The sequence below is a fragment of the Amblyomma mixtum genome, chromosome 6, assembly GCF_055824585.1.
Source record: "Amblyomma mixtum isolate Tamu chromosome 6, ASM5582458v1, whole genome shotgun sequence".
Taxonomy (NCBI): domain Eukaryota; kingdom Metazoa; phylum Arthropoda; class Arachnida; order Ixodida; family Ixodidae; genus Amblyomma; species Amblyomma mixtum.
The window spans coordinates 141,528,393-141,579,695 of record NC_143017.1 but is presented as its reverse complement, the minus strand read 5'-3'; the positions used below and the strand labels follow the sequence as shown (position 1 = coordinate 141,579,695).

The window sequence follows — 51,303 nt, the reverse complement described above, 5'->3', positions numbered from 1 at the left end:
TAGTAAGCAGTTCTAAAAACGAACCTCGAAATCCCAGCGCAGAAAGTTTATGAAGCAAAATAACGTGGCAGATGCTATCAAAAGCCTTGCTTACGTCTAGAAAAAGAGAACATACGACTTGATTCTTATCAAAAGCTGAATTTAGCACGTCAGAGAATTCTTCAAGAAGAACCGTTGTTCCTTTTCCTGCTATAAAGCCGTACTGACAAGGTGATAGAACACTGTGCGTATTAAAAAAATTCGTCATGGTAAGTAAAAGATGCTTCTCAAAAATTTGACCAATGCATGGTAGAATAGAGATAGGTCGGTAATTACTCGTAATGTGTCTGGAGCCACCCTTGTACAAAGGTATAACTTTAGCAGTTTTCATTGATGTAGGTATTATACCGCTAGAAATGATACTGTTAAGGATAACTAGCAGAACACCTTTAATCGCTTCAAAATTTCTGCACAAATCAGAAATCATGGGGCCGTCATGACCAGGAGATTTGCTACGTTTAAGACTGAGAAGTATACACCTTAAATCGCTTTCGTAATATCAGGAAGGAAAGCAGGTTCCATCACACTGAGAGGCATAGGACAGTCGGTAGGAGGTATCGAGATGCACCAGAGACCAGAGAAAAAAAAATTGTTGAAGTCATTTGCAATGCTCTGTCCATCTTTATGAAAATGTGAGATGAAATATGTATCATTGTAGATAGCAGTGCTCCCTCCTTTCAGACTATTCTCCAATGACCATGTTTTCTTGCTGCTAAAACGTGCGTCATTAAACTGAGACCTAAAGTGGTTGCGCTTGGCCAGACGGATCATGGCGTTGACACGGTTTCGTTCACGTTTGAACTGCAGTCGTAGCTCAGAACAGATATGACATTGCTGTGACCTGACTCCCTTCAGCACAGTTTCGTTGTGACCCATGGAGCATAGACAGTAGCTGTGGCGTCATTGTTGATAATGATGCCGAATACATCTTTAGTACGTTCGTATGCATTGGCTACTGCTGGACGCCGCACCTTCCTGGAAAGTAAGCGACGACGACATCCTTATGCTGCAAAAGGCCTAAACATTTTGGCCATTTGTTCAATAAATGAAGATTGTTCATCAATGAAAAATCCTTACGGGCATAGTTCCTCCTAAATGCAGCTATTGTAAAGCAGTAAGTGCATACGCGTTGCCAGTACCACGTCGCCTCTAAGCCCGCTATCGACACCGGTTTACATGGGAAGTGAGACGATATACAGTCTAGTTGGATTTGAAGATTGTAAATGTCGTTCCGATTAAAATGAACCGAGAAATTTTTCCTAGCGTGACGACCGCTTAGTTCGCCACAAACATGATGGTGGAGGACACAGGAATTCCTCGCCTAGCCAAGCTCATCTATTCGCAACAGCCTTCTTTTAAGAATAAACTTTGTTATAGCAGTTTAATATCAGTAGGTTAACCGTGAAGGATCGCCTTCAGATTTTATCGCAGCCACAGCGCTGCGGCAGACGTAGCTGCAAGAAGGGTGCGCACGTGTGCTATCTTACCCAAATGCGGGAAGTGAACCCTCTCATAGGGCAAGATAAACGCCAAGAGTGGACACTTGACGCATAAACTAATGACGCATAAGCTTCGCCTTTAGGAGTGGAACGCGACAGCGTGTTGTAACACTGCCAGGGAGTCCACGGAACGCCACCACCCGTTCGGCCCGATGCCTTGCCCTTTGAACGCAATGCTTTTTGAGGGAAAGAAATTCTGCAGTAATTATCTGTCATCTCGGTGGACACCTGAACCTAACTGTACAGGAAGGGAGAAAGTCGGAGTGAAAGAAGAAAGAGAAAGAGGGGCGGTAATGAAGAAATGAAAATTGTATTTGAGGAAAGGAAATTACGCAGTAACTGTCTCACATATCTCGGTGGACACCCGTCATTCGTTTGTAGAGGAAGGGATGAAGGGGCAGTGAAAGAAGAGGGCCCGTAATGAAGAAAATGAAAATAGTATTTGAGGAAAGGAAATTACGCAATAACTGTCTCACATATCTCGGTGGACACCCGTCAAAAGCGTGACACCTGACAGTATTCTGTCGACAACGATGAGGCACTAAACGCTTGCCCCTTGAAAAAAAAAAAGCGGCTGCGGGCGCCGAAAGGACGAAGCGCGGCTACGGCCCCGTATCTGTTTTTGCAGCCAGCGTCCGCTTCGGCGGACGCGGTTATTGCTGCGACGCGCGTTTTTAGAGCGCAGCTCTTTGGCGTCCGTTCCTGGGTTTCGCGTCGTCGTCGGCGTCGGCGTTGTCGTCGGCCTCGTAACCAGCTCCGCCCCCCTTTCATCCCCCCAGCGCTATCGGCGTCAGCGGCATCAGTCAGTCGCTGCTATCTCTTCCCTCCTCCCTTTATCGTGTTGTCCGCTTGCTGCGCGCGCTTCTGCCCCCATCGTTTGCCGCTGGGTGTACACGCCGCCCCCCTACCCCCTCTTCCTGCGAGTCTCCGGTTGTCAAAGCGCCGGCTCGAACTTAATTCCTTTCTTCGCTCCTCCTCCAATGCAACCCCTGTGCGGTGGCAATCAGAGAGCCAGATCGGTGGCGGCGGATCTGTATATGTGCACCGCCCGAGCCGAAATTGCGAATACGTGTGAAAAAAAAAAAAAATTCTGTCATAGCGCATACATGTGTTGCTCGATTTCTTTGCCTCAATCTATCGAAAAGGTGAAACAGCTTATTTGCTGCGCTCAAATTTCGCATTAGGAAGTAACGTAATCGTCGGTAATTTTTTTTTTTTTCTCTTTCTGATCTTTTAACTCTCCTCTATCTGCACGTGGCAGCGGTGGTGGCTCGGCTGGAGCCAGTTGGTAAGTGAGTGAAGAAACTTTATTTCCGCCAGAAGAAGACCCGTGCCCCTCCGGGTCCGCACGCAGGCGTCCGGGGAGGGGCAGCGTCGCAGCTGGAAGACTAACAACGGTATAGTCGCGCAGCTTCTGCTGCCAGGCGGGTAGCGTATCGTTGTATGCTAAGGTCGGCACTTCTGAGTATGGTCTCCCATTCCTCTGCATTATTGATTCTGCCATATCCTGGGGCACTGGGGCATCTCCATAGTATGTGTTCGAGTGTAGCGGTATGCCCGCAGAACTCGCACACCTCCGCATCCTCCCTCGTGTCACCTCCTGTCCAGCTCCTCCAGAGCGGGGATGCGAAGTTTCTAGCTTGGAGTCTTCTCCAGTCATAGGCCTCAGCCGAGCTAAGCGATCTATCCGGAGGAGGATAGATCCTTTTGTTCTTTTTCTGAATGTCTGTGATGCTATTAAAGGTATTGGTTTCCTCTTTAGTGCTGAATTCGTATGAGGTGTCCACGGCTCCCCGAAGTAAAAAGGAGCGGGCGAGCCTGTGGGCGGCCTCGTTTCCAACCAGACCCGAGTGGGCTGGGGTCCAGATAATTAGAATATTGTGGGCTGGGATAAAGTCTTTTAGATATTTAGCCGCCATTTCGTGGATGCGTCCCTTGCTGTAATTTCTAATTGCGGCTTTGCAGTCGCTTACTACGTATTTGGTACCTGGCTGAGTTAGAGCGATCGCTATTGCAACCTCCTCCGCCACAAGGGGTTTTAAGTCAAGGTGTCTTACAACGCGTAACGTTCTGCCTGAGTCCCCGACGGCTACGGAGACGGTGTCTCCTAGCGTGCCTACCACGGCATCAGTGTAGGCCACGGTTACCTGTGGCATCTTGCCTAGCTTAGCAGTCAGCTGTGCGACCCTGCTTTTCCTTCTGCCTTTGTCGTGGATGGGATGCATGTTTCTAGGTATAGGAGCGATAATAAGATGCTCTCTTATTTCTCTTCCCAGATCTGTTCTGGTGTTCACTGTGCTATCTACGGTTGCCCATTTCGCTAGCTGTAGGTATTTCCTTCCTGCGGGTGTGGATGTTAGCCTTTCGATTTGCGATGTTCTAACCGCTTCAGTCAGTTCTCTCCAATTGTTATGCAGGCCCATTTTCTCCAGTATATCATTGGACGTGGAAATGGGCAGCCCTAGCGCTCGTTTGACACATTTTCTGATGATTGTGTCTAATGCCTTTTCTTCGGTTTTGTTTATTTTCAGGAATGGGGTTGCGTAGCATATCCTGCTAACGATGAAGGCCTGCGTGAGTCTTAGTTTGCTGGACTCTGAGGCCCGTGCACGTTCCTTTTCATTCTTCTCTCAGTCGCAACAACAACAACACACCGAAAGCGAAATTGTGGCCTCCGAGATTTGGCGGTCCGCGGCGGCCGGCTCCGCTTTGCTCCTCCGCTAGGTGTGTCGGGAGCAAATGTCGGCCACAGGGGCCCTACGGGAGTGTTCTCTCTTATCTAGTACCGCTGCGCAAAGAGCAGTTATCAGTCGAGGGTTCACTGGAAGGAGATGTCTCTTCACGGGCGGCTAGCTGCAGTGACGGGAGGTGCCAGCGGCATCGGTGAAGCCGTTTGCCACGCACTGACTGCCGAGGGTGTCACCGTGGTTGTTGCAGACAAGGATGTGGCAGCAGCCCAGAAAGTGGCAGAGTCTCTTGGAGGTCAGTATTATGGCATTCATTGCTGTTGAAATGTTTCTTCAGGAGCGCCGAAGCTGGCTTAAAAAAAAATAACTTTTTTTCAGCCCTGTTTTCTTTCCATTCGCATGTTATTAGTGAAGCGGCACCTAAAGGTTGTGTGCGGCGCCTTCCGGAGCACTTGTCACTTCTTCGTTTCCTTAGTTAAGTGCTCCACATGAGGTGTTCCACATGAGGCGCGGCACCTTTAACGGCTGTGCAGCGATGCCCGTACCGCTGATGGCGGGCTTGCTCTGTACAACCGGCTACAGTATTGTCGAGAGAGGACAGCTGTGCTCTGTAGAGCAAACGAAGCGAAGTATTAACGCAGCTGCTAGGCTTCGGAGGGGAAGCTAGCGCTCAAACACGGTATCACATGCATGCGGTATAGACCTATACGCTGACCCTCAAAGGGAACCGCTGCGCTAAAATTCCTCTTTATTTGGCATAGAAGTGCATGAGCGTTCCAGACGAATGCGTTCAGAGTTGTACGCTCCAAAAGAGATCTAAGCGAGGTTTCCCTACCTTCAACAAAGTCGCCGCGAAACCCTTTTTTTTTTCACGGCGACGCCAACTAAACGGCTCACTTCGCTAGCGAGTAGCAGCGGATTCACTGCGCCAGCACGGGCTGGATCGAGACGCGTCTGCACCTTCGAAAGCAGCCGAAAAGAGTATCGCAACGAATCGAGTGCGGAGTTAGAAGCCCCTGGGCAGTGGCGCTTCATGCAAACAACAGCTTATCACAGCGGCCACTGTGCCAGCTTGCCCTGATGCACTTCGCTCTCAGCCATATAATAGAGGCTCTACCCTCATTGAACATTCGGCCACTGTCTCGTCGAATTGTGAATCTGCTTTACAGATTTTTAAGCAGTGATATAATGCGCACCCGCAAAACATTTAGCGCCACAGAACCTTCAAAACATTTCCAAATTAATTTTTTGCGATTTGATGCTTAATCACTCAAGGAATTAGACCGGAAAGGCAATTTGGCTTATTCCTTACCCGGCCGAAACCCTCCTGGGGTCACGAAGTGAATCATATTCATCCTCATCTTTTTCAATATTATAATATGAAGAAGTATTCGAAACAGTACCAGTATCATCCAGTATCATCAAATATCCGATTCCACCAGCGCGAACGTCGATAAACAAGCATATTGACTTCTGTACCCACTTGTTATAGAAGTAAAGAAATCAAATTTAAAGGTCAAGTATTATATCCGAAAAGCGCCAGTAAGCCTAGAACACGGTGTATTATAAACCAATGAGCCCCGGATAATGTCATGTAGTGCAACTTCTGCGGTGTAGGTTAATTTCGATTTATATAACAGAGCTCAAATGTGGAGACGACAGCGCCGCCTTTCGTCCAACGAAAAGAGAATCCCCCGCACGTTCTTCAAGGGCGACACCCTCTGTTACCTGCTTTGCCTTCCACGCCAGTCGCCCGCCGGCAATTGATATGGGCCAACAGTGGAAATTTTTTGAACCAAGTATAATGTTTCATGGTGCCGGCGTGCATTATGTCCGTCCGCCTTGCTTGAAGTCAGTCAAGCTTGGTCGTCCTTACTTCACAGTCATAGTAGACTGCTTTATGTATTGATTCTATTTGGTACTTTCATTGCAAAAGCAATACTACTCCCAAGAACGAGCTTTAGCGTAGCGGCGGCAACTTGACACGTTTGACCTATAGAATGACCCCTGACGTCATACCATGCTGAGTGACGTCACAGCGCGACGTCATACCATGAGCGAGAGACGGGCTACCAACTCGGCTCGTCGGGTAACGGCGGCCGCTTGGCACGGCGCCCCGCGCTCTTCCCACTAGAGGCGCTGCATATGCAGTATAAAACACCTGCTTTCGCAACCTACCAGGCTTAACCAAAGATAAGCCCCTGCCAATTTTTTTTGCAAGCTCCCTATGCTCAAGGAATGATTTCAGCAAGTTTGTTCGGTCCTTAAACTTTCCTGTACCTACTCATTTGAGGTGTAACTTAAGTAGCGCAGTCGTGCCGAAATTTCCGTGCCACACTTCAAGGCATGTTCAAGGAATGTTGACTGCAGATTAATCATGGGGCCATTTGAAGCATATGGCGAAGCTGACAACGAATGAAACGCGATCCTAAAAAAGTCAGGTCTAACTGTACTTGGCGTTGAGAGAATATTGTGACAAGTGGTTTTCACTGATATATTTCTTAGTGCTAAATATTTCGGAATGCTTTGCGCGGATATTTATGAGTTTGATCTGTTCGTTTTTTACTGACCCATGCTTTCCATTTCGCGCACTGCACGACTGCACTATGACGTACACCGATGCACTGAAGCAATGGCACTTTCGTGGCAGGCGAAGTGGAAGGAAAGACCTGATGAACTCTTTATACTTATTAAAAATGATTTTCGACGGAGATACTGCGCAAAGTTTTGCTGTGCGATGCACATTGGCAGCTAATATCACGCGACAGTATGTACATGTCGAAAGCGCTTTCATAAGCATGGTGATGCTGAAGGAAAAGCGGAAAAGAAAAAGGACGGAATCCAACTCGTGACATGCCCGACTAACCAGTGAATCGATATCGGTAGAGATCAGCTCTACTGCGCTGCTTCACCCGCGGGAAGCACATGCTGTGTATGTGAACATGGTTCTGCGATACGGTTGCACCACTGTGGGCGTCCCGTGTTTTATTCTAGGCCCCACCTTTATTTCTAGCACCACTGTAAAAACAAACCAAAGAGAGCTTCCGCAAACTTTGACCATCCTTGTTCCGACGAATGAAAGGTGGAAACACGAAAGCGGACGCTAGGCGGACTTCAGGGGCACCTTCATAAGCGGTCCACGTCGCGGCAGGTGCACATGGAGTGTTAATGAAGCGCTGGGGCGCTGAAGGGCGCCGATTGAGCTCGCCATGAGCTCACTGAGGTCTGTTACATTGCCCACGTTTACGCCTCCATGTAGGGTCACGTGCAGAATAATTTTGACCACGCTTTGGTGGTCAGTATCTTCTGACGAATTACGCAGCAAGATATGTCTGTTTGGTACTTTTTTTTCTTTTCGATTCGAAGACTTGTCATGGAGTATAAGAACAGTCTGAAGATAAACATAAGTAGTTCGTGGAGTCTTTTCTCTTCCAGAAACCTTAGGGTACTTTATCAGCTAACTCCAGCTTGTGCGATTACTAATAAAAACACCAAACCTTTCTATTTCATTTACATAACGCGAGTAAAGAGTTGCAGTGCCGAAGAGTAGTTTATATTATCAAGTAAGCGACTGTACACACAGTACGTTATATTGCAGCAAATTTGTGCTGCTCTCATCAAGTACCAACGTATCGGCACAGAATGACATAATTCGCGTGTTCCTGGCTTCGATACTTAGAAAAATTGATGCTTTCCGTTGGCTGCCTGATCGTGGTCGGAATGAACAAAGCAAGAGGTATAAGTACGGAGCGCTCCTATAGTTCTGTTGCGTCGAGGGAGGGTGACGCCATTGATTAATCCTATGCAGGCGAGGCAAAGCACTGCGCCATGCACGTGGACGTTGGCGACTCGTCGTCCGTGGAGAAACTCTTCCACGACATCAGCACCGTGTTCTCGCAGCCGCTCAGCATAGTCGTCAACTGTGCCGGCATCCTGCGCAGAGCGCCTCTCATCGAGTGTGCCGAGGAGCTGTTCGATGAGGTCATTAGAGTCAACCTAAAGGTAAGACTGCAACATAGTGACATTTAGTGAGAGGGCACTCGTAGTGACATGTATGTCATCTTAACAATTATATATATATACCAAAGCGTTGCTTTGGTATGTAGTATTCATTAGCCATCCCACCACTGGTCATCACTATCCATTATCCAATACCCATTTTAAAAACTAAATTGGCTCATTGAAAACCTTCCAAAAAGTTGCCAAATTTAGATCACTAAGGAGCGCTGCTGCTTTTGCGGAACTTGAACTCTCCGTCGCAGAAGTCAAAAACTTGCCGCCGCATACTGACCTGCAATCGAAAGACATCTTAAAGTAAAACACCCTTCTAAACCAGTATAGCAACTCTTTGCTGGTCAACTTAGAGGTATATGATGACTAGATAGAAGGATAGTTTAAGGTTTACGAAGATTTAACGTCCCAAAGCAACTCAGGCTCCGAAGAACGCCGTAGCGAAGGGCTCCGGAAATTTTGACCACGTGGGGTTCTTTAAGGTTCACTGACATAGCACAGTACACGGGCCTCTAGAATTCCGCCTCCATCGAAATTCGACCCCCACGGCCGGGATAGAACCCGCGTCTTTCGGGCCAGCAGTCGAGCGCCATAACCACAGAGCCACCGCGGCGGCGTAGAGAGAAGGATTCAATAAGTTATTTTACTATGAAATCAAAATATCGAGTGGACTAAAAAATGAGTATCTATGCGACTGGGCTGCTCACAATGTGAAGGGTTCAATGCCAAAACACTCGTATACTAAGATCTGGATGTGCGTCAAAATTAGCCCCAGCTGGTTGAAATCAATCCGGAGTCCTCCACAACGGCATCAACCCAAAACCACTGCGTTGCTTTAGTGTGTAAAAAACCCATTAACATTCGCCATCATGGAAAAACGTCTCGGGCTAGTTGGTACTGCATACCTAAAAGAACAGAAAGACAGAGCGGCTGTGTTTGTCTTTCCCTCCGTCCTTCGTCGTGTTCTTAAGGCTGTTCTTTTAGGTAGGCTACCACGGAGTTTAATGACGGTAATTCAGGCGCAGAAAATGCTGAAAATAATTTCGAAATGAGAATGTGGGCATGGGCGTTCTTTCTATTTAAAAGTCAGCTTCAGTTCTATCAAAGAATTCCTCGGAGGTCAGACCCGCCAACCCTCTGAGTTGGGCTGAATGCGGCCGCTAGAGACTACAATTGCTTGAACTGTGGGAATGGTGGAGAGGCCCGCTAGCATCTGCGAAAGAGCTTTAGACGGCGAAATAGATTAGAGGAGTTGGGGGCAACGCACCTCAGTGTGCGTCATTGCTTTCGCAGGTATGTTTTCTCATCAAATGTGTGAAACCGTTGTTTATGCACGTATTACTGCGTTAGCACTATAGTCCTCATTCGACGGAAATGCCGCTATATGTGTGTCGAAAGACTCCACCGAGCCACCACCACACTCCAGAAAAGTCATCCACCTACTTTCAACCTCAAGAACGATCCACCCGCTCCCACTCTGTAAACGACCCACCCACTTGAGCACTACCACCGACCAGAAGCCCTAGCAGAAGCGGAATAAAAAAGCAGCGGCGGCATCAAAAACGAAATGGTGCAATGGGATGCCTATCATTGTAAAAGCAAACCATTTATGCTAACACAGATTTATAGCATTGATCATATCACTGCTCATGATATCTTTCTTTTTTTCTTTTTCAGGGCACATTCGCGGTGACACGTGCAGCCAGCCGGGAAATGCTGCGTTCCGGCAAAAAGCTGCCCGAAGGAGGCGCCGCCATCGTAAACGTAGCCAGCATCGCAGCCAGGCGCTGCAATGCGACCTCCGCTGCGTACGCAGCTTCTAAGGCCGGCGTTGTGGCTCTGACAAAGTCTGCGGCGCAAGAACTTGCTGCTCACGGGATTCGATGCAACACCGTGCTGCCAGGGTTGGTGGACACTGCAATGACCGCTGATCTATCTAATGAAGTCCGGGCCATGTCTATATCCGAGACGCCACTTAAACGTACCGCCAAACCAGAGGAAATCGCCGAGGCCATCAAGTTCCTGTGTTCGCCAACAGCTAGTTCTTACATCACGGGCGCAGCACTGGAAGTCACCGGAGGTTACTATATGTAAATTTTCCTATTTTGAGAGTGGCGAACTGAAAGTACGACACGGCCTTTACAAAAGTAGCTTGCCTTCTGACCCCTCTAGCAGCGCTATTCCTTCTACTACAGATACCAACAGGTCTTGCTGCAAAAATGTTTAATTAAAATCTTGGCATTGATGTTCACACCCATGATGTGTGCATTGAAAATACATGGCATATCCACATGTAGATGGCATATCCACATGACCAATGCACACTCGACAAACAAAAATTTCGTCGTACTTTTTTTCATGGCAATCACATCATCAGAATCAACAAAAGGTTTAGATTATATCCCAATGTGCTGCTCTGAACCAGGTCGCCAGCGACTGTGTGTCGTGGAGGGTTAACCGACGCAATCTGGTCATTTCACAGCGACAGCTGAGTGTGCGACGTTCCTCGAAGTCGTGTCGTCGTCTCCGACCCGTATCACCCCTAACCACCACATTACTGCTAACTGAAGCCGGCTACTCCACCACTGTTAACACCGGAGGCCCTATCCATACCCTCATACCCTACCCCCTTCATTGTCGGCTCCAGTCGTAGCGCTTTGTCATGCCGGATATCCGCCATGTTGCATGACGCACTCCTATCCTACACCCCTACTAATGCTTCCCAGTGGAACCATTCCGAATGCAGCGGCATGAACGCAGTAGACAACCCGCATCCAGAGATAACAAATACTCTGAGTAGCATTAGCATTTCTCAGCGCCTTAGTTGTCGTAGCCAGTCGTATGACCGCAAAGGTAAACATCCGTTACTTTTTTTTGATACTGACATTACCGACCTTATGCAGTACAAAAACGTACATGACACAGGTATACCCTAGCAAAAGGTTAAAAGCAGCTTGCTATCTCGTCACCCTGGAATGGAAATGTAACTAAATAGCTGTGAACTCCTGGCATATAATCGAAAAGGATTCTGCATGTAAACAAGTTTAACTTGCGTGTTGGAGTGTGCCTGCATGCACAAAGTGTACAGCTACAGTAGAGTGACACTTCTGGCAAAGTCAGCCACCAGTCTAGACTTCTCTCAAGCCGTATTCAAGGCATGGTGGCTCCTGACAATGCCGGGTACCGTTTAGAGGCTTAAATTTCGAGCTGTCTCCCAGTATCAACTCAGAGCGGCCTCTTGGCTTGCACTTCATGATTTCCACGCAATTTACCCGTATTTTCCACTAACAGCCACAATATATCAGACTTCAGTGCTCCACCAAACGAAAGTCATTGTGATCGTGAACATAGTATTAATATGAGAGCAAACATGACAGCAAATGCTGATCGCTACCAGCGAAGCCCGTTTTACAAAACCAGCGTCGTGGCGTGCACCAAAACAACTGCGAAGGAAGTGCCGGCTCGCTGCCCTGCATAGGCTGCAATAGCATGAGGTCTCCGGTTGAGCGCCAGGCCGGAAGACATCTTTGAGAAAAAAAAAAACGAAGCATGCAGTCCAGCCGAGGGCAGATTCCCACTCAAGGGTGGAACCGTGGACGATTGAAGTAAGAAATGCACGAAATTCACTTCGATCTCAGCATGTTGTATTCCTCGTATGCTGCGGGGGACACCACCGGAGGCTTTTTTGTCTCTTCTCGGAATTGGCCTTCTGAGGAGACAAAGAGATCGGAGGAATAGTAAAGGCGGAGCAGCTTAATGTCAACAGCGGAGGTCGCTCGGTAAGTATGTGGGAGCTGTTGAAGCTCTTTGAGCTGCTGTTTTTCTTAACCAACGGACGGTCATGGCCCAGCACTCTCTCGTAATTTAGACAGGTGGGAATAAACTTTGCGCCATGCGAAAACGTTTTTAATTTGGCTTTCGTTACAAACCTAACCTGCAACAAGTTTATAACACGACGCCACTGAATAGGAATGCGAACCTGCAAATTTGAATGCAGCGCGAAGGATGCAATATGAGGGGCTTCAGTTGAGATCTCTTGTATAATGCAACCAATGTTAAAACTCTCCTAAACAGCAGGCAGAATGGTAAGACATCCAACATTTCACGTCGAGGACCTTGTTACATGACAAATTTGCTGAGGTTACACAATCGCAACCATGGATGGGTGCCAGTTGAATTTTTGGACTAATTCAGCTGAATTATCAAGAGGTATACAAATCTTATAGCACGGATTAACAGAGGTTTGATTGTTTTGTTTCAACGTGATCGAGACAGAATACTGCGTTTACATGTAAAGTCTCTGAATTTCTCATTTAATTTGGTTTGTTTTCCCACCTCAGAGAAAGTTTTCAGCACTGTTAACGAAACCATTCAAAGTTAGAGACTCACAGTCATTTCTTGCTAGGAAAGACTAACTCAACATAAAATAGTTACACTGACGAATAGGCAATATCAGTGATTGATATTTTTCTTGCTAAGAATGGTTAACTTTTCAAACCGTATCCTTGGCTCATAGGTAACATCAGTTACTGATAAATGAATTCCTCACATCCAATAAATCTCAGTTTAAACGGTTCTCCTTACCTACGACGAGAGAGATATTGGACAAACAGCCACGCTATATTCAGCTAATCTCTGAGCGCATCGAAACATATTGAAGGTTACGCAGATCTCCCTCCTACCTGTCCTTTGCTGAAATACGCCTGCGCGGTGTGGTCAGACAGCACGTCATTACTGTTTGAAAACTTCGACAACCAAGACAAAAGAGTTTCTGAACGCATTTATTGCGAACAAAATTCATAGCAATGCGTTAGACACCATACGTTACCCTTTCTTGAAAACCTTTAAGGGATGTGGTGGCGGTGTGGATTTTTATTTTTTTCAGTTTTTGTGTATATTATTTTCTTCGTTTCACTTTTCACGCTCCATACAAATCTTAGGGACCTAATAAAGGTTTTTCAACAGTGACCTTGGTGACAGTGACAGTGGTTTTTCAACGCTGTCCTTTTCAACAGTGAACAGAACACCCGGAAACACAACAGTCCCTCATAGCTCATCTCCGACAGCTGCATCACGCTCATAACACGGGGTGAGTTCAAGCAAACAAACGAAGCCTAATGGGCCAACTTGCGTATACTTTCGCCTCCGTTTTGCATGTTTCGAGCGTTCCCCGCTGCTTTCCTTCTTCACGCATCATTGTGCAGCAGCCTCAGTACACATCGAGCCCTCTGCACCACGCTGTCAGAAGTCGCATGTTTTGCCCAAACCACTAGCACGTGCACCGATGACGTAGGCCGGAAAAGCTGTAATCGTCCTGAAGCTGATTGCGACAAGGGGAGGAGAGGATTAGAATTTGCCAGACCACGTCCAAATTTGCAGAGCGCTCCTTACAGAATCTGATGACAAAGTTGTTTCTCAGTAAAGCACCCATAATATTTAGGCGTGCTCTAGCTGGTAAGCGAGTACGTGAGCTTTCTTCAAGCATGTTGTTCAGATTATTTATGTTTATGTCACGAAGACATTCCGCCCCCCAACCCCACCCCCACCCTCTCTTTACTTCTTTGCGTCAGCTCACTACAAATACCCTGGCGGCGTATCTACATTTTGGCCCGCAGTAAGCAAAGAAGTCGCGACTGCATGACGCCAACGAAAGGAGCATTTTTTTCTTCACTACAAAGAAAAAACGCTCCTTTCGTTGGCGTCACGCAGCCACATCGTCAAAATTCGTCACACTTGTTTCTGGGGAAGGGGAATGAGGGGCTCGTTATAAATATGACGGAAGCCAACAGCCACAGAAACCAAGGGGCACAGGGGATTTTCTTTATATATATATATTTATTTTGTGGTGTTGATCAATTTAGAACATCACTGAATATGTTATCGCTTAAAGATAATTGATTAGAAAAGCAGAAGAAAAAACAACCACATGCCGCCGGTGGGATCCGAACCTACGACCTCCGAATTACGCGTCCGGTGCTCTACCTCTGAGCTACGGCGACGGCTGTCAATTCTTCTGCTTTCGGGGGTATTTATGTTTACAAGCAACCTAACCTTGAGAGTGTTCATCAGCGCCACCCACGTTCATAAGCGGCGGACGTAGAACGTCCTGAGTTACCGCAGGTGTGACGTAGAACGTCATCGAACGGAGAGGGTGGAAGCTGCGTGAGAACCCTCTTATGCTTCCTAAGGCGTCAAGGCTGCCAGAATCGAGGCCCTCGCTAAGCAATTAAGCAAACAAGGGAAGGGGAATGAGGGGCTCGTTATAAATATGACGGAAGCCAACAGCCACAGAAACCAAGGGGCACAGGGGATTTTTTTTATATATATATATTTATTTTGTAGTGTTGATCAATTTAGAATATCACTGAATATGTTATCGCTTAAAGATAATTGATTAGAAAAGCACAAGAAAAAACAACCACATGCCGCCGGTGAGATCCGAACCCACGACCTCCGAATTACGCGCCCGGTGCTCTACTTAGCAACTACGAATCAGCAAAACGTCGCTTCATCGTATCATCAATCTGATGTAGTCAACAGCGTTCAGAGAAAAACTCAACTACCTGCATGATTGTTTCGCGGAACAAGCAGTTGAGAAAATATGAATAGGTTGGTTCGTTTATGGGGTTTAACGTCCCAAAGCGACTAAGGCTATGAGAGACGCCGTAGTGGAGGGCTCCGGAAATTTCGACCACCTGGGGTTCTTTAACGTGCACTGACATCGCACAGTACACGGGCCTCGAATTTCTCCTCCAAAGAAATTCAGCCGCCGCGGCCGGGATCGAACCCTCGTCTTTCGGGCCAGCAGCCGAGCACCATAGCCACTGAGCCACCGCGGCGGCCGAGAAAAAGAAAAAAAAGGTTTCACACATGTCACAGCTGTACACCTCAGAGCAGTGTGGCGACGGACCGTTTTGAAGAGCAATTTTTCATTACCGCGTGGAATTCTCCACATATGGTGAAGTAATAAGTGCTATTAGTGCTGCGAGCGACACAACTATGTACTGTATATTTGCAGTTCAGTCGCCTTATTCCAGTCGCCACACAACCGCATGCAAACCATGCCACACGCAGAGCGCACTGTACGCGACCGGCGCGTGGGACCCAACATGTCGCTGCGACGGGGAAACGGCGGCGCGGTGTGGTACGAAGGGTGTCCTCACCCTGAAAGCAGAGGGGTGGACATCAAGACACCCTAGCTAAGAGCGAACACTCGGGCCCTCTCGCGGCCAAACACGGCGTTCCACGTTTCACATATAAAAAAAGAAGCGGCTGCGGGCACCGAAAGTGAAATTGCCTCCGAGATTTGGCGACGCGCGGCGGCCGTTTCTAAGGCTGGTGCGCTTCATCGCCTTCGCTAAGTGCGCCGAGAGCAAAAGTCGGCCACAGGAGCTCTACGGGAGTTAATAATAATAATAATAATAATAATAATAATGTTTATTTGGTCACCACATTTTACATGATGATGCAGGGGACCGAAGTAAAAGCTGTCTTTCAACAGCTTGACAGAGCAACGGCCCCCCTTTTTGGCAGCATACAAAGTGGCGCAAAAACAAAATATACAAGGTAAAGGGAAAATACGTGCGATGAGCTCACCGCACTAAAAGACAGTACAGAAACATGTTACAAAACAGATGCACCTGGCACATATATTTAAAGCAGTACAAAACCATAAACACAAGGCAAAAAGAAATAAGGAATTCTAATATTTAACACAATGCAATTACATGGTAAAGACGCTTTAATAGAAAACATATGAATACCAGCCAGGAACACCAACTGTTCCACGGCGGCTGTTTTCGTTGCATGAAGAATTACATGAAATGTCTACAAAGAAAGTAAGTTAGAAGTCTCTGAAATGTTACACATTGGGGTGTTATATTCTGTTTTAGTAGATCATTAAGAAGTCGTGGAAGACGGTTTTCTAAAGTTTGCAGACCGTACGTTGTTCGAAATGTATTAGTTTGCCACATGTCATTATTTCTTGTTTCATAAGTTTGTTCGCGCCTTTTCAGGCCTGAAAGATTTTGAATAAAAGACGTTTTATTCAAAAATTCCTGTTTAAGTGTTCGGCTAAGGCGATAGTCATAGATTTTTGTTACTGGTATAATTTTGTGCTCTAAAAATATTTCTCCTGTGTGATGTAACCTTGGTAATCTCTTAACAATTCGCATTGCCTTTTTTTGCAATACGAGTAATTTGCTCAGATTTTCCTGTGTTGTAGTACCCCAGATAAGGCTACAGTAGTTAAAGCGAGAATGGAATAAAGAGTGATAAACTAACATCATAACACAAGACGGCAAGATTTCACGGTTGCGATGGAGTATACCAATTATTTGCGACAACTTAGAAGTTATGTGGGCTATGTGATCGTCCCAGGACATTTGCTGATTAAAGACAACCCCCAGGGTTTTGAAATGTGCCACTATTTCCAGTGGACAAGATCGCAAACATAATTGCTTTGACAGGTGTACTTGTTTATTCTTGGCCCGGAAGATAACTGCTTTTGTTTTGTTTACATTAATTTGTAATGCATTCTTTTGTGTCCACTGGTCTAGATGTTCGAGCATGCAGTTAGCAGTATCTATTAACTCATTAGCATTTTCACCAGCCAAGAACATGCTGGTATCGTCTGCGTATATAATAAATTTTGTGAAAGGAAATACATTGACGATGTCATTAATATAAAGATTGAAAAGAAAAGGACCGAGTATACTCCCCTGCGGTACACCGCAGCGAACAGGGAGAGTTTCAGACATGAAGCCATTTACACTAACAGCCTGCCGGCGATATTGAAGATATGACTTAACTATCGATGCTGCGTGCCCCTCTTTCTCTCTTATCCAGTCTACTGTATGTTAGCGTATGACTCTCTCGGTGATAGCACACGAAAAACAGAACGGCACACGAGTAACTCCGCGCAAACAGCAGTTATCGTTCGAGGGGTTCATTGGAAGGAGATGTCTCTTCATGGGCGGCTGGCTGTAGTGACGGGAGGTGCCAGCGGCATCGGTGAAGCCGTCTGCCACGCACTGACTGCCGAGGGTGTCACCGTGGTGGTCGCAGACAAGGATGTGGCAGCAGCCCAGAAAGTGGCAGAGTCTCTTGGAGGTCAGTATTATGGCATTCATTCCTGTTGAAATGTTTCTTCAGAAGCGCCGAAGCTGGCTTAAAAAAAAAACTTTTTTTCAGCCCTGTTTTCTTTCCATTCGCATGTTATTAGTGAATCGGCACCAAAAGGTTGTGTGCGGCGCCTTCCGGAGCACTTGTCACTTCTTCGTTTCCTTGCTTAAACACTCTATATGAGCTATTCAGTAATTTCGTATCTTTTCCGTATGGCTCGTATGGAATATATATATATCCGGAACGAGGTGGCTGTGTGAATTAAATGGACACGTATATTTATAATAGAAATTCATACGGAGTTCGTATGACATCATGCTTGTTATGTGGAGATATTGCGAATATTGTACGCGAAGGATATGGAAACCAGAGAGGAAACAAATTGGAAGCCTATGAATTTGCATCTATTTTTTCCATATCCACGAGCTCCGTATTCAGATAATTTCCCACGGGACACACTTATGGAACGTTTCAGCGCAGTGCTATCTCCTCTCGGAATATTAAGCATGTTTTGAACGAAAGAAGACGCCTGAGAGCAACAAAAAATTTAAAGCGAGAGAAAAAATGACGGATAGAGAGGGGGGGGGGGGGGGGGGGGTGTAGAGGCAGGAAGTGGCATTACGTGAACGCTATCTCTGTTGCGCAAATTAGGTAACCAGCGCCGGCTTTCTTACATGTCTTTTAGTAATCGTTTAGAATATTGCGGTCATGAATGCGGATCCTTCTGGTTCACCTAGAGCCTCCGATAACAACACTAATTTCAGAGACGCAGTAAAAGCCATACTCAAGCAGCCCTAGACGTAAATGGTTGCAACGGTAAAAATTTAAAAAAAAAGGGGAAAAGAATAGCAAGAGACCTTCGTTGCCTCTCCCAGTTGAGGAGAAGGTGCCTGTCTGTAGCTGCAGATATAGAACACCCTCCTCTCTCAACACTGTGTGGTTTGGTAGGGGGAGGGGGGTGGACTAGCAGTGTTCCTCACGGCACCCGCGTATATACTCTCCATACGAGAAATGCACACTCAAAATCAGCCCCATCTGGGCCGAACCCTTAGCGGATGGGTTGGCTTTGGAAACGCTTCATAGACGAAGGCCGTAACGGTACTGATTTCCCCTTTCAAAAATGCCGCAAGTTAGGTAAATGTGAGTTTGTCAGGAGGAAAGTTTGGACGTTCTTTTACGAGTGTTGTAAGGCCCATCGAATTTTTTTTCTTCAGATGTGCAATGTGGGCGGAGAGCTTAAAAGTGGAATCGAAAATAATGCTGTGGAAGATGGCGCAGTCGGGTGCAAAAAAAAGATATTAAAAACAGAAGAATATGGCCGATATGCATTGAAGGAAACGGACGACTGCAAGGACATGATGGTATCATGGGCACATAAACCACAATGCGATGGATTAGTATACCATCAAGAACATCCTTATTAAAAATATTGATCACAAAAGAAGGTTCCAATAACCTACCTTTGACTGATAGCTTTAGTGTGCTGCACATTTACAGCGATATTGAACATTTATTGCTGATCATACAAGTGTTTTTTGCGAAGTTTTATGCTGGGCCGTTCATAAGATAATATTTTAGTTTAAAGTAAGTAGAATTATTATTCGCATTCCCTTAGTTTGCTTAGAATGCACAGTACGATCCTTTTTCTCTTGTTCAAGGCGTCGAGTTGTTTGTATGCGTTAGAAATTGCCTTTACAAGACAGCCGCCATGTGTCAAGCGAGGCCCAGTGGTGTTTTAGGATGACGTGCTTTTGGGAAGCGTGAAGTGCTTCTAGCGCCCGTTTTCGGCGCGCACCGGGTGACCTTTACATTAGAGCGAAGGGCAAAAAATTGGTGTGGTTTAGCTCCGGTTAAACCTGGTAGCGGCGCATAGCTGCGTGCCGGGGCCGCCGCCGCTGCCGCGCGCTCTCCATTGCCTTTCCTCTTTCGGTGTAGTCATTCATTTGTACAGGTTCTTCGACACCTCTCCACCTCCGCTTTTCAAGACGTTCGGCCCGTTGTTCTTCACTTTCCTCGGCACGTCTTCGTCTCCTAGCTCCATTCCGTATAGCACGGCTGGACTCAAATTCTAAACTTGAAGTGGCTTGCTTAGCTGCTTCTGATTCTCGTCGTTTTCGCAAACGTTCTTCTCGTTGTTCCCTGTTTCCTGGGCACGTTGTTTCCGCTTGTCTTCATTCCGTTTAGCTTGCCTAATCCCAGCTTCTGAACTCGATACAGCTCGTTTAGTTGCTTCGGCTTCTCGTCGCTTCCGCAGTCGTTCTTCTCTTTGCTCTTCCGTTTCTTCGGCACGTTGTAACCTCTTTCTTGCATTCTTCCTAGCTTGCTTGGCTGTCGCCTTAGAGTTAAACTGTTCAGAAGCAGTAGAGCAACTAGATTCAGAAATAGACTCTTCGTCGGTGGCTTCCATGGCGAGACTCAACGAGGAGCGCGGCACTAGAGTTCCTGTATATACAGTAACTCTACGCGGCACGACCGGCCAGCGCCTCCTATATACTGTGCCTGGGCGAACGCTCTCCTCAGGCCGTCGGGCGCTGGCTCTGCCGCCGCTCGCGGCTGCCGCAAGGAGGCGCTGTGTGAGTAGAATACGTCGCGCGCGGCGGGTGCCTCCATGCCCACGCTCATCGAGGGTGCGAGTAGCTCGGCTACTGCTGATCGGCCGCGCGGAGTACGATTCTTGTTTCTTTTTCAAGGATCAAGCTGGGCGCACTTCTGCCGTGTCATATTCAGCTGCAGGGCCAACCATTACGTTCGTGAAGAACGTTTATTGGTGGTTCGTGCTTCACGATATCAACAACACGACGCAGCACATACACCGACATTTTCCGGATGCTCGCCAATTCGACGACAGTGCTGATCCGCGGCTTGAATGGCTTGCAGTCACTTTCCCTATGTATTTAGAAGGGCTAAAAAAAGATCTGGGCATACCCGTGAATTTCTCACAGACGAAACCTATCAGGCAATTCTGATCACTACCTATTCTACAGTGGCGTGTGTCAAATGTCTGCAATAGCTTGCAAATATCTGCAAATATCTGCAATCTTATGTGGGCGGTTACATTGCACGAGTTGTTGGCGAGCATATGGATTGCGAGAACTGCCTTACTTTGTGTACGAAGCCGGTTAGCAACCAGCCACTCCTTCAGTTCACCCGCAGCCAAGACCGAGGTGGGCTGCTCTGCCCGTCAGATCAACTTCTCTTCGTTCTCGACACATTAAGAGCTTTTGCTGACCGCACCCTGCAGGACGATCAGACCTTGAAAAAGCCTATCACTACATTAGTAGAGTACGCTGTCCCAGCCCTTTGTGCTTCAATGTTGCCGAAGTGCAAGAGCGATGGCATCAACGAGCTCATGAACCTTACATCGGTTCGTTTCCTGAGGCCGCTTCTATGCAACTACGCATTCAATGTCAGTGACAAGCATGACGTAGTTAAACATTTCACTAAAAAGCCCCTTTCGCGAAAGTACGCGATGCTCTGAGGATGGCGTACGTTTTACTGCCGTGTAGAAGTTAGCCTCCACAATAAATACTTCTTTTTACGAGTTTGAGTAAGTGTTGACTCACAACGCACTTATATTGAATATATGAACCTCTATATCTGCGCAGCGTTATGCGCATGCAGATGATGCAGCGTCTCACGTTACATAGCTGGTGGCACTGACAGCAGGGCGCATTTTTCGCGCGTACCATACACGCTCAAGTTGAGCGTCAACGATGCGACTCGAGACACCATGCAGTCTTGCAGGAAGTGCGCGGCAGATCAAATGATGAAACCAGTTGGCAAAGCTCCACATTTTCTGGCGCCAACTCTGGCTTCGGTGGCGACAATGGTAACTCTCAAAAACTTTACGAAGGAAACGCGGGCTCAGGTACCGCTTTGGAAGCAGTCTAACGGCTTTACGTGCTACTTACATAAGTAAACAACAGCACGCGACGGAGCTCTTTCAGAGCCCAAACTTTCAGTATTAGCTGCTGCCAAGCACTGCTTTCAAATAGAGACCCTCAGACAAGCGAACTTAAAGGTGACAGAACAATTTTCCACGCAGTGGATTTAAGCAGGCGCGCGCTGTCATACCAGCGCAGCAGACAACGCGCGAGCGCATTGCACAGCAGTAGCCGCGAAAGACACGACTAAAATGGTCCGGTTACCCTTAGCGACAAGTGCTTCTGAGCTCCCTTTTAAAAAAAGTTTTGATTGTACTTGAACCAACATGAATGCAGCCGAAAACTCAACGACAGTACAACTGCGAACGGTCTGCGTTTCTATGAGCGACGGAGCGACGGCGCGGCGGTGATCCTACTCCGGTGGCGGCGCGTGGCGGCGAAAGGCCGTACTAGCCCCGACGGCGGGCTCCCATTGTTCGCCTCTCGTTCTCCCAGGCATAGACCAGATTTTTTTACTCTCGCACGCAGGCTGCGGACGCGCGCCTACTCTCGACGCCAGTCGCCATCTGTCGGCGCGCGCGGCCCGAGGGACTGCGGGTCGCGCCGGCGCCGCGCATAGAACGCATGTTTACGTGTTCGCTTCTGCCGTTTTGTGCTCCATCAGCTAACGTATGAGGGTGTGTGCTGTGCGTCACTACTCACATTTGCCCTCTTCCAGACAGTGCTGCGGTTATCTTGTGCGCAGTTACTCGTTAACGTGACATCCGAGGGTAGTCGACCAGGTAGTGTACGGACTGGAAACCGGCACTTCGAAGCAGATTTCTGCGCTGTCGTGTCGTTTGTTGTCGCCTTTTACGTGCGATATCATCTATGATAATATTATGCATCAGAATGTAGATCTATTGACTTGACTCAGTGGAGTAGTAACTGGATAGGCGAGCTGCAGACTGAAGGTTGTCCCGACGGAGCGCGTGTTTTCGATCACCAGTACGTGTTCAGCATCCTTGCGCTGAGCTTGCTCTTGTTCCCATTAAGAACATTTCATGCACAGGATTGTAAGCACGACCGCTACCGATTTCAGCTGCTTTTTCCGCACGCATGTCAGAGGTATCTGGGGGGCAAAGGTTTATCTATAGTGTCTTTCTGCTGTTGGTATCTACCTTAGCTCGGTTTGGTTTATTAAGGTTTTACGTCCCAAAACGACTCAGGCTATGAGGGACGCCGTAGTGAAGGGCTCCGGAAATTTCGACCACCTGGGGTTCTTTAACATGCACTGACATCGCACAGTACACGGGCCTCTAGAATTTCGCCTCCTTCGAAATTCGGCCGCCGCGGCCGGGATCGAACCCGCGTCTTTTGGGCCAGAGCAGAGAGCCGTAACCACTGAGCCACCGCAGCGGTGCGGTATCTACATTATTCATAGGAAAATATGCGCGATTTCATTACATTTTCCACACTTAGCCAAACGCCTACGCAACGCTCTCACACGCGGCGAGAGCTCCTGAATAAAATAACGCGACTTCGGACCTCAGAATTAGTGAAAGCTGGATTAGCTGCTCATATCTATTCAAGCTTTTATAAATTAAGCGAAAGTACGTTTTTATGCACCAGGTTGCATAAACCATGAGAAAATTTGTTTTCTGTTGGCGCTGCGACTCAGTTGAGCTCACAGCGGTAATTTGTTGATAAACTGGCGCGGCGACAAGAAAGCCGTTTGTGGAAGGGGGGGGGGGGGGGGGCTTTATGGCCGGCAGGAAGGAATAAGAGTGCATAGGAATTGGAACTGCATACTAGCCGCACACCTAATTCTTGATATTGAATAAAAAGTTTCTTTGCGGTCGAGCACCAAGACGGAATTCGATTAAGCACGAGCGCGTTCTAAGCGCCGGCACAATTAACCTGAATGTCAAACTAAATGTCATTAAAACGCGTCAGTGTTATCGCTTTGATAACGTAAATACTTCCTGCAACACAGCCACGCAGCGGAAGTATGCTCGACAATGTTTTTTTAGCGCCCGAAGCGCGGCTATATGCAGGCGCGGCCGCGGAACTGCCGCAGCCCCGCAGTCCTCAAAGAAACGCCCGCACCGCGGCGCGCCAGTCGGTGCAAAATGGCCGCGCCCAGGAGAGGCTCAAAAATCTGGTCTTCGCTGGACCGGCTTCACCTGGCTGCGGTGGAAAGAGTAAGCTGATGTCACGCGTCGCCATAGCAACGGAGAAGCTGACGTCACACCATCTGTTAGGTGCGGTGGCGGCTTCTTGAGGATCCACGGACCACGCGACGAGCGGTTAGACCTGGCGTAGTACTGTTTTCGCAATAAAACTCTGGCGATTTTGCACCAGAGCTGAGGGAAAACACGTAGGCGAATTTAAGCCAATTTTGGCGATACTTTCAGTCGCCCCCTTGTGCCCTACATGCGGCGCTCCCGCCGGAGCAGCGCATGTGTAAACAGCAGCAACTCTTCCTAAACCCGTGTTCGGCGAAGCCAGCGCGCGGCGCGAAGGAGCCTACGCCCGCGGGCAACACATCTCGAGGAGGCGTGCGGATTATGCAACAAGCGCGTTGCTCACGAAGCGAGGCGCAGGAACACAGGCGCACCATCTCGTGTGGAGCCATGGCGCCATCTTTCGGGGCAGCGCGGGATCCTTTGTAAACATTGAGGGGGCCGCAAGGTAGGGGTGCCGGATGTTGCACCCTGACGGGCGAGCGACGCCACGGACGGATCGTTGTGTTTGGCGTTGTAGAGGTGCACTGAACGCATGGCGACAGTCCGAAACCAGCAGTGACTTGCGCAGATATCGTCTGGCGACAGCGCGGCACTTTTAACGGCTGTGCGCCGATGCCCGTACCGCTGATGGCAGGCTTGCTCTGTACAACCTGCTGCAGGGTTTTCGAGAGCGCGCAGCTGTGCTCTGTGGAGTAAACAAAGCGAAGTATTAAAGCAGGTGCTAGGCTTCGGAAGGGAAGCTTGCGCTCTAACACGGTAACTTACACAAACATTCGGTACAAACCTACATTGATCCTCAAAGGGAGCCGCTGAGCTAAATTTGCCCTTTAGTCCGCAGCGACGTGCTTGAGTGTTCCAGACAAATGCGTTCAGAGTTGTACGCTCTAAAAGAGGTCTAAGCGGGGTTTCCCTACCTTCAGCAAAGATGCCGCGAGAACGCTTTTTTTTTTCTCACGGCGACGACAACTAAATGGCTCACTTCGCTAGTAGCAGCGGATTCATTACGCCAGCAGGGGTTAGATCGAGACGCGACTGCGGCTTCGAAAGACGCATGTAAACCCGAAACAGTGTCGCAGCGAAGCGAGTGGGCAGTTAAAATCCATGGGGCAATCGTAAAAAAAAAAGGCATTCCGACAGACCAGGTGAAACATCAGCTGGCGAAGCCGTCCAGAGACGGGAAATCTCTGTAGCCTCAAGCAGCGGAAGCAAGCCGCGTCTGGCCGCATCGTCCTGAATTACAATTGCGATGTAGGGTGGCACCACCGTCGTGAAAGCTTCCATGCGCCGCATGTAAACGATAGCATATCATAGCGGCCACCGCGCCAGCACGCCCTGATGCGCTTCGCTCTCAGCCATGTAACCGCGGCTCTTGTCTTATTGAACGTTTGTCCCGTTGAATTGTCCGTCTGCTTTGCAGATTTTTAAGCAGCGGTATAATGCGCATCCGTAAGACTTTTAGTGCCACAGAACCTTTAAAACATTTTCAAAAGTATTTTTATTGTGAATTCATTCTCCATAACTAAAGGAATTTGACCAGAAAGGCAATTCTCCTGGTACATTACCCGGCCGGAAGCCCACCTGGGGTCACGAAGTTAATCGTATTCAACCTGATCTTTTTCCATAATATAATACGGAGAAATAATCGGAACAATACTAGTATCATCGGGTATCATCACATATTCGATACCACCAGCGCGAAGGTCGATGAACAAGCACGTTGTCTTCTTCTTCCACTCGTTATAGGAGTACAAAAATCAAATTTACAGGTCCTGTATTATATCCTAAAAGCGCCAGTAAGCCCAGAGCCCGATGTATTATAAACCAATGAGCCCTGGATAATTTCATGTCGTGTAACTTCTGCGGTGTAGGTTATATTTCAGTTTATAGCGCAAAGCTCAAATGGGGAGACGACAGCGCCGCCTTTCGTCTAACGAAAGAGCATCCCCCCGCACGTTCTTCAAGGGCGACACCATCTGGTAGCTGCTGAATATTTTGTCTTCTCCGTCACTCTCCCGCCGGCAAATGATATGGCCCAACAGTGGAAATTTTCTGAACGACACATTTTTTCATGGTGCCAACGTTCATGATGTCCGTCCTCATTGCTTGAAGTTAGTCAAGCTTAGTTGTGCTTACTTCACAGTCATAGCAGCCTGTTTTATGCATTAGTTCGATTGGGTACTTTTTTGCACACTGCCTTGTGCTCAAGGAATAACTTCAGCAAGATTTTTTTGTCCTTTAAAGTTTCCTGTACCTACTCATTTGAGGTGTAACCTAAATAGCGCAGTGGTACCTAAATTTCCGCGGAACACTTCGAGAAACGTTTAAGGAATGTTGACTGCAGAGTAATTACGAGCCTCTTTGAATCGTATGATGTTGTCGACGAATGAAACGCGATCCTAAAAAAGCCAGGTCTAACTGTACTTGGCGTTGATGAATATGGTGACAAGAGGTTTTCACCGATATATTTCTTAGTGCTCAATATATTGGAATGCTTTGCGCGGATATTTCTGTTTGATCTGTTTGTTTTTTTACTGACGATTCCGCCCACTGCATGACTGCATTGTGACGTACACCGACGCACTTGAAGCAATGGCACTTTTGTGGCAGGTGAAGTCTAAGGAAAGACCTGACGAACTCTGTATACTCACTAAAAAGTATTTCGGGAGGGGTACCTTCGCAAGGCTTTACTGTGCCACGCAAATTGGCAACTAATATCGTCGCGACAGTATGTGCACGTTAAAAGCGCTTTCATAAACATGGTGGTGTTGAAGGAAAAGCAGAAAAAAGACGGAATTCAACCCCTGACATGCCCGACTAACTAGTGAGCACGTATTAGTAGAGATCAGCTCTACTGCGCTGCTTCACCCGCGGGAAGCACCTGCTGTGTATGCGAACATGGTTCTGCGATACTGTTGCAACGTTGTGGGCGTCCCGTGTTTTATGCTAGGCCCCACCTTTATTTCTAGCACCACTGTAAAAACAAACTAAAGAGAGCTTCCGCAAACCTTGACCATCCTTGTTCCGACGAATGAAAGGTGGAAACACGGAAGCAGACGCTAGGCGGACTTCAGGGGCACCTTCATAAGCGGTCCGCGTCGCGGCAGGTGCACATGGAGTTTTAATGAAGCGCTGGGGCGCTGAAGGGCCCCGATTGAGCTCGCCATGAGCTCACTGAGGTCTGTTACATTACCCACGTTTAGGCCTTCATGTAGGGTGACGTGCAGAATAATTTTGACCACGCTTTGGTGGTCAGTATCTTCTGACGAATTACGCAGCAAGATATGTCTGTTTGGTACTTTTTTTTCTTTTTGATTCGAAGACTTGTCATGGGGTATAAGAAGAGTCTGAAGATAAACTTAAGTAAGTAGTTCGTGGAGTCTTTTCTCTTCCAGAAACCTTAGGGTACTTTATCAGCTAACTCCAGCTTGTGCGATTACTAATGAAGGCATCAAACCTTTCTATTTCAGTTGCACAACGCGAGTAAAGAGTTGCAGTGCCGAAGAGTAGTTTATATTATCCAGTCAGCGACTGTACACACAGTACGTTATATTGCAGCAAATTTGTGCTGCTCTCATCAAGTACCAACGTATCGGCACAGAATGACATAATTCGCGTGTTCCTGGCTTCGATACTTAGAAAAATTGATGCTTTCCGTTGGCTGTCTGATCGTGGTCGGAATGAACAAATCAAGAGGTATAGGTGTGGAGCGCTCCTATAGTTCTGTTGCTTCGAGGGAGGGTGACGCCATTGATTAATCCTATGCAGGCGAGGCAAAGCACTGTGCCATGCACGTGGACGTTGGCGACTCGTCGTCCGTGGAGAAACTCTTCCACGACATCAGCACCGAGTTCTCGCAGCCGCTCAGCATAGGCGTCAACTGCGCCGGCATCCTGCGCAGAGCGCCTCTCATCGAGTGTGCCGAGGAGCTGTTCGATGACGTCATTAGAGTCAACCTAGAGGTAAGATGGCAATATAGAGACATTTAGTGAGAGGGCACTCGTAGTGATATGGATGTCCTCTTCATATCATGAAGGATGAACAGCAAGGTCACCCGTGTGTTCGGATTTCGCTTCGTGTTACGAAACCCTCGTGGTGGAAATCAATTGGAAGCCTTCCAATGAACACTGCCTTGTATAACCACAGTGTAGCTCCCACTCTGCAAAATATCCACCCACTTACGCACTACCACTGGCCAGAAGCCCTCGCAGGAGAGGAATAAAAAAGCAACGGCGACATCAAGGATGCAATGGTGCAATGGCAAACATTTCATTGGAAAAGCAAACCAATTATGCTAGTGTGGGCTTGTCGCTTTTCATCATATCACTGTTCATGATATTTTTCTTTCCCAGGGCACCTTTGCGGTGACACGTGCAGCCAGTCGGGAGATACTGCGTTCCGGCAAAAAGCTGCCCGAAGGAGGCGCCGCCATCGTGAACGTAGCCAGCATTGCAGCAAGGCGGTGTGGTAAGACCTCCGCTGCGTACGCAGCTTCTAAGGCCGGCGTTGTGGCCTTGACTAAGTCGGCGGCGCAGGAACTGGCTGCTCACGGCATTCGATGCAACACCGTGCTGCCAGGGTGGGCGGACACTGCAATGACCGCTGCTATACCTGATGAAATCAGAGCAATGGCTATAACCGAGACGCCGCTTAAACGCACCGCCAACCCGCAGGAAATTGCCGAGGCTATCAAGTTCCTGTGCTCGCCAACAGCTAGTTCTTATATCACGGGCGCAGCACTGGAAGTCACCGGAGGTGTTCACATGTAAATTTTTCTATTTTGAGAGTGGCGCACTGGATGTACGACACGGCGTTTACAAAAGTCACTTGCCTTCTGATCCCTCTGGCAGCGTTATTCCTTCTACTGCAGATATCTATACTTCTTGCTGCAAAAATGCTTAGGTGATATCTTGGCATTGATGTTCACACCCATGATGTGGGTACAGGAATTTTAACTTTTCACCGGGCAAGAAGGATTCTTTACCTTATGGTGACACGTAAATACCTTGACGCATAAAGAAACATATGGAAAGAAACAGGAATATTTCTTTTTGAAACTGTTATTGTTTAGATGTTTGTGTTTGAAACAAAAATAGATTACGCTTGAATCATGTTCAGCCATATTATAGTCCTGTCATACAAGAAGCACCCCCTACACTAGAGCGGCGACAAGCTACTCCACAAACGCGGTGGAAAGAAAGCCAGCATAATGCACGAGAATAGTCCTTGGGATATGTTAGTGGGCAGTGTTTCTTGTACCTTGTTAGCGCCTGCAGCATCGCCCCTTTGGTTATATAATTGTTTTCGCACGCACCGGCAAACGTAAGCACGAGAGGCTTATAGGCAGCCGTCAATTATACTTGAGCCAGACACTCGTTGCTATGCCAAAAAACAGCCCTCTACAGCCCGTTAGGCAGCGAAGAAAAGAAAACCCATGATCTCTGCAACAGATTATCAAGGCATAGACCCACTAAAAGAGCAACAACAAATGTGTGGGTCTTTAACTGCGTCAACAAGATTTTTTCACAGCCACTCGGCATGGCTACCGATTCCGTCGACGTAAGTACATGGCATATCCACAAGGCATATTCACACTGGACAAACAATAAGTTGCTCGTACTTACCTTCACCATAATGACATCATCAGAATCGACAACAGATTGAGATAACATCCTCTGTGCTACTGTGAACCAGGTCGCCTGCTGACTGCATGTTGTGGAGGGTTAAGCGACGCGCTCTGGACATTTTACGGCGACAGCTGTGTGGGCGAAGTCCTCGAAGTCATGTCGTCGCCACCGGCCCATATCACCCCTAACAACCCCATAACTGCTAACTGAAGCCGACTACTCCACCACTGTTAACGCCACAGGTCCTTTCCGTATCCTCTCACCCTCCCTTCTTCCTTGTCGGCTCCTGTCGTTTCACCTGTCATGTAGGATATCCGCTACGCTGCCGGACGCACGCGTATCCTACACGCCTACTAAAGCTTTACAGTGGCACCATTCCGAATGCACCGGCATGAATGCAACAGACAACCCGCACCCATGGACAGTGACAAAATACTCTGAGTAGCATTATGACAGAAGCCAACAGCCACAGAAACCAAGGGCCACAGGGGATTTTTTTCTTTTTCTAAATTGATCAACACCACAAATTAAATAAATAAATTAAAAAAAAAATCCCCTGTGCCCCTTGGTTTCTGTGGCTGTTGGCTTCTGTCATATTTATAACGAGCCCCTCATTTCCCTTCCCTTGTTTGCTTAATTGCTTAGCGAGGGCTTCGGTTCTGGCAGCCTTGACGCCATAGGAAGCATATGAGGGTTCTCACGCAACTTCCACCCTCTTCGTTCGATGACGTTCTACGTCACACCTGCGGTAACTCAGGACGTTCCACGTCCGCCGCTTATGAACGTGGGTGGCGCTGATGAACACTCTCAAGGTTAGGTTACTTGTAAACATAAATACCCCCGAAAGCAGAAGATTTGACAGCCGTCGCCGTAGCTCAGATGTAGAGCACCGGACGCGTAATTCGGAGGTCGTGGGTTCGGATCCCACCGGCGGCATGTGGTTGTTTTTTCTTCTGCTTTTCTAATCAATTAGCATTGAGCGATAACATATTCAGTAATATTCTAAATTGATCAACACCACAAATTAAATAAATAAATTTAAAAAAATCCCCTGTGCCCCTTGGTTTCTGTGGCTGTTGGCTTCTGTCATATCTATAACGAGCCCCTCATTTCACTTCCCTTGTTTGCTTAATTGCTTAGCGAGGGCCTCGGTTCTGGCAGCCTTGACGCCATAGGAAGCATATGAGGGTTCTCACGCAGCTTCCACCCTCTTCGTTCGATGACGTTCTACGTCACACCTGCGGTAACTCAGGACGTTCCACGTCCGCAGCTTATGAACGTGGGTGACGCTGATGAACACTCTCAAGGTTAGGTTACTTGTAAACATAAATACCCCCGAAAGCAGAAGATTTGACAGCCGTCGCCGTAGCTGAGAGGTAGAGCACCGGACGCGTAATTCGGAGGTCGTGGGTTCGGATCCCACCGGCGGCATGTGGTTGTTTTTTCTTCTGCTTTTCTAATCAATTAGCACTGACCGATAACATATTCAGTAATATTCTAAATTGATCAACACCACAAATTAAATAAATAAATTTTTAAAAAAATCCCCTGTGCCCCTTGGTTTCTGTGGCTGTTGGCTTCTGTCATATCTATAACGAGCCCCTCATTTCCCTTCCCTTGTTTGCTTAATTGCTTAGCGAGGGCCTCGGTTCTGGCAGCCTTGACGCCATAGGAAGCATATGAGGGTTCTCACGCAGCTTCCACCCTCTTCGTTCGATGACGTTCTACGTCACACCTGCGGTAACTCAGGACGTTCCACGTCCGCAGCTTATGAACGTGGGTGACGCTGATGAACACTCTCAAGGTTAGGTTACTTGTAAACATAAATACCCCCGAAAGCAGAAGATTTGACAGCCGTCGCCGTAGCTGAGAGGTAGAGCACCGGACGCGTAATTCGGAGGTCGTGGGTTCAGATCCCACCGGCGGCATGTGGTTGTTTTTTCTTCTGCTTTTCTAATCAATTAGCACTGACCGATAACATATTCAGTAATATTCTAAATTGATCAACACCACAAATTAAATAAATAAATTTTTAAAAAAATCCCCTGTGCCCCTTGGTTTCTGTGGCTGTTGGCTTCTGTCATATCTATAACGAGCCCCTCATTTCCCTACCCTTGTCTGAGTAGCATTAGATGCACGCTAAAGAACCCCAGGTGGTCGAAATTTCCGGAGACCTCCACTACGGCGTCTCTCATAGCCTTAGTTGCTTTGGGACGTTAGACCCCGTAAAACCAACCAACCATTTCGCAACTGCCTACTGGCCGTAGCAAATCGAATTACCGCAAAGGCAGACGTCCGTAACTTATTTTGATACTGATATTATCGACTCTATAAACTACAAAAACATACATGACGCAGATATACATTGCAAAAGGGAAAACGCTTGTTGCTATCACGTCGCCCTGGGATGGACACGTTATTAAATATCTGCGAACTGCTGGCATATAATCGAGAAGGACGGCACATGTAAACAAGTTTAACTTGCGTGTTGGAGTGTACCTGCAGGCACAAAGTGCTACAGGTTCAGTAGAGTGACACTTCGGATAAAGTAAGTCATTACTGTAGACTTCTCTCTAGTGGTATTCAAGGCGTGGCGGCTCCTGGCAATCCTGGGTACCGTTTAGAAGCGTAAATTCTGATCTGCCTCCCAGTATCAATTCATAGCGGCCTCTTGGCTTACATTTGATTTCCACGCAATTTATCCGTATTTTGCACTAACAGCCGCGATATCCACCAACCGAAAGTCACTGTTATCGGGAACATAGCAATGATATGAGAGCAAATGCTGATCGCCACCAGCGAAGCCCGTTTTACAAAAGCGGCGTCGTGGCGTTCACCAAAACAACTGCAGGTTCTGCAGGAACTGCAGGCTCGCTCCCCTGCATATGCTGCAATGGCATGAGGCCTTCGGTTGAGCGTCAGGCCGGCGGATATTTTTGAGAAAAAAACCTAAGGATGCAATCCAATCGACGGCAACGGTTCCCAGTCAAGGGTGGAAGATCGAGAACACACAGGGGTGAAACTAACTTCGTTCTCAGCATGTTGGCATTTCACGCATGCCTCGGTGAAAGCTACAGTATGTTTCGGCATCTCTTCTTGGAATTGGCCTTCTCTGTAGAGAAAGATAACAAAGAAAAAGTGTTGTGTCCCCTTATTGCTTTTGTGTGTGTGCGCCCCCGCATCCTCCTCCTAACGACCACTCGCATCCTCCTCCTAACGACCAGTCGCATCCTCCTCCTAACGACCACTTGCCCCTCGTCGCACGCTGTCGCCAGATGCCCCCCCATGGTGCGCCCCCGCATCCTCCTCCTGTTTTGGGAAGCCACTCCCTCCCGTGGACGCTTCTCCGCTCCCTCCTTTCTTCGGGCGGCCAGTTCGGCTCCTGCCTCGGTCGACGCTGGTCGCACCCTCATCGGCTTTAAATAAACGAAGTCTTAAAGTACCGTGTGCGTCTTTCGCTGCATTCAACACAGCGACCGGACACGACAGTGGCGACGAGGATGGGATTCGACCCGCGCTACGCAACGCTATTGACAAGCCATGGCTACGCGAGGGTTTCCCAATCAGATACCAGAGTTCAACGGCTCATCGTGGTCATCGTGGGTTGGACGCCTTCAGTTCTACTTTGAAGCTAACAACATCACAGACCCAGCCTTGAAGAGGGCCAACCTGCTGACGCTGTGCGGGGAGCAGACCTACGATACTGTCTGCGCCCTTATTCAGCCAAGCACACCAGCGGCAGTGTCTTACGACGACATCGTAAAAGCGCTGCAAAAGCACTACGACCCAAGGCCATCCGAGGTCTACAGCCGGGCTCGCTTCCAACGACGAGATCAACTGGGAGGAGAAACTGTGAGCGCCTACGTAGCCGCGCTCATGAAGCTCGCTGCCGACTGAATTTTGGAACGCTGTCGACAACAGCTACCGGGCAGGAGGGAGACGCAGCTTCTTCTGCTAACACCACCATGCTTCCCTTGGACGTGATGTTACGCGACAGATTTGTGTGCGGACTGAGTGACGAGTCACTGCAGCAGCGCCTGTTCGCTGAGAAGGACCTCACATTCAGCAAAGCTTACGACATCGCCGTTCGAGCGGAGAGCGCCGGTCACCAGCAGAGAGGGATTCGCCGGAACACCGAGCCGGTACACCAGACAAGCAACCAGGTGCGCACGCCTTCTGTTGTTGTAAAATCGGTCAAAAAGGCACAACGCTGCTGGCGGTGTGACGACCAACACAACCCCCAGGGATGTCGATTCCAGTCAGCCACGTGTAATTTTTGCCACAAGCGAGGGCATATCGAAAGAGCATGCATTACGAAACGGAGACTTGCCAAGATAAAGTCACCTTCCCAGCCTAATCACAGCGTCAACGCCTCAGAGAATACGCCGCTATCTGATCTCCATGGAGCAACATCAGCAACACCATCTGTGTTGTACGACCTGAACACCATGAATCTCGGCACGCGACCGAAGATTTTTACAGAAGTAAGCGTACATCACCAGCTGATTAAGTTCGAGGTGGACTCCGGCGCAGCCTGTACTCTGATCAGTGAGCACACGTTCCGAACTTCATGGCCATCTGACGCACCCGCCCTGCAACAAGACGACACGCACCTGCGAACGTGGTCAGGACAGAATCTGCCACTATTGGGCTCTGCCAACGTGCAGGTTAACTACAACGGCCAGACCCATACGCTACCTCTGCTTGTTGTGAAGGGCACAGGATTAAGCCTTCTAGGGAGAAACTGGTTTTCTCCACTAGGCGTGATGATATGCGGCATACACCAGACGCCGAGCCAGAACATGGTTGAGCAACTGCAAGAGAAATACGAAAGAGTATTCTCGGAAGAGATTCCAGGAAACGAAGGGCCCCCGGTCACACTGGAGTTGTTGGACAACGCGCAACCCAAATTTCTGAAGGCCAGGCCGGTGCCGTTTGCTCTCCGAGATTCAGTTGAAAAAGAGTTGGACAAACTGGAGCAGCAAGGTGTCATCGAGCCGACGCAGCATTCAGAATGGGCCACACCACTTGTCGTAGTTCGCAAGAAGAACGGAACCATACGCCTCTGCGGAGACTACCGGAGCACCGTCAATCTTGCGACTAAAGCGTCCTCTTACCCGCTACCGACACCTGAAGAAGTATTCAGTGTACTGCGTGGCGCAAGAGTCTTCAGCACATTGGACCTCACCCAGGCGTATCAGCAGCTGAAGGTGAGCGAGTCAACTGCTGAATTATTGGCAATTAACACACTGAAAGGCTTGTACAAAGTCAAGCGACTGCCTTTTGGCGTAGCTGCAGCCCCGGCCATATTTCAAAAATTCATGGAGACAGTGCTTCAGGGCATCCCAGGAGTTTGTGTCTACCTTGACGATGTCATCATCAGTGGCACTTCCACTGAAGAGTATGCAGTGCGCCTAGAGCTCGTTCTCGAAAGGCTAGCAAACGCTAATTTGTGCATAAGCAAATCGAAGTGCTGTTTTGCGGTGCCAGAGGTGCAATTTCTGGGACACCGAATTAATGCGGAAGGCATTCACCCTACCGAGGACAAAGTGCGAGCGATCACAGAAGCACGAGCTCCAACAAACAAGCAGGAGCTACAGGCTTTTCTCGGACTCTTGACGTTCTACGACCGGTTCTTGGAACAAAGAGCTACCGTGGCCAACGACTTATACCAACTCCTTCGGAAAGATGTGACATGGACATGGTCGCCACGCCATCAGCGGTCATTCGATGCCCTGAAAGACCTGATTCGAAGATGTACAGTCCTCCGCCACTACGACGAAAGGAAGCCTCTGCTTTTGGCTTGCGACGCATCACCGTACGGAGTCGGCGCGGTTCTATCGCAAACTGACGAGCAAGGAAGGGAAGCTCCCATCGCCTTCGCCTCACGTACGTTGTCGCAAGCAGAACGCAACTACGCGCAACTTGACAAAGAAGGGCTAGCCATCGTCTACGCGGCGACACATTTTCACCAGTACATTGCCGGCCGGAAGGTGACCTTTATAACAGATCACCGACCGCTATTGGGCATTCTGGGACCACAAAGGCCTATGCCACCAACTTTGTCTCCGCGAATGACACGTTGGTGCATCAAACTCTCAGCGTACGACTACGCTCTGGTCTACCGCAATGGGAGTAAACATCAAAACGCCGATGCGCTAAGCCGTCTGCCACTAGACGCAACTGTTGACGAACCATTTCCACCAGGAGACGTTCTGATGTTCGAAGCACTGCCAGAACCTCCGCTTACAGCAGGCACAGTTGCAGCATCTACGCAGAAGTGCGCAGCTCTCCGGCTAGTTTACACAGCTGTTCAACAAGGCAACGTGCATAAACTCAAAGGGGACAACTTCGACGCTTACCGCAGGCGAGCTACAGAGTTGAGCACCCATCGCGGCTGCATCATATTTGGGTCCCGAGTTGTGATGCCGAGAGAACTACGCGCACAAGCTATGTCTCTCATCCACGCCGGACATCGGGGCATCGTTGCAATGAAAAAGTGTGCCAGAAGCTACATGTGGTGGCCTGGCATTGACAACGACATCGAAACAGTGGTGCGAGAATGCAAGCCTTGCCAGAGCAGCCGGAGCGCCCCGCCGAAAGCTCCTGTCCCAGAATGGGAAAAGCCAGACACACCATGGCACACACTGCACATTGATTTTGCAGGACCAATTGAGGGCTGCACTTTCCTTGTGGTCGTAGATGCCTACACAAAGTGGCTTGAGATAAGGCAAATGGGACAGACGACTTCGGCAGCAGTCATTGACAACCTCCGATCACTATTTGCAACGTTCGGCCTGCCGCGCAAGGTAGTGTCGGACAACGGAACACCGTTTGTGTCTGCGGAGATCCTCAAGTTTTATCGCGACAACGGGATCTCATCAGTTACATCGGCCCCCTACCACCCAGCGACAAACGGACAAGCCGAGCGCTACGTAGCCGAGCTAAAACGCGCCCTTGAAAGAGATCAGACAGGCTCGCTGCAGCGCCGCCTTGCGCGCTTTCTCTTCAAGCAGCACACGACGGTTCAGAGCACAACAGGCGAGACCCCCTCGAAAATGATGTTCGAGCGTGAAATGCGAACCCAGCTCACAGCCATCCTCCCCGAGCCAAAGGCAGAGACCTTCCGGGAAGAAAAAGCAATTCCGCGCTGCGGCACGCTTAATGAGGGGCAGCGCGTCCTCGCCCGACAGTTTCTGAAAAAGCCACGCTGGGAGGAAGCTACAATTGTCAGACGCATAGGCCTGCGCTCTTGGCTCGTCAACATACATGGCACAGTAGCACGCCGACATCTCAACCAGCTGCGTAGATTTACGACGCCGTCTGAGAGCTGTCCGCCAGCGGAGAGAGCACGTGCACCATCTTCCCACATAGCCTGGCACCTCTTCCCGGAAGAAGAGACTTCGCCCAGGACAGACCTAGGAGACACAGCGAACAACAGCCAGCCTACAAGTGTTTCTCCCCCGAGCGCACAAAGCCAGCGCGCCTCCACGCGTGAGCGCCGACCCCCTGCACGATACCAGGCAACTTTCTAAGGGGGAAGGAAGTGTTGTGTCCCCTTATTGCTTTTGTGTGTGTGCGCCCCCGCATCCTCCTCCTAACGACCACTCGCATCCTCCTCCTAACGACCACTCGCATCCTCCTCCTAACGACCACTTGCCCCTCGTCGCACGCTGTCGCCAGATGCCCCCCCATGGTGCGCCCCCGCATCCTCCTCCTGTTTTGGGAAGCCACTCCCTCCCGTGGACGCTTCTCCGCTCCCTCCTTTCTTCGGGCGGCCAGTTCGGCTCCTGCCTCGGTCGACGCTGGTCGCACCCTCATCGGCTTTAAATAAACGAAGTCTTAAAGTACCGTGTGCGTCTTTCGCTGCATTCAACACAGCGACCGGACACGACAAAAAGGAAGGGTTCAGCAGCTTAATATCAATAGCAGATGTCGTGCTGTAAGCATATTGGAGCTCTTGGAGTTCATTGAGCTGCAGTTTTTCCTTAACCAACAGACTGCCATAGTACAGCTCTCACTCGGGATTTGGGCAAATGGGCATAAACTTTATGTTATACGAAAACGTTCTTAATTTTTCGTTACAAACCTAACCACGAACACGGTTACAACAGTACACACTGATTATGGATGCGAACTTCCCACGGCGAATGCAATGTGGCGCCTGCAATACGAAGCACGCAACTTAGGGTGCATCCCTTGCGATCTCTTGTAAGATACTTCCAATGTTGAAACTCTCCTAAACTTTAGGCAGAATGGTAAGAGATAACATATTTCATGTTGGTGGACTTTTAAAACATGATACTTGCAAAATTTGCTTAGGCAATTACATTGTCGTAGCCACTGAGGGGTGCCGGTAGAGATTTTCGACTAATTCAGCTGCATTATCAGGAGGTATATGCATCGTGCAGCACAAATTAAATGAGGTTTAATCGTTTTCTTTCAATGCTTTCGAGACAAAATACTGAGCATATATGTAAAGGCCCTCAATTTCTCATTTAATGAACTTTGTTTTCGTACCACAGAGGAATTTTTCAACACTGTAGACGAAATCATTCAAACCTATAGACTCACTGTCATTTGTTGTTAAGAAAGACTAACTCAACTTCAAATAGTCACACTGACGAATAGGCAATGTCAGTGACTGTTATTTTTTCTTGTTAAAAATGGGTAACTTTTCAAACATTATTCTTTGCACACAAATAACGTCAGTTATTGATAAATGAATTCCTCAGATCCAATAAATCTCAGTTTACACGGTTCTCTTAGCCTACGGCGAGAGACATATTGGACAAACAGCCACGCTATAATCGGCTAATCTCCGAGCGCATAGAAACATATTGAAGGTTACGCAGATCTCCCTCCTACTTGCCCTTTGCCGAAATACGCCTGCGTGGTGTGGTCAGACCGCACTTAATTATTGTTTGAGAACTTCGACACCCGAGACAAATGAATTTCTGAAGGTATTTATTACAAAAAAAAACTGATAGCAATGAGTTAGACACCATTATTTACCCTTTCGTGAAAACGTACGAGACGTGTGGTGGTGTTATGCATTTTTGTTTTTTCGATTTTTGTATAGATTACTTAGTTTCTCTTTTCAAGCTCTATGCAAGTCTTTGGAACCTAATAAAGGTTTCACTTCAGCTCCCGTCTTTTAACCCGCGCATTCACCTGCCTTTCATAGGACTCCACAACCAAAAACCTATGAAAAATTTCGATGGGGCCCTGTGGTGATCTAAAGTGCGACGATGCGAAAGCCTTTCCCGCAACGCTTTCCAGCGTCCTGACTCTAGACAAGGAGAACTGCATATGCGTTGCCAGGAAGTCGGCGTAGCATAATGGTTAGCACGCTCGGCTATGCAACGGAAGGATGGTGGTTCCGATTCTCGCCGCGCAGAAGAAAGATTTTAGGGTTCTTGATCTGTTTGATGACTGGTTAGTCATGATTTGTGACTAGTTATGACTTTCACTACAAATGTAACGGACGGACAGAGTCATGGCCGCGAGTGTGAGCCATAAAAGGCTTTCGCCTTGAAACTCGTTAGGCTGTTTTCGACCCTTCTGAAGTTAATAGGAGACCTGTGCGACACTATAGCCATGCCTCTACAAGCTCAGTCTCCTAGATCGATAGCAGTGAAAGGAAGTGGCAGTTACACAGCGTGATGCTAACGTACCACGCCCCTGGGGTCCCTGGTTCTTAGAAGAAAGACACAGCGTCAGCTGATTTCTTCAGATATCAGCTCTGCAAAAAAGGCTCCCTTCCTGACACGACGCAGTTACTACGGCCCGGCGTAGGTCGACGCGTGGATGTCATAAGACAGCGTTTATTGCAGCACGAGCACCCATCACCTTGTTGGAAATATAGCTTCGCGGGTCGCCGGACGGGCGCTTGTCACTGTTCCTGTGACTGTTGTGTTTAATTACCATTTCGGGCATTGCGCAATACCTAAGAAATAAGCCAAAAGCCGGACTAGCGGCCACACCTCGCATAATGCATCCACAGCAGGTGGCTTGGAGAAAATTGGGCTTAAACAAAACTCAGATGCGTAAACACCCTCAAACGCATCACCCCTGCTTTTCAGAACTCTAAAGAGAGGCCGCTCGTATTTGCCGAAGATAATAGAGGTTGGCTGCAGGCGCTTTTTCCACACACACGTGCATTTTTACACACATGTACTGATCGCTATCAGACAAAGCCCTGCAGCATAACACGAAACATATTTTATCTGGCTTCAGCGGCGACGCCGACGACGCCGACCTTCAGTCGGTGCCAGCTGCGACGGTCCGTTTGCAGAGCAAGTGTGCTTAACTTTACACTTGTTTTTTATCTAACAGCGCAGTAGTCACGGCGCCCGACGCGCCGAGGCTCTCATCGGCAACTGTGTGGTGTTCAGTGCGCTCTGAAATCAGACGGAGAACGATGGCTGCTCCGGAGACGCCGTTTCGTGGACGGCTGGCCTTGGTGACCGGCGGCGCCAGCGGCATCGGTGAAACCGTATGCCGTGTCCTTGCCGCCGAAGGCGCCACTTTGGTCGTCGCTGACAGGCAGCTTGAAGGAGCTCGGAAAGTTGCCGACTCACTTCCAGGTCAGTCTAGAATAAGTCATGCTTTTTGCAGCAGGTCTAGTATACATAGGATGACGTTGACGTCGTGCGCTGGCTCAGTGGTTATGGTGCTCGGCTGCTGACCCGAAAGACGCGGGTTCCATCCCGGCCGCGGCGGTTGAGTTTCTATGTAGGAGAAATTCTAGAGGCCCGTGTACTGTGCGATGTCAGTGCACGTTAAAGAACCCCGGGTGGTCGAAATTTCCGGAGCCCTTCACTACGTCGTCTCTCATAGCCTGAGTCGCTTTGGGACGTTAAACCCCATAAATCATAACCCAAACCAAACTTCACTTGTGGTCGTGTTCCATTTATTTTATTTCCATTTATCAAAATTCCTTGTGCAGTGGAACGTGCAGCAGTGGGAAAATCATCAACGCGCAAAAAAACCGTCATATGGGCACTCACCAAATGTGTTAATGGCGTAAAAAGTTCGTCGAAACGTTTGATCAAATATACGTTTGGGTAATATAGGAACGATGAATAAAGCGTAGTACCAGAAAACGCGCAGAAACGTATGTTTATCAGCCGTGCTGAAAAATCCGACATTCCTAAAAGAAGTCCTTCCAGCCCAATGTCAATCTTGATTTCAGAAGAGTGCCTTTTAATTATGCATGATCCTAGTATATTGACGCTGCCCTTGTTTTCCTAGTGTCAAGGCGGTTATTTGGTTTTTGGTGCAGGTAATGTTTAGTATGAAGTCCGCTTCCTCTTTGCCCTCAATGTGAGAAGCTGGGTCGGTTGTGTGGTGCCACTACTACAGTGCTACTTGCCGTCTGAGCGTTACTGGGCGCCAAGGGCATTAAACACAGAAATAAAAACTGGCTAATCAAAGATACCTGTGCTACAACACTTCGTGGGTGTAGTGACAATAAAGTTGTGTCGCCTTTTATCTTGTACCTGATTGTTTTCTTGCTGCTAATTCTCTTGCTAGCATACTATTGTATCCGTTTTCATTTTAAGAACTCCTTTCTTATTCTTTCGTACATGCAAAGTGCTAATAACTCTTCTTAGCGTCTCTCGAGAGTGACTGCGGAAACCTGGGTGCCACAACAATATCTGTGCTACACCATTAGTGACAGGTTGTAGCCAGAATGGTCGCAATTTGTTGTAATTATCACGTGGTCGCTGGCTGTCTGTCATTCACCTTCTTTGCGGCAGCACGGCAGCGCGTACGCATGTGAGTCTGTTTAAGTGGAAACCACAATCATAATGTGAAGTGCGTGGACAGGGATCGTACCTGAAGAACCAGCCGTGGTGGCTCAGTGGTTACGGCGCTCGGCTGCTGACCCGAAAGACGCGGGTTCGAACCCGGTCGCGGCGGCCGAATTTCGATGAAGGCGAAATTCTGGAGGCCCGTGTGCTGTGCGATGTCAATGCACGTTAAAGAACCCCAGGTGGTCGAAATTTCCGGAGCCCTTCACCACGGCGTCCCTCATAGCCTGAGTTGCCTTGGGACGTTAAACTCCAATAAACCATAAACCGTACCTGAAGGCAATCATATAGAGCCTTATTTATGTTAGAAATTTCTACGCTTCAACACTGTCAGATTATTAAGACTTATTATTGAGCGAGCAATAAAAGCCCCAATTTCAGATTTCGTTGACGTTTGTACGAAGCGTCTTTCAGTCACATTGAGTTTCCTCAACAGGAGAGACCTAGGTCGCACAAGCCCCACCAGTGGTCGCATCTGCCCCAGCAGAACACTGGGACATCGCTTAACCGCTGCACCACTGCGCCATGAGGTGTATGAGAGCTCCCAGCGATCTATGAATGTAGAGTAGAGAACGAGCAATTCCGCATATATAGTCTTTAACTTTTTAACAACGACACGTCATACTCTTAAGGCTGAGCTTAAGTCCGACTTGGAGGATCTTTGTCTAATACCCGCTTAACCTTGAAAACCGAGCTCCGAACAAGTTCTTACGCTCCTAATTCGCATTTGGCCTAAGCACGTTAAATCGGCCGCCATTTTTTATCTGAAACCACATCTTCTACATCATGCAAAAACAACGTGTGCACCGGATGCACGGCCCCAATGAACTCTGCAGTACGCTCAGCTGCCACATGTGGTTTTAAATTAGCCTGGTTGCCCACAGTGTTAGAAGCTGACTGCTCCCTCTTTGCAGAAGAGTTTCAATATAACCATGTGTTGTGCCTTGATAAACTGGCACAATGTAGTAATAGGCTATTTCAGCGGCAAGAAAAGAGAGAACATTGAAAGCAGTCCACTGCGGTACATCATGGAAAAACAACGTGTGCACCGGATGCAGGGCCCCAATGAACTCTGCGGTGCGCTCAGCTGCCACATGTGCTTCTACATTAGCCAGGTTGCCCAAAGTGATAGAAGCTGACTGTTCACTCTTTGCAGAAGAGTTTCAATACAACCACGTGTTGTCCCTTGATAAACAGGCACAATGTAGTAATAGGCTATTTCAGCGCTGAGAAAAGCGAGAACATTGAAAGCAGTCCACTGCGGTACATCATGGAAAAACAACGTGTGCACTGGATGCAGGGCCCCAATGAACTCTGCAGTGCGCTCAGCTGCTATATGTGCTTCTAAATTAGCCTGGTTGCCCACAGTGTTAGAAGCTGACTGCTCCCTCTTTGCAGAAGAGTTTCAATATAACCATGTGTTGTGCCTTGATAAACTGGCACAATGTAGTAATAGGCTATTTCAGCGGCAAGAAAAGAGAGAACATTGAAAGCAGTCCACTGCAGTACATCATGGAAAAACAACGTGTGCACCGGATGCAGGGCCCCAATGAACTCTGCAGTGCGCTCAGCTGCCACATGTGCTTCTACATTAGCCAGGTTGCCCAAAGTGATAGAAGCCGACTGCTCACTCTTTGCAGAAGAGTTTCAATATAACCACGTGTTGTCCCTTGATAAACAGGCACAATGTAGTAATAGGCTATTTCAGCGCTGAGAAAAGCGAGAACATTGAAAGCAGTCCACTGCGGTACATCATGGAAAAACAACGTGTGCACTGGATGCAGGGCCCCAATGAACTCTGCAGTGCGCTCAGCTGCTATATGTGCTTCTAAATTAGCCTGGTTGCCCACAGTGTTAGAAGCTGACTGCTCCCTCTTTGCAGAAGAGTTTCAATATAACCATGTGTTGTGCCTTGATAAACTGGCACAATGTAGTAATAGGCTATTTCAGCGGCAAGAAAAGAGAGAACATTGAAAGCAGTCCACTGCAGTACATCATGGAAAAACAACGTGTGCACCGGATGCAGGGCCCCAATGAACTCTGCAGTGCGCTCAGCTGCCACATGTGCTTCTACATTAGCCAGGTTGCCCAAAGTGATAGAAGCCGACTGCTCACTCTTTGCAGAAGAGTTTCAATATAACCACGTGTTGTCCCTTGATAAACAGGCACAATGTAGTAATAGGCTATTTCAGCGCTGAGAAAAGCGAGAACATTGAAAGCAGTCCACTGCGGTACATCATGGAAAAACAACGTGTGCACTGGATGCAGGGCCCCAATGAACTCTGCAGTGCGCTCAGCTGCTATATGTGCTTCTAAATTAGCCAGGTTGCCCAAAGTGTTAGAAGCTGACTGCTCACTCTTTGCAGAAGAGTTTCAATATAACCACGTGTTGTCCCTTGATAAACAGGCACAATGTAGTAATAGGCTATTTCAGCGCTGAGAAAAGCGAGAACATTGAAAGCAGTCCACTGCGGTACATCATGGAAAAACAACGTGTGCACCGGATGCAGGGCCCCAATGAACTCTGCAGTGCGCTCAGCTGCCACATGTGCTTCTACATTAGCCAGGTTGCCCAAAGTGATAGAAGCTGACTGCTCACTCTTTGCAGAAGAGTTTCAATATAACCACGTGTTGTCCCTTGATAAACAGGCACAATGTAGTAATAGGCTATTTCAGCGCTGAGAAAAGCGAGAACATTGAAAGCAGTCCACTGCGGTACATCATGGAAAAACAACGTGTGCACTGGATGCAGGGCCCCAATGAACTCTGCAGTGCGCTCAGCTGCTATATGTGCTTCTAAATTAGCCTGGTTGCCCACAGTGTTAGAAGCTGACTGCTCCCTCTTTGCAGAAGAGTTTCAATATAACCATGTGTTGTGCCTTGATAAACTGGCACAATGTAGTAATAGGCTATTTCAGCGGCAAGAAAAGAGAGAACATTGAAAGCAGTCCACTGCAGTACATCATGGAAAAACAACGTGTGCACCGGATGCAGGGCCCCAATGAACTCTGCAGTGCGCTCAGCTGCCACATGTGCTTCTACATTAGCCAGGTTGCCCAAAGTGATAGAAGCTGACTGCTCACTCTTTGCAGAAGAGTTTCAATATAACCACGTGTTGTCCCTTGATAAACAGGCACAATGTAGTAATAGGCTATTTCAGCGCTGAGAAAAGCGAGAACATTGAAAGCAGTCCACTGCGGTACATCATGGAAAAACAACGTGTGCACTGGATGCAGGGCCCCAATGAACTCTGCAGTGCGCTCAGCTGCTATATGTGCTTCTAAATTAGCCAGGTTGCCCAAAGTGTTAGAAGCTGACTGCTCACTCTTTGCAGAAGAGTTTCAATATAACCACGTGTTGTCCCTTGATAAACAGGCACAATGTAGTAATAGGCTATTTCAGCGCTGAGAAAAGCGAGAACATTGAAAGCAGTCCACTGCGGTACATCATGGAAAAACAACGTGTGCACCGGATGCAGGGCCCCAATGAACTCTGCAGTGCGCTCAGCTGCCACATGTGCTTCTACATTAGCCAGGTTGCCCAAAGTGATAGAAGCTGACTGCTCACTCTTTGCAGAAGAGTTTCAATATAACAACGTGTTGTCCCTTGATAAACAGGCACAATGTAGTAATAGACTATTTCAGCGCTGAGAAAAGCGAGAACATTGAAAGCAGTCCACTGCGGTACATCATGGAAAAACAACGTGTGCACTGGATGCAGGGCCCCAATGAACTCTGCAGTGCGCTCAGCTGCTATATGTGCTTCTAAATTAGCCAGGTTGCCCAAAGTGTTAGAAGCTGACTGCTCACTCTTTGCAGAAGAGTTTCAATATAACCACGTGTTGTCCCTTGATAAACAGGCACAATCTAGTAATAGGCTATTTCAGCGCTGAGAAAAGCGAGAACATTGAAAGCAGTCCACTGCGGTACATCATGGAAAAACAACGTGTGCACCGGATGCAGGGCCCCAATGAACTCTGCAGTGCGCTCAGCTGCCACATGTGCTTCTACATTAGCCAGGTTGCCCAAAGTGATAGAAGCTGACTGCTCACTCTTTGCAGAAGAGTTTCAATATAACCACGTGTTGTCCCTTGATAAACAGGCACAATGTAGTAATAGGCTATTTCAGCGCTGAGAAAAGCGAGAACATTGAAAGCAGTCCACCGGGGCAGCCACTGTATGGCCGGGATATTCCATACCACCAGGAGAAACCAGCCGAGGTTAACCGAGGGACTGCCAAAGAATGTATGCGCAAAATGACACATTTTAGCAAAATTTTTCATTTCGAAGAATAATTTTTTTTAAATCCATCCGGCAACCTGCTACCATTCTACTTGAAAATGATATTGTAACCTGTAAAGCATTTCACGGAATGTCATTTAATCTGTCATAATTTTATTTCATGACCTAATGCTGCTACATGTTTTCCTTCCAGTTTTTTTTCTTTACGCACACAGATCACAACATAATATGCTGTTTATGCATTAGGCTTTCGCTAACCACTAACTCCACAAAGGCACTCCGGGTAAAAGAGCAAAAAATTGGCTGCGGTTTAGCTCTGGTTAAACCTAGTCGAGCAGCGATAGCATTCATCGTCAGTGGTTGGCGCTGTAGATTCATCGTTAGAGGCTAAGCGAGGTCAACCAGTCGGCACGCTCCTCTTGAGACTCTTCAGTCCGCTGCCTCTTCTTGATTTCTACGGCGATCCCTGGCCTCCTTCAGGATGGTCGACTTCTCACCATCGATACTGCGGCCTCAACTATGGCTGCGGCGACGCGAGTTATCACAGCTGCGAAGCGCCGGGTGTGACGTCATTCAGAGGGCGCAGCGAACGCCCAATGGCAGGAGCGATGGCCACGCAGCGACCGCGACGACCCGAGTTGCCGGAGACGACACTCAGAGGGCGAGGCGAGCGCCCAACAGCAGGAGCCGTGGCCGCGCGGCGACAGCAACGGGCCGAGTTGCCGGAGAATCGAGGGTCGTGGTGTGGCGTCACTGGGGCCACGGCTCAAAGTGCGGCGACGGCGAAGAGGCGAAAACCTGGTGTCATGTTGCTGTCGCTACAGTATAAAGTGCAGCCCCTCCCACCAGGGGGGTGATCAGTGGCATTGAGTTCGGCTGCTGAGTTCAAGGACCCACAATAAAATCCCGGCTGCGATGGCCGCGCCTGTCTCGACAGAGGCAGGATGCAAAAACACATGTATGCTGCTCCATGTCAGCGCACGGCAAAGGACCTCTGCTCCATGAAATTTACCCACGACCCCCCAGTGAGGCGTGTCTCCCAGCCTAACGTGAAGCTTATGGGCGTCTAATCCTACATGCGCTCAGTATAGGCCAGCGGCATTATGAAGGCGCTGAAGCAAAAGATACTGCGCGCATTGTACAGTCTTTGTCAAAACTATACGGCCCAAAGGTTTTCTTCCAACCGTGTAGCGGGGCTCTTAAGCACATTTGACAGTCCTAAGCTTTTGAGGTTTGAGGAGTAAAATTCATCTCGCCTTCGTGACATTAGGGTACCTGAGTATGAAAGAGGAACCGCGCTGAAGGGCTCAGAAGCAGAGGCCTTGGGCCGTACACTTTTGACAAAGACTGTACATTAAACCATGCAATTAAAATCGGTCTCCTAGAAGTAGAAAGGGAAACATTTCATTATAGTCACTCATGCGCTGTCCAACAGTTTCTTGCAAGCACAGCGTCATGGGTCGAATTGCAGGTTCTTAATACTGCACATCATGTCGACTCAGTCATGTAACTTCGCCAATATCCGACAGATGTGCATAAATGAAGGGGCAAACGTTTATGCTCTCTTAGTGCAACGCGCATCTCTAGAGAAGGTAGCTGGAGGCGAGTCTGGGTACTGAGTACCTTGGGGCGTATTTTTGCTCAGCTGACGTCATATTGGCAGTCCAGCAGTCGCATTGCGGCCACTAGCCTCCTTTCAATGATGCGCAAGCTGCGAACAGAGGGCTAAAGTAGCAAGGTGTCTGAAATCATGCAATACTTCACAGCCTTTGTTGATTCTTAACCCTAAGGGCTTATTTAGTTCAAGGTGGCAAGGATGGTAACAGAGACAGAAATTTGACTGAATTTATAACTGCATCAATAGCGGAATAGTGTTAGCGCGGCAAAAGGACAGAAAATCTCGTCTTGAACCTCCAGCAGTACATCGGATACCGAATGAGAACGTGGGGCTGCGCCAATCTGTTTTATAATTATTTCTGCAATTGAGTACGTCTTCTTTCATGGCAACGGCGATGGATAAAAATCCGATGCTCGAGCTGTGATGTCAGCGGTCAGTCATGAGGCCCCGAAGGTTCAGCATACTCTGCTTTGTTTCAAGAGCCAACGGGTTTGCGAGTTCAGTTTTGACAGTGGCAGCGCAAATCCTCAAAGCATCCTGTTGTTCCTCCGTTCCTTTTCTCCTGCCGTTTTGGTCCCTGGTCCCTACTGATTTCTTCCCCACCGAATATTTACCTTCATGTCTGCTGTTTCTATCTCTTTCTCGCTCGACTTAGGCTGCGCACGCTCTTTACGTGACAAGCCACCTGCCAGTGCGAGGACTGAGCGCATGCCAGCATATACGGTTTCCATTTCGTTATGCAGTGTATCATCCGTGCAATGGATTATATTTTCGCAGCTGACTTCGTTGTAAGCCTAGTATAACATGGATAAGGATTAAGAATACGCAGACTCCCGGTACACTATATCTTCGCGTTTCGTTTAGTACCTGCCAGTACGTCCCTACTGGCCATTTTAGCCCTTGTGCCAACGGGTAACTGCTGATTTACGTCCCACACACACACACACAGAACATTTGGCGCCGCATCGCCTCATGCGTCCTTGCAAAACCATTTTCGGTTTACTACTGCTCTGGGTTGAGAACCCCCCGTCGCCAGGAGCTCAGCATAAACTGGTTGTGCGCAGGTGACGGCAAGCACCTAGCTGTGTACGTGGACGTCGCCGACTCATCTTCTGTCGAGCAGCTCTTCAACGAAGTCGGAAGCAACTTCACGCAGCCGCTTAGCGTGGTCGTCAACAGCGCCGGCATACTGCGTATAGCTCCTCTCCTCGACTGTAGCGAGGAGCTATTTGACGACGTGATCAGGGTAAACCTCAAGGTGAGATGTCAGCAACTCAACCTCAGTCAGTGAATTACATTTCCTGTTCATTTTATCCTGCAAAGAGCTACCGCGATAAGTTGGGTAATCGCAGTCGCGGTCTCCAGTCCACGTGCCTTCTCAAGTTCAGCAAGATTCGACTATATATACAACTTAGACAAGCGCGTCGCGCACATTTCAAACGCCCTTATTCTGCACTCCAGAACCCACCATCAGGCACTACTCTTGCTCCATTGCTTTTTCTGCATAAAATGTCTGGCACACTGAAGTCTGTTCCACCAATTATTGCAGTGCTGAATGAAGTATACAAAGCAGAACTCGGTGTCTATAGAAACGGTTTTGAAGCGAAAAGCTTCACTAGGCTAGTCAACACCGAGACTAGCGTGGGCCCCGTCGTCAGAAAAAGCCACAGGTGCGCATGCGCGAACTCCGTGACGTCACGGTGGACACCCGAACCGTGCCGTAAGAGAGGAAAAATGAAAAGAAAATTGGTTTTAAAGAAGGGGAAACGACCCCTGTATCTCTCATATCTCGGTGGATACCTTGAACCGCGCCGTAGGGGCCTTAAGGAAAATGAAATGAAATAAAAATTGCTTTTAAGGAAGACAAAAGTCCGTCTCTCATATCTTGGTGTACACCCGAGAGGAATGCACGCCACAGTACATGTCTCTAAAGCAACCTTCTAAGACAGCACCGTATTCACTATACGCGCGCGGCTCCTCCTCCGCCTTGCCACAGCTTCTCGCTTCGAGATATCCAGGCTTAACCTTAGCTAAGCCACAGCCAATTTTTTTCTCTTTCCTTATTTCAAATGAATGTCAGGTAGGTCCATTTTTAATGCGATCCCTGCCATTGCCAGTTTACCTCCGCTCTCTCGCCACCTCAGCTCTAGCGAGCACGTGAAAGAATCGTCGCTGAAAAATCAGTTACCGCAGGCTTCTCTAGCACTGCCTTTCTTTTCAGGGCACCTTCCTGGTGACTCGCGCCGCCAGCCGATATATGCTACGATCTGGGATCCCATTGCCCGAGTGTGGAGCGGCCATTGTGAACATAGCCAGCGTCGCGGCGAACGCCTGGGGCCAGGCTACTCCAGCGTACTCCTCATCCAAGGCCGGCGTCGTAGCCCTCACCAAGACAACGGCCAAGGAACTGGCGGCGCACGGGATTCGCTGCAACGCTGTGCTGCCCGGATGGACAGACACTCCCATGTCAGCTGGCGAAAACCAAAAGCGCAAAGAGGCGGCTGTGGCGATGGTGCCCCTCAAGAGGGCCGCCCGGCCTCTGGAAGTCGCGGAGGCGATCAAGTTCCTCTGCTCCCCAGCCAGCTCCTATGTCACGGGCGCAGTGCTCGAAGTCACCGGAGGTCTCACTATGTGAATGTCCTCAGGAATGGTGCGCTGAGGGCGTGGAACTTAAATGACAGTATGCGCTCGCCTTTAACACTTTTGCGCTATGACGTTAAAGCGGCTCGACCACTGACAAGCATGAGCCAGCGTGCTGCTTTGTTGAGCAATATCGGTGGAGGGTAATAAGCTTGATTCATTTCAATGGCATTGTCATGCTGTTTATTGCGTATTAAACAGGCAACAACCGTTACCATACAGCAACCAGAGGCAGAAAAACATGTCTGCGAGAATAAAATGGGTATATGCATGAGAAAAAAATCTTTCAACCGGATCTCTACATCAGTTATGTTATTCAATGATGTGAAAACAACACACAAAGGGAAGCAGTAACGTTGAGCTTTGCATTAAAGCGGAGCAGCTAACCCCCTTCCTATTTTCAGCGGTGTCCGATGGCGGTGTAATAAATCATGTCACCATGTCATATTCACAGGACATCACGTTACCGTGACCTCGCCTGTACACTACCGGTCCCGTGGCATCACCTGATCATGACGCCATCGTCGCATGACCGGTCACAGGACCCTGGCATCTCCGAAAACGAGGAGTCATCTGATCGCGCTTCGCACATGTGTTAATGGAGTCTTGTCATATAAGTATTGTTGTTGAAGCCTATCTCACGACAAACGCGGCCCACATGATCAGCGCCAGTCATGTAGTCGACCCGGTGCTGTGACACCACTGTGAACATGTATCCATCCGAGCGCCTTGTCCGCTCGCAGATAGCGTGAATACCATGACTCATCTGATTGGTTGAGCTGTGCACGCCTTCCTTGCAATTATTACGTTGAGGGTACAAGTGCTGACAAGAGGCTAAAAGAGGAGTTGTGGGGCACAAAGGATGAGAGAATGACGCTGCCCAGTTCGGGACGCAAAAGCATTCAACGGCTGCAATGATCAAAAGCAATATTGAGAAAACATAATCATACTTGTTTTTCCCCGGCTGCAGCTAGTTAAGCTTATCACAGCGCAGCATCAGTTCAATGCGGTTAATGTTAGCGCTTTGGTTTCTTTTAGCGAAATGTGGCCATGTCTGGTCACTGCTTGCAGCACCTTCTGAATCGGAAAACATCGAAGTTTCCAGGCTGAGATGAGGAAAAGCAAAAATTGTTCCCTTCTGTAAAACTTCTTTTTAAGCATGTGTGCATGTGCGTGTGCGTGTGTGTGCGTGTGCGTGTGCATGTGCGTGTGCGTGTGCGTGTGCGTGCGTGTGAACTGAACTGAAAGAAAGCGCGGCTCCTGCTTTTCAGCGTAATTCACACGACGTTATCAGGCTTGTTACATGCGTCTTTGAATTTGGGAGCAAGATCCCAACAAGCAAACTCATGAGATTGTCATCGTTCCTCCGCATGCATTCTGCTGACGTGACAGCGCATTTATCGCCGAAGAAACGGGAGCAGCTCTTTCTTTCAACTGCCGCCCGTACCCACTGGCGCTTATCTTGGAACCAAGCACAACGCGAAGCCCCGTCTCTGGCAGCACGAAAGTCCCGAAGCGGGTGATGTTTCTTACAAAGCACGGATGAGAGCGCTGTAATCGCGGCGCAACCGGGCGCATGGAGCGCGCTGTCACGTGGTATTTTTTAAACTCCGCGGGCTTTCTTTTTTCCCGAATAAAAACGGCCGCGCTAATCTATCTCGTTGGAAGTGCCTGGGTTGGACGATATTTGTGGAGCTCCACAACTTTCCTATTGACGCCTGAACGTTTCAAGCTATATTTAAAAAGTGAATTTAATTATCTGGACTAATTATTCAAATAGGAGAAGCCAAAAAATCGTACTCTAACTTTAGATAAACCTTAATAACATCCACGCGATTTCAGTTCTGAAGAACGCTTAGTTTTTTTATAAATCTTGGTCCAAGTTAGCTG

The 51,303-nt window shown here is 48.4% G+C and overlaps 3 protein-coding genes across 3 annotated transcripts; all 3 read left to right on the top strand.

Annotated features, from left to right (window-relative positions):
- Positions 1 to 4,239: 4,239 nt before the first annotated feature.
- Positions 4,240 to 10,701, top strand: LOC149340641 ((3R)-3-hydroxyacyl-CoA dehydrogenase-like). The gene is made up of 3 exons (XM_089549474.1): positions 4,240 to 4,520; positions 8,034 to 8,227; positions 9,914 to 10,701. Exons 1-3 carry the CDS (start codon positions 4,370 to 4,372, stop codon positions 10,328 to 10,330), a joined length of 762 nt encoding a protein of 253 aa, XP_089405600.1. The 5' UTR covers positions 4,240 to 4,369; the 3' UTR covers positions 10,331 to 10,701.
- Positions 10,702 to 17,133: 6,432 nt separating this feature from the next.
- On the top strand, positions 17,134 to 28,576 carry LOC149340640 ((3R)-3-hydroxyacyl-CoA dehydrogenase-like). Its single transcript, XM_089549475.1, has 3 exons — positions 17,134 to 17,347; positions 27,237 to 27,430; positions 27,821 to 28,576. Exons 1-3 carry the CDS (start codon positions 17,197 to 17,199, stop codon positions 28,235 to 28,237), a joined length of 762 nt encoding a protein of 253 aa, XP_089405601.1. The 5' UTR covers positions 17,134 to 17,196; the 3' UTR covers positions 28,238 to 28,576.
- LOC149340639 ((3R)-3-hydroxyacyl-CoA dehydrogenase-like) lies at positions 27,840 to 49,827 on the top strand. Its single transcript, XM_089549473.1, has 4 exons — positions 27,840 to 27,935; positions 39,434 to 39,684; positions 47,838 to 48,031; positions 48,995 to 49,827. Exons 2-4 carry the CDS (start codon positions 39,519 to 39,521, stop codon positions 49,406 to 49,408), a joined length of 774 nt encoding a protein of 257 aa, XP_089405599.1. The 5' UTR covers positions 27,840 to 27,935; positions 39,434 to 39,518; the 3' UTR covers positions 49,409 to 49,827.
- The last annotated feature ends 1,476 nt before the right edge of the window (positions 49,828 to 51,303 follow it).

What these genes read in the sequence shown, in the direction of transcription:
- LOC149340641 (XM_089549474.1), top strand. Translation starts at nt 4,370, where the DNA reads ATGTCTCTTCACGGGCGGCTAGCTGCAGTGACGGGAGGTGCCAGCGGC. An exon ending in AGTGGCAGAGTCTCTTGGAG is followed by an intron (nt 4,521 to 8,033) that starts GTCAGTATTATG and finishes AATCCTATGCAG; the next exon opens with GCGAGGCAAAGCACTGCGCC. An exon ending in TCATTAGAGTCAACCTAAAG is followed by an intron (nt 8,228 to 9,913) that starts GTAAGACTGCAA and finishes TTTCTTTTTCAG; the next exon opens with GGCACATTCGCGGTGACACG.
- LOC149340640 (XM_089549475.1), top strand. Translation starts at nt 17,197, where the DNA reads ATGTCTCTTCATGGGCGGCTGGCTGTAGTGACGGGAGGTGCCAGCGGC. An exon ending in AGTGGCAGAGTCTCTTGGAG is followed by an intron (nt 17,348 to 27,236) that starts GTCAGTATTATG and finishes AATCCTATGCAG; the next exon opens with GCGAGGCAAAGCACTGTGCC. An exon ending in TCATTAGAGTCAACCTAGAG is followed by an intron (nt 27,431 to 27,820) that starts GTAAGATGGCAA and finishes TTTCTTTCCCAG; the next exon opens with GGCACCTTTGCGGTGACACG.
- LOC149340639 (XM_089549473.1), top strand. Translation starts at nt 39,519, where the DNA reads ATGGCTGCTCCGGAGACGCCGTTTCGTGGACGGCTGGCCTTGGTGACC. An exon ending in AGTTGCCGACTCACTTCCAG is followed by an intron (nt 39,685 to 47,837) that starts GTCAGTCTAGAA and finishes GGTTGTGCGCAG; the next exon opens with GTGACGGCAAGCACCTAGCT. An exon ending in TGATCAGGGTAAACCTCAAG is followed by an intron (nt 48,032 to 48,994) that starts GTGAGATGTCAG and finishes CTTTCTTTTCAG; the next exon opens with GGCACCTTCCTGGTGACTCG.